Source organism: Miniopterus natalensis, chromosome 17 (genome assembly GCF_054644295.1).
Source record: "Miniopterus natalensis isolate mMinNat1 chromosome 17, mMinNat1.hap1, whole genome shotgun sequence".
Lineage (NCBI taxonomy): Eukaryota > Metazoa > Chordata > Mammalia > Chiroptera > Miniopteridae > Miniopterus > Miniopterus natalensis.
The window spans coordinates 1,969,791-2,034,051 of NC_142097.1; the positions used below are offsets into that span (position 1 = coordinate 1,969,791).

General features: G+C 41.4%; 2 protein-coding genes and 1 pseudogene across 5 annotated transcripts; 2 read left to right on the plus strand and 1 right to left on the minus strand.

Moving 5' to 3' along the window:
* The first annotated feature begins 5,592 nt into the window (after positions 1 to 5,592).
* Positions 5,593 to 6,381, plus strand: LOC107524573 (heterogeneous nuclear ribonucleoprotein H2-like). The gene is given in 3 exon segments (XM_087826465.1): positions 5,593 to 5,819; positions 5,821 to 6,211; positions 6,262 to 6,381. Coding segments are annotated over 3 exon segments (738 nt in total).
* A 3,781-nt stretch (positions 6,382 to 10,162) lies between these two features.
* On the plus strand, positions 10,163 to 60,297 carry PRPSAP2 (phosphoribosyl pyrophosphate synthetase associated protein 2). 4 transcript variants are annotated; one of them, XM_087825795.1, is made up of 13 exons: positions 10,163 to 10,267; positions 10,571 to 10,648; positions 22,521 to 22,615; positions 22,858 to 23,008; positions 23,906 to 23,958; positions 26,286 to 26,352; positions 29,802 to 29,974; positions 33,259 to 33,374; positions 39,312 to 39,367; positions 45,367 to 45,515; positions 52,304 to 52,374; positions 55,884 to 56,030; positions 59,565 to 60,297. In XM_087825795.1, the coding sequence occupies exons 4-13, from the start codon at positions 22,890 to 22,892 to the stop codon at positions 59,721 to 59,723; spliced, it is 1,110 nt and encodes a 369-aa protein (XP_087681921.1). In that variant the 5' UTR covers positions 10,163 to 10,267; positions 10,571 to 10,648; positions 22,521 to 22,615; positions 22,858 to 22,889; the 3' UTR covers positions 59,724 to 60,297. The 4 variants fall into 4 exon arrangements, with proteins under 4 accessions (XP_087681921.1, XP_087681922.1, XP_016051957.1 ...); XM_087825796.1 differs by lacking the exon at positions 10,571 to 10,648 and having other exon boundaries at positions 10,165 to 10,267; XM_016196471.2 differs by lacking the exon at positions 10,163 to 10,267 and having other exon boundaries at positions 10,468 to 10,648.
* Positions 16,228 to 17,510, minus strand: LOC107524524 (tubulin alpha-1A chain-like; annotated as a pseudogene).
* Positions 60,298 to 64,261: the final 3,964 nt, after the last annotated feature.

The window sequence follows — 64,261 nt, forward strand, 5'->3', positions numbered from 1 at the left end:
ATAATATCATCTCACATGCAGTCCATTTTCGAGTTTCCTCAACTGTCCCCAAAATATTCTATATAGCTGGTGTTTAAAAACAAGGATGCAGTGCCTGAGCTGATTTGGCTGAGTGGTTAGAGTGTCAGCCTGAGGACTGCAGGGCCCCGGGTTTGATTCTGGCCAAGGACATGTACCTCGGTTGCAGGCTTGATCCCCGGTCCCTGTAGGGACAGGTGCTGGAGACGACCAATCAATGTCTCTCTCTCCCTCTCCTTTCCTGTCTCTGAAATCAATAAAGATATATTAAAAAAAAAAAAAAAGTCTGGCTCATTATGTAATATAAAGTTTTTCTTAACCCGCATTATTAGAACCTAAGTAATTTTACTATACATTTGTAATTCTAAGAGGAAAATATGAAGAATCAAATGTAAATAAGATTACGCTTAGACCCCCGTTTGATTAATGTATAAAATATGAATAATAGATATCAATATGAGAATATGAAGATATCTATATGAATTATAAGAATGATGTAATTGAACTAATCAGTTTCGCTAAAGTGCATGGAAAATGGCTCTGATAAGCCCTGGCCAGTTTGGCTCTGTGGTTAGAGCATCGGCAGGCGGACTGGAGGGTCCCGGGTTCTATTCCAGCCAGGAGCACCTGTGGGCTCCGTCCCTGGCCCTGGGGGGGCCTGTGTGGGAGGCAACCAATCTATCCTCGGGGGAGGATTAAGGGAAAAAATGGCTCTGATAAGACAACAAACCTTTGAGTGAATGTGTAATAAATTAGAGTTGCCTCAAGGCAGAAAGAAAAAATAACTATCGTTTTCCATGAGACTTTACTGGGGAAGGAGTTCTGTTGGATGGGCAGTAGGAGACAAAATAAAACACAAAAGTGATGATAAAAGATTATTTTGTACAGTCTGAGTTGTAAACACTCTTGATGAAAATGTTCCTCAAGCAATGTACTTTAAGGTTCAAAAGCTATTTCAAGATGTTTAGCTCTGGCCAGTTAGCTCAGTTGGCTGGAGCATTGTGTCAATACGCCGAGGCTGCAGGGAAGACCCCCGGTCAGGGCACATACAGGAATCAACTAATGATGCAAAAATAGGTAGAACAACCAACCGGTGTCTCTCTCTTTCTCTCACTCCCTTCCTCTCTCTCTCTAAAATAAAGAAATAAAATTTAAAAAAGATGTTTAATAGAATGTCATTTGATTCATGCTCTTTCAAAACTGTTTAACAGGAAAAAAAAACATCTGTTAACCTTTGTTTGGCCAACTACAAATTTCATTGTTACCTACTAATTAAAGCAAAATTTACATGATGGGGGGAAAAGCCCGGAAACCCTGACCATGCACTTGGCCGTCGTAAAGAATGGATGAAGGGAAATGGTCACTCTTGCCCATCTGGGGAGAGTGTAGACTGGGACACAATTTCTAAAAGGGTATACCCTTTGACCAAATAAGTTTACTCCTAGAAATTTAATGTGAGAAAATACTTGAGCAAAAGTGCAAAGACGTGTTGTGTAGATTAGTAAAAGTGTTCAGAATTAAAGATTGGTTAAACATGTCATAATAATAGAAAGTGGTTGGCAACTGAATACCTGGTAATAACTCATTTGGCCCTCATGACAATCCTATGAGTTAGATGCTGTGATCATTTCCATCTTATAGGTGAGCAAGCAGGTGTGGGGAGGAAAAATACTTTGCTTGAGGCCACATGGCCGGTGAGGAAAGGAAGAGAAACCTGGACATAGGTTTTCTGGTTCCTCAAGTCCGCAGTCTTTAGTCCAGGGCACAATGAACACCAATGACATTGACCTAAGTTCATTAATATGGATCTACGTCTGCAAGAAATTAAGTAAAGAAAGGAGCTTAAAAAAATGTCAAGAGTGGTTATGTCTCCATGGTGAGATAACGGCAAATGTCTTTTAAATTTTGTCTGTTTATTTTTTACAACATGTAAACGTTAACAATTACAAAAGACAACGAGGCTCTCTTCATTTTGGGGGGAAGCAGAAAAAGGGTAAGATCCAGAGCACGAGGGAAAGGGCTCTGTGACGGGGCCTCCCAGGTCCCCTCGCCTAGTGACCAGGCCCCGGACCTCTGCAGCTTCCCGCGGCCACACAAGCTGCCATTCTCCCGGGCTCGGGGGAAAACCAAAGCCTTATTTACTTATTCCTGATGGCCAGAGATGTGAGGGTGGCGAGCAGCTGCCAAGCAGCTTCCTCTGGTGCCCTCTTACTCATGGAAGCCGCAGAAAGCTTATTCCCCACCCTAGATTCCCATATGGCTGCTAACCTTACTGCCCATTTTTTTAAGTGAAAGAATCTGTCCCTGGTCATTTCTGCAATGAGGAGACAGAATTCAGACCCTGGTCTTAGTGAATGACAGTCGAGTGCCTGCATTTTCATTTGAACAATCATTTGAAGGGGAAGTCTGTATTTTTGGTTCTATCCTGATGGAAAAACTTCCATAAAACTATAGCAAAGATTCTTTTCCTTCCTTTAAAAAAATGTTAGCGGGAAAAGTCTTGGACCTGGGCATCATGACTCATATTCTATGTGTAGCAGTTTGGCCCTTGCATATGGTCAATGGTGAGGTGCAGGCAAGCTGAGCACTCCGGTAATATGCGAAGACTCTGTAAATCTGCAAACGGGCAAGGGGTTATCTAGCTCAGCAATGGACTAGCCAAAAACGGCACTGGAGTGGAACTAACCACAGGCCTCAAATCCTGGTTCTGCTCCTTTCTTGCTGATTACCCATAGCTGTGTAACAAGAAATCGCCACATTCAGTGTCTTAAAACAAAAATTTATTTTTATCTCTCAATCTTCTGTGATTTGACTGGGCTCAGCTGGGTGGTTCTCACCTGGAGTCTCTCGTACACTTGCAGTCAGGTGGTGGCTGGGCGGCAGTTACTGGTGGGTTGCCAGGGCTGGGTGTCCACCATGCTTATTTCCATGGCCTAAATCCCGAGGGTAAAAAAAAAAGGGACATGATGAGACATCAGCTTACAATGGATTTTAAAAGAGTCTGGAAAATGGAAGGTGGTTGGAGAAGTGGTATCTGATATAACAGAGAGAGAAAACTATAAGCTGAGTGCCTTCAGACAGGGGATACCAGTGAGAAACCAACCATTTCCGGCAAAACCCTGGAGCAGTGATATGCAGGAGCCAGCTCATACTGACTCAGAGAGCCAATTTATAAAATTTCAGAAACATTGTCTTTGTGTGGTGCAAATACCATACAGGCATACCTCGGAGATATTACGGTTAGGCTCCAGGCCACCGCAATAAAGTATTACAATAAAGCGAGTCACATGAATTTTTTTCCCCCCAGTGCAGTTATGTTTACACTATTCATGATCTGTTAAGTGTGCAAGAAAGTTATGTTTAAAAAACAATGTATATACCTTAATTTAAAAATACATATTGCTAAAAATAAAATGCTATTCATCATCTGAACCTTCAGTGAGTCATAATCTTTTTGTTATTTTTGCTGGTGGAGGGTCTTTCCTTAGTGTTGATGGCTGCTGACTGATCAGAGTGGTGTTTGCTGAAGGTTGTGGCAACATTTTAAAATTAGACAATTTTAAAATGGCTCTTCCTTTCATGAATGATTTCTCTGAAGCACACAGTGCTGTTTGATAGCATTTTACCCCCAGTAGAACTTCTTTCAAAATTGAAGTCAATTCTCCCAACTCTGCCGCTGCTGTATCAACCAAGTTTGTATAATATTCTAAGTCCTTTGTTATAATTTCAACAATCTCCACAGCATCTTCACCAGGAGTAGATTCCATCTCAAGAAACCACCTTCTTTGCTCATCCGCAAGAAGCAACTCCTTTAAATAAGTCCGTTAAAGTTTTATCACGAGATGGCAGCAATTCAGCCACGTCCTCAGGCTCCACTTCTAATTCTCGTCCTCTTGCTGTTTCCACCACATGTGCAGTCACTTCCTCCACTGAAGTCTTGAACCCCTCCGGGTCATCCATGAGGGCTGGGATCACCTCCCAAACTCCTGCTAAGTTGATAATTTTGGCGCCTTTCCATGCATCACAAATGTTCTTATTGTGAACACAATAAAAAGTATTTTCATTGATTTTTTTTAGAGAGAGAGGAAGGGAGAGGGAGAGAAAGAGAGAAACATGGATGTGATAGAGAAACATCTATCAGCTGCCTCCTGCATGCATCCTGACCAGGAATTGAACTAGCAATCTTTCAGCGCACAGGACGACACCCAACCAACTTAGCCACACTGGTCAGGGCACAAATGCTCTTAATGCATCTAGACTGGTGAATCCTTTCCAAAAAGTTTTCAACTTACTTTGCCCAGATCCATCAGAGAAATAGCTGTCTATAATCTTACAAAATGTATTTCCTTTTTTTAAATAAAATTTTTAATTGATTTTAGAGAGAGAGGGGAAGGGAGAGGGAGAGAAAGAGAGAAATATCAATGTGAGAGAGAAACATCCATCAGCTGCCTCCTGCACAACCCCCACTGGGGATCAAGTCTGAAACCCAGGCATGTGCCCTGACCAGGAATGAAGCCACCTTTTGGTGCACAGGGCAACACTGATCCAACTGAGCCACACAGGTCAGGGCGCAAAATGTAGTTCTTAAATAATAAAACTTGAAAGTCAAAATTACTTCCTGATCCAAGGGCTGAGTGCTGTGTTAGCAGTCATGGAAACAACACTAATCTCATGGTACATCTCATGAGAGCTCTTGGGGGACCAGGTGCCTTGCCAGTGAGCAGTAATATTTTGAAAGGAGTCTTTTCTTCTGAGCAGTAGGTCCCAGTGGACTTAAAATATTCAGTAAACCATACTGTAAACAGATGTGCTGTCAGTCAGGTTTTGCTGTTCCATTTATAGACAGAGTAGATTTAGTATAATTCTTAAGAGCCCTAGGGTTTTTGAAATGGAAAACGAGCATTGGATTTTAGCTCAGCCACACAGAAGTTGTATGATCAGTCTGTTTCGACGCCAGGATCCACTAGGAGACAGTGATGTTGGGCACGGAAATTGAAGAGGGATTCACCCTGAAGGTCTGGGGACTGTCCTGGTCTTGCTAGGTGGATGAAGTGCAGTGTTTTTTTTTTCTGGCTGCAAAATTCAAAATGGGGCTCAAGCTATTTGTTTCATCAGCACGAGAGAAGGCAGACTGAGTGGCGAGGCTCTTGTTGAACTTGAATCCGAAGATGAAGTCAAACTGGTCCTGAAAAAAGACAGAGACACTACAGGACACAGATATGTTGCAGTATTCAAGTCAAGCAACATTGGGTTGGATTGGATGTTGAAGCATACGGTCCAAATAGTCCTGACACAGCCAATGATGGCTTGTATGGCTTAGAGGACTCCCTTTTGGACGTAGCAAGGAAGAAACTGTTCATTTCTTCTCAGGGTTGGAAATCGTGCCAAATGGGATAATGTTGCTGGTGGACTTCCAGGGGAGGGATAAGGGGGAGGCCTTTGTGCATTTGCTTCACAGGAAATAGCTGAAAGGACACTAAAAAACACAAGGAAAGAATAGAGCACAAGTATATCGAAAACTTTAAGAGCAGTCGAGCTGAAGTTAGAACTCGCTATGATCCACCACGAAAACTTATGGCCATGCAGCAGCCAGGTGCCTATGGCAGACCTGGGACTGGCAGAGGGTATAACAGCATTGGCAGGGGAGCCGGCTTTGGAAGGATGAGGCGTGGTGCTTGTGGTGGAGGTTACGGAGGCCATGATGATTATAATGGCTATAACGGTGGCTATGGTTTTGGGTCAGATAGATTTGGAAGAGACCTCAACTACTGTTTTTCAGGAATGTCTGACCACAGATGTGGGATGGTGGCAGAGCACAAAGGGACACTGTGTACCCATGTGGGGATTACCCTATAGAGCTACTGAGACTGACATTTATATATTTTTTTCACTGCTCAACCCTGGAGAAATTGAAATTGGCCCTGATGGCAGAGTAACTGGTGAAGCAGATGTCGAGTCTGCAACTCATGAAGATGCTGTGGCAGCTACGTCAAAAGACAAAGCAAATATGCAACACAGATATGTAGAACTCCTCTTGAATTCCACAGCAGGAGCAAGCGATGCTGCTTATGGTAGCCAAATGATGGGAGGCATGGGCTTGTCAAACCAGTCCAGTTATGGTGGCCCAACCAGCCAGCAGCTGAGTGGTGGTTATGGAGGCAGTTACGGCAGCCAGAGCGGCATGAGTGGATATGACCAAGTTTTACAGGAAAATTCCAGTGATTTTCAATAAAACATTGCCTAGGCAGGCAAGGAGCAGTGAACAGCAGCTACTACAGCAGTGGAAGCTTTGCATCTATGGGAGTGAATGGAATGGAAGGGATGCCTAGCATGTCTAGTATGAGTGGCGGGTGGGGAATGTAACTGAACCTTATCACTGACTCTTGGTCAATTAATTTAAAGAAAAAATAAAACTTAACAGTTTTGCAACACCAACTTGTGATTTATGCTTATTTTATGTGGAAATGAGGATTGAATTAAAGATTTAAGGTTCAGTATTTTTGAACACAAATATCTAGGATTGACAACTAAGTTGAATAAACTATAACTATTAAACAATTTTTAGCTTTTCTCAAGTTAATTCTATTGTAAGATGTATTTAAGCAGTAAGTATATTTAGGTTAAAGCAGTTGAATTATGTTAAATATTGCGCTTACACCACATTACATTGAACACGGTTTGGAAGCATGTTGAAAGACATGCCTTTTTTTTTTTTTGGCAAAACTCAATATAGGAGCTGTTTCCACAATTAAAAGTGAAACATATGGCATGTTTGTTAATTCTAGTGTCATTTAATAACTTCTAAGGCATGTAAGTTAAAGCTTATTTTTTAAGTTAGTGGGGAAATTTTGAGACACAATACCAATACTTTAGGATTTTGGTCTTGGTGTTTGTCTGAAATTCCAAGGCCTTGATTTAAGTCTTTCATTGTATTGTGATTTCCTTTTAGGTGTATTGCACTAAGTAAAACTTGTCAAATAAAATCTTCCTTTTAAAAACTGGAAAAAAGACTGGAAAAAGAAAGAGAGAGAGAGAGAGAGAGAGAAAGAAAGAAAGAAAGAAAGAAAGAAAGAAAGAAAGAAAGAAAGAAAGAAAGAAAGAAAGTGATCACTGGCTTCAACTTAAAGTCACCAGCTGCATTAGCCCCTAACTAGAGAGTCAGCCTGTCCTTTGAAGCCAGGCATTGACTTCTCTCTGGTTATGAAAGTCCTAGACGGCATCTTCTTCAAATATAAGGCTTCTTTGTCTACATTGGAATATGTTGTTGAGTGCAACAACTTTCATGAATCAGCTAGATATTCTGGATAACTTGGAGCATCTTCTACATGAGCACTTGCTGCTCATCTTGCCCTTCTATGTTATGGAGATGGCTTCTTTCCTCAAACCTCATGAACTGACCTCTGCTAGCTTCCAACTATCCTTCTGCAGCTTCCTCACCTCTCTCAGATTTCGTAGAATTGAAGAGTAAAAACCTTGCTCTGGATTAGGCTTTGGCTTAACGGAATGTTGTAGCTGGTTTGATCTTCTATTCAGACCACCAAAACTTTCTCCGTATCAGCAATAAGGCTGTTTTGCTTTCATATCATTCATGTGTTCACTAGAGCAGCACTTTTAGTTTCCTTCAAGAATGTTTCCTTTGCATTCACAGCTTGGCTAACTGTTTGGTGCAAGAGGCCTACTGTCAGCCTGTCTTGGCTTTTGACATGCCTTCCTCACTAAGCTAATCATTTCTAGCTTTTAGTTTAAAGGGAGAGATGTGTGACTCTTCTTTCACTTGATCGCATAGAAACCATTATAGGGCTAATAACTGGCCTAATTTCAGTATTGTTGTGTCTCAGGGAATAGGGAGGCCCAAGGAGAGGAAAAGAGATGGGGAATGGTTGGTCAGTGGAGCAGTGAGAATACATACATTTATTGTTTAAGTTTGCTGTCTTATACAGGCATGGTGCCCCAAGACAATTACAATGGTAATATCAAAGGTCACTGATCACAGATCACTATACAAATATAATAATGAAAAAGTTTGAATTTGCAAGAATTACCAAAATGTGGCACAGAGACATAAAATGAGCAAATGGTGTTGGGAAAATGGCACCGATAGACTTGACTATGCAGGGTTGCCACAAACCTTCAATTCATTTTTTAAAAAAGCAACATCTGCGAAGCGCAATGCAGCAAAGCACAGTAAAATGAGGTATACCTGAATAATTCTGTGCTACTGTCCTCTTTCTTTAACCAAGGTGGGTAATTCTGAGGTCACCAATTTTACAGACATTTCTTGAGTACTATTCTTGTGCCACATAGTGTGCTGGGCACTGGGAAACAGTGATCAGCAGAATAGACAGAGGGCCTGCTTGCAGGGGCTTACAGTCTATGGGGATATTTATAAAATAATCATCCAAATAAATACATAATTAGCAATAATTAGCAATCATAATAAGGTTAACGAAGGAAAAGTACACAAAATAGGGTTTTTGGGGGGGAAGAGGAAGAGTTTAGGGAAGGCTTGAATATGATAATTTGGCTGAGATGTTTTTTAAGTAGGAGTTAATGGGGCAGAGGACTGCAGGAGGAAGTGCATCCCTGGAAGCAGGAGCAGCATGTGCAAAGGCCCTGTAGTTCAGGGATGGAGGACCAGGCTGGTGAGAAAGAACAATGAGGAGAGGGAACATGCAGGCCTCTCTTCAAATGACAGAAACACAATCCAGACTGGCTTCAGGGGGGAGGGGAGGACTTTATTGGCTCCCGTAATTGAAAAGCCCAGGGGCTTACTGACTTCAGATTCTGCTTCAACTCAACAGGCCCGTTTATACCCCGGGCTCTCTTTTCGTCGCGCAGCATCTCTCCGGGGTCCTGCGCCAGGAATCCCTGACCGCGGGCCCGCGAGCGCCAGCCTCGGGCGGGCTACGTATCTCACGCTTCATTGGCTCAGCGGCCTGTCCTTAGAGCCAATCAGCGAGCCGAGAGGGCCGACCTCCCCTGGCGGGCGGAGGTTAGAGCGCGTTGCGGGCGGACGCGGGAGGCGAGGGCGGAGCCGAACCCCGGGCGGGCGGGCCGGCGGTGGGTCCGAGCGAACTGAGCAAACGGACGCGGGGAGGGGACTCGGTTTTGTCAAGCCGCTTTTTCAGTGCGCCCCGGCCCTTGCTCTTTGCAGACGTATGTCCCTGTAAAGTTGTCTGGCAAAGGAAATGACTCCATTTCATGATGCATCACCCGACTTTACAATTCACAAATTGAGATGCTCGTATTTCCCCCCTCTAAAATGAGGTCGAAGTACGAGGACTGGCTGCTCTGGCTAGCTGCGCAGCCACGGATGGGTTACTTTATGGCTCACTCTCGTGAAAAATTCAGCACAGAATTGGAAATGCTGTGCGGTGTAGGGGTTGGCTTGCTGTAGAAGTTGGTGCAGGCACCTGGGTTGGAATTCTTGTCTACTTTGTCACTGGGCAAGTTATTTAACGTTGGTGTCTCAATTCCCACAGCTATTAAAAAGGAGATAGTAATACCTACCGCACAGGCTTGTTATGGTTAATAGATGGTAACCGCTTAAGAGGACCTGGCCTGACGCGTTGTGCTACATATGTGTTTGTTATTATTATAAGTATAATACAGGATAAACAGACGTAAGTTATAAAGAATTCAGTCAGTGGATACCAAAACACAATTCCTTTATAATAAAAGAAGGGCAACAAGGCAAACAATAACGACAGCGTTTCCTGTGTGCCGGGAGCTGCGAAAAGCTTTGCAGATGTTATCTCACGTAATCCTCACGACCCTGTGGGATGGGTTCAGGATTTTGCAGATGAGGAAACTGAGGCTCAGTCAGGCGAAGTGACTTTGCCCAAGGTTACAGGCCAGTCAAGACCTGAACCCAGACATCGGTCATCCCAAACGTCATACTCAGTGCACACTCACGCTCCTCGAAACCCAGCTCTCGCTTTCACAGCAGCCGGGGGACTAGCAGCACCCCAGGGCCCAGGCCCTCAGCCCGCCGGCCTCCCGGCCCCGCCTCCCCGCCCCCCCCCCCCCCCGGCCTAGCGGGACTGGGCTGCTCCGCTCTCTGGCCCCGCCCCCAGCCCTCAGCCGGGCCCCTGCCCCGCCCCTGCCCCGCCCCCAGGCCGAGCCTCGGCGTGGGCGCCACGCTCGCGTCTGTGGTCGCCATTTTGCTCATAGAGACGTCGGTTGGAGACGGTCCTTTCTTCCCTCGGCAGCCGAGGCTGCGGCTAGGCCTGGGCTGGGGTCGGGCCAGGTAGGCGGGGCGGGGGCCAGCGGCGTGCGGCGCCGCAGGCTTTGCAGGCGCCGGGGCGGGAGGCTCGGGGGCGCGGCGGCGGAGCGCGGCCTCCAGCCTCCGCCCGCGGGGCCCGGCGCGGCGCGCGGGGGCTCGCCCGGGCCCGGGGAGTGGAGCCGGCGGTGGGCCTGCGGCGGGGCCGCTCGGGAGCCGCGCTCGGACCCAGCGGGCGGCGACCCCGGCGAGCGCTGGTTCCCCTGACGGGCCGGGCCGGTCGCGAGGCTGCTTCGCACCCCGCAGGGCGTGTTTTTATTCCACTCACAGCTCCCCGCGGCGCGGTGTTAAGATGTTCTGCTCTAAAACGTGGCAGTGACGAGAAAGGCTGTTTCAGTGTTTGCGCAGGTGGGTGTTCCGCTTTCGTAAGGAGCCAGGAGATGCAGAATGGGAAGTGGGGGCGTGAGGCGTGATTTATAATGTTTAACGAATTTAAATGCACACAAATGTAATTCACCCACATGGTGGACCCCCCTAAATGATACCTTCTCGCCCTGTCCTGCGCTGGATGCACCGTCATTACACAGGTTTCGTCAGAGGGGATGCAGTTCTGCCGTCATTCTCCTAACATCTCTTTTTCATAGTCCCGGGTATTTCTACAAAATACTGATTGTGTGTTTAGTTTTACTTAATTGCTCTATAATCACTGAGTCCAGCGTTCCTTCTCAAAAAGCCTTGCAGTTACCATTTTGAGCATACAGCCTTTTCTCTGCCCGCGGGATGAGTTCCCAGAAGGGAAATGCCGAATCAGTTAGGCGTTCTCTCAGGCACGTGAGAGAGGTGGTTTTCCCAACAAGGCGTATTCACAGCAGCCGTTTTTCAGAATCTGGGTGTTGTCCGGTTCCACCGACTCTAAGTCAGAATCCGGCGCGGCGCCGTCGTGTGGCTGGGGAGCGGGCCGTGCCGGCTGCTGTTGCAGATGCGGCTGTGAAGCTGGGCGACGCCCGCTGCTCGGAGACCGTTCAGCCCGGTGGTTCCCCTGGAGCTTCACTTCCCCCGTGTTCGACATGGGTCTGCTCCTGGCACCGGCCTTGTTCGGGGCGCTCACAAAATGGTGTTAGCGGTAAGGGAACGCTTCTTCTGGAGGGAAGGGCAAAGTGCCTGGGATCACAGAGGCAGGGAACATTATTCGATTTAGGTATTACAGTTCTAATTTCCTTTAATACTGATAATAAAAAAAAAGGGCAACTTTTATTTGCAGTACATCACTAATAAAAATAATTCTTCATACTTTAGGATGCCTTTTAATTTGTAAACTACTTTTGTTTCCATTTGTTTAATCACTGCAACTCTGAGGTCAGAGTTTATTCAGCAGACATTTGTTATTTAACAAACATTTGTTGAGCGTCTACTAGGTGCCTGGTGCTGTTCTAGGCACTGGATATATAGCAGAGGATAAAATAGTAAAAAATATCTCTGCTGTTCTGGACATTAAATTCTGGTGGGGCAAGCTGTTTTTACCGAGTGTCTATATCTTGTCAGGAAGACAAAGGCTGAGGCCTTTGAGGTCAAGTGACCTTCCCATGGCCTAGTAACTAGTAGCTGTGGAAGGCAAACTCAAGTCTTCATGTTCCTACTCTAGCATCTTTAGGTAGAAGGTATTTACACAGTGGGTGCTTTAGAGCAGGGGTGGGGAACGTCTGGCCAGTGGGCCACATTCGGCCAGTGAAATCATTTGATGGCTCTGCCAGGGCAACTGCAGGTAGGACTCGAAATTCAATAAAACTAGGAGCTTTTATCATAGCTAATTTTTAAGTTGATAATTTTGAATGGCCTGAGAATGATGTTATAAATATCCAAATGGCCCTTGGCAATAAAAAGGTTCCCCACCCCTGCTTTAGAGGGGAAGCAACACGTTTTAATGTGAGCCTTCCTCACCTGAAATATGGGTAAGTGGTTTTGAAATTGTTACTTCCGGCACAGCCCTGTGAGGCTCAGTGGTTGAGCATCGACCTAGGATCTAAGAGACTGCAGTTCAATTCCACGTCAGGCTCAATCCCCAGGCCGAGGACGTGCAGGAGACAGCTGATCGATGAGGAGTTTCTCATCATTGATGTTTCTCTTTCTCTCTTCCTCTCCCTTCCTCTCTCTGAAATCAATAAAGATATATTTAAAAACAAAAAAATTGTTACGTCTGAAGCAAGCGGTTTTTCAGAGTGGTTTCATTCATGAGACTTAACAGATTGTCAGATCTCATTTAAAGAGGAATATGATTGGCTTTTTGAAAGGTGCTGAGATTCTCTGAAAAGGGTGTTTTCATATGCGTCCATAAATCTCACATTCTAAAGTAAATTTAAGAAAATGTAAAAGCAACTGTAGTTTCTTGGGGGGAAAAATGGGAGTGTTCTTTTGTGTGTGTGTGAGAGTTTTTTTTTAATTAAAAAATATATTTTTATTGTTGTTTTAGAGGAAGGGAGAGGGAGTTAGAAACATCAATGAGAGAGGAACATCAGTTGGCTGCCTCCTGCACAGCCCTGATTCTGGGATCAGGCCCACAACCTAGGTATGTGCCCTATCTGGGAATCAACCGGAGACATCTTGGTGCATGGATTGATGCTCAATCACTGAGACACGCTGACTGGATGTCTGTGATCTTTTTTAAAAAATTTATTTTTCAATTACTGTTGACATACAATCTTATATTAGTTTAAGGTGTACACCATAGTGATTAGACATTTATATATCTTCCGAAGTGATCACCCCAGTAAGTCTGGGGCCCACTTGGCACCATACATAGTTATTCCAATATTATTGACTATATTCCCTATGCTGTACTTTATCCCCATAACTATATATTTTTAAAATATATCTTTATTGATTTCATAGAGAGAGATAGAAACATTAATGATGAGAGCATCATCATTGATTGGCTGCCTCTTGCAGGCCCCCAACTGGGGATTGAGTCCACAACCTGGGCATATGTCTTGACCAGAAATTGAACCGTGATCTCCTGGATCCTAGGTCGATGCTTAACTGCTGAGCCACACCCGTCTGGGCTCCCCATAACTATTTTAATAACTGGCAATTTGTACTTTTTAACCCCTTTTACCTTTTTCACCTCTACCCCAAACCTCTTCCCATTTGGCTACAATCAGTTTTTTCTCTGTATCTGTGAGTTTGTTTTTTTTTTTTTTTTTTAGATTCCATGTATAAGTGAAATCATGGTGTTTTTCTTTCCCTCTGACTTTTTTAATTTTTGGAGGAACCTCCATTACTGTTTTCTCTAGTCTCTGGACCAATTTACAATCCTACCAGCAGTGCATGAAGATTCCCTTTTTTCTACATCCTTGCCAACACTTGTTTATTGATGATAACTATTCTGACAAATGTGAGGTGATAGCTCATTGTGGTTTTAATTTGCACTTTGATGACTAGTGATGTTGAGCATCTTTTCACATTGGCCACCTGTATGTTCTCTTTGGAGAAATACCTACTCAGGTCCTCTGCCCATTTTTAAAATTTGATTGTTTGGTGTATGGTATTTTTTTGTTTGTTTTTTTTGTTTTGTTTTTGGTGTTAAGTTGTATAAGTTCTTTATGTATTTTGGATATTAACCACTATTTGATATGTCATTGGTGAATATCTCCTATTCAAGTAGGTTGTCTTTTTGTGGTGTTGATGGTTTTTAGTTGTTCAAAAACTTAGTTTGATAGTTCCATTTGTTTATTTTTTCTTTTCTTTCCCTTGTCTGGGAGACATGTCCAAAAACATATTGCTGAGGGTGACGTCAGAGAGTTTACTATGTTTGTTCCTAGGAATTTTATGGTTTTAGGTCTTACATTTAAGTCTTTAATCCATTTTGAATTTATTTTTTATATGGTGTAAGAAAGTGGTCTAGTTTCTTTATTATTTTTTTTTTTGTGTGTATGTGTCTGTTCAGTTTTCCCAAAACCATTTATTGAAGAGACTGTCTTTTTCTCCATTGTATGTTCTTGCCTCCTTTGTCATATATTAGTTGACCCATACAGGTGTGGGTTTATTTCTGGGCTCCTTATTTGGTTCCATTGATCTATATGTCTGTGTTTATGCTAGTTCCATGCTGTTTTGATTACTGTTAGCCTTGTATAGTTTGATATTAGGTAGTGTGATACCTCCAACTTTGTTCTTTTTCAGTATTGCTGTGGCTATTTTTGTGGTCTTTTGTGGTTTCATATAAATTTTAGGATTATTTGTTCTAGTTCTGTGACATGTGCCATTGGTATTTTGAAAGGGATTGCATTGAATTTCTATACTGCTTTGGGTAGTATGGACATTTTAATGATGATAATTCTTCCTATCCATGAGCATGGTATATGCTTCCACTTATTTGTATCTACTTAAATTTCTTCAGTGTCTTATCGTTTTCCAAGTACAAATATTTTACTTGCCTTGGTTAAGTTGTTTCCTAGGTATTTTATTCTTTTTGATGCAATTGTAAATGGGATTGTTTTTCTTAATTTCTTTTTCTGAAAATTTGTTATTGGTGTATAAAAATGCAACCAATTTCTGAGTATTAATTTTGTATTCTGAATTTATTTATTAGTTCTAATAGTTTTTTGGTGGAATCTTTAGAGTTCTCTCTATTTATTGTCATGTCATGTGCAAACAATTGACAGTTTTACTTCTTTCCAATTTAGATGCCTTTTCTTTTTGTCGGATTACTGTGGCTAGGACTTTTGATACTATATTGAATAAAAGTGGTGAAAGTGGATGGACATCCTTGTCTTGTTCCTGATCTTAAAGCTTTTAGCTTTTCAATGTTGAGTATGATGTTAGCTGTGGGTTTGCCATATCACCTTTATTATGTTGAGACATGTTCCCTCTGTCGCCACTCTACTGAGAGTTTTGATCACAAACAAATGTTGGATTTTGTCAAATGCCTTTTCTGCACCTGCTGATATGATCATATGATTTTTATCCATCATTTTGTTTATGTGGTGTATCATGTTAATCGATTTGTGGATATTGAACCAATCTTGCATCCTGGGAACAAATCCCATTTGATCTCTGTGTATAATCTTTTAATATATTGCTGGATTCGGTTTGCAGATATTTTGTTGAGGATTTTTGCATCTATGTTCATCAGATATATTGGCCTGTAATTTTCTTCTTTTGTAGTGTCTTTGTCTGATTTTGGTGTCAGGTTAATGCTTCTCAAGTAAAATAAGTTTGGGAGCCTTCCCTCCTCTTGAATTTTTTGGAATAGTTTGAGAAGGATAGGTATTAGTTCTTCTTTGAATGTTTTGTTATATTTATTTATTTTTTCCACTTAAGACAAGGAATACTTGCCCAGCTGGCATAGCTCAGCAGTTGAGTATTGACCTATGATCCAGGAGATTGCTGTTCGATTCCCAGTCAGGGCATGTGCCTGCGTTGCCAGCTTGATCCCCAGTAGGGGGTGTGCAGGAGGCAGCTGATCAGTGACTCTCTCATCATTGATGTTTCTGTCTCCTTTCCCTCTCACTTTCTCTGAAATCAATAAAAAGACATTAAAAAAAAAAAAAAGACGGACTACTTTATTCAACCCATTAGAGAAATGGACAGGTTGGGTCTGTAACAAAGTGTCATGTTTTAAAGCATAGGCTGATAATTGTGTACACACAGTTGCTACACAAAAATTAACTGATCAGACCACAAACAACTTTTCAATGTTTAAAACAGAATAAGCTTCCCTGTAAAAGCAGCACCTTTGTGAGATTTTTTTTTTTAATCCTCATCTGAGGATATATTTTCCTTTGCTTTTCAGAGAGAGTGGAAGGGAGGGAGAGAGAGAGAGGAACATCGATGTGAGAGGGACATTGATTGGTTGCCTCCTGCTTGGGACCAGGGATTGAGCCTGCAACTGAGGTACGTGTCCTTGGCTGGAATTGAATTCAGACCCATCAGTCTGTGGGCTGATGCTCTAACCACTGAGCCAAACCGGCTAGGGCCTTTGTGACATTTTACCTTTAGTATTCTTTTTCTTCCTCACCCTCTCCTTCAACAGAGTCCACACCAACCTCATTAGGATCCTTCTCAAGGGCAGCCATGTCCTTACGGGTTCAGAAAACTTCCCTTGTGTACTGGTGATCAAAGGCAGGCTTGGCATACATCAGGTCAAACTTGTGGTCCAGGTGAGCCCAGGCCTCAGCAGTAGCTGTAGTGTTGCTCAGCATGCACACAGCTTGCTGTACTTTGGTCAGATCTCCCCAGGTACCACAGTGGGAGGCTGGCTGGTAATTAATGCCAACTTTGAAGAGTGGGCACAGTCCACAAACTGGATAGTACCCTTGGTCTTGATGGTGGCATGGTAGCATTGATATGTTTTGGAACCACATTGCCATGGTACAACAGGCAGCAAGTTATGTATTTTACCATCTGGTTGGCTGGCTCAAAGCATGCATTGGTGATCTCTGCTACAGAAAGTTGTTCATGGTAGGCTTTCTAAACAGAGATGATGGGCCTATGTGGCCAGAGGAAATGAATGCCACAGGGAACCAATTTGGTCTGCATTTCAGTCAGATCAACATTCAAGGCTCCATCCAATCTGAGGGTAGCAGTGATGGGGGACACAATTTGACCTATCAACCTATTCTGATTAGTATTGGTTGGATGTTCAATATCAAGGTTTCTACTTTAGATGCTATAGACAGCTTTGATGTCAACCATGAAGGCACAATCACAGTGCTCCATGGTGGTATGGTTGGTGAGGATGGAGTTGTTGGGCTCAACTACAGCTGTTGAAAAACCTGGGGGGCTGGGTAAATGGAGAACTCTGGCTTAAGCTTCTTGCCATAATTGATAGACATTCCATGAGCCAGTTATCACACCAAAACTGTGGAAAACCGAGAAGCTCTGAAGACCTATGCACTGGTTAGCTAGTTTCCAAATTCAGTCCAAGACGAGGTCAGTGACTTCCTTGCCATTGATGTAGTACCCGCAGGTATAGTTATCAGCATCTTTCTTGCCTGTGATCAGCTGCTCAAGGTGGAAGAATTGGCAGTAGGTGCCAGTGTGAACTTCATCAATGACTGTGGGCTCTAGGTCTACAAATACTGCCTTGGGCACATGCTTGCCAGCACCTGTCTCACTGAAGGTGTTGAAGGAGTCATCTTCCCCCCACCCCCTCCACCCCATGGTCTTGTCATTTGGCATCTGGCTGGGTGCCATGTTCCATACAGTAGAGCTCCCAGCAGACATTGTTGATCTGGACACCAGCCTGGCCAACATGGATGGAGATGCACTCATGCATGGTAGCTGCTTTGCGGCTGCTGAGTGGATAGCAGAGAGGAAGAGGAGAGGTGGTTTCTTCTTACAGAGTGACTCTTAGGTAGTCAATGTAAGATCCTGAGGGGAGTTTTTTGATTACCAGTCTATTTTGTTAGTCTGTTCAGTTGCCTTCCTATTGGTCTATTCAGATTTTCTGTTTCTTACTGAATAGTCTTGGAAGATTGAGTGTTTCTAGGAATCGATCCATTTCTTCACTGTTGTCCAATTTGTTGGCATATAATTGTAGTATTTTCTTATAATCCTTTGTATTTCTGTGGCATTTGTTGTCACTTCTCTTTTATTTCTGATTTTATTTATTTGGGCTATCTCTTTTTTTGTTGATGAGTCTGGCTAAAGGGCTATCAATTTTGTTTATCTTTTCAAAGAACCAGTTCTTGGTTTATTGATCTTTTGTATTGTGTTTTTTAATTAATTTTTTACACCTTACCCTTGGCTATATATATATTTTTATTGATTTTAGAGAGAGAGGAAGGGAGAAAGATACAGAAAAACATCAATTGGTTGCCTCCTATACGTGCCCTGACCAGGGATTGAACCTACAACCTAGGTATGTGCCCTGACTAGGAATCGACCCTGCAACCTTTCTAGCATTTGGGACAACACTCCAACCAACTGAGCCACCTGGCCAAGGCTGTATTGTGTTTTTAGACTCTTAATTCATTTATTTCTGCTCTGATCTTTATTATCTCCTCCTTCCTACTCACTTTGGACTTTGTTCTTTTTATAGTTCCTTTAGGTATAAGATTAGATTGTTTATTTGAGATGATTCTTATTTCTTGAGGTTGGCCTGTATTGCTATGAATTTTCCTCTTAGAGCTGCTTCGGCTGTGTCTTACAGATTTTTTTTTTCTTTCCATTTCTTTCAAGTTATCTTGATTTCTTCATTGATCTTGTTAATTCATTCATTGTTGGTAGCATGTTATTTAGCCTCCATGTGTTTGTGTTTTTTAGTTTTCTTGTAATTGATTTCTAGTTTCATATAATTGAGATCGGAAAAGATGCTTGATATCACATTGTTTGCGGGTAGTTTTTATCGCACGATATGACTTAAATCTTAAATTTGTTGAGACTTATTTTGTGGCCTAACATGTTGTCTATCCTGGAAAATGTTCCCTGGGCACTTGAAAAGATAGTATATTCTGCTGCTTGGGAGTAAAATATCCTAAAAATATTACTTAAGCCCATGTGGTCTAATGTGTCATTTGAGGCCACTGTTTCCTTGTTTACTTATTTCGGATTATCTATCTGCTGATGTCAATGGAGTGTTAAAGTCTCTTAGTATTATTGTCTGTCAGTCTCTCCCTTTATGTCTGTCAACATTTGACTTACATATTTAGGTGCTCCTGTGTTGGGTGTGTAAATGTTTACAAGGGTTATACCCTCTTGTTGGATTGATACCTTTATCATTATGAAATGCCTTCTTTGTCTCTTTCACAGCCTTTTTTAAAAGTCTATTTTGCCTGATATAAGCATTGCTACCCAGCTTTTTTCTCATTTCCATTTGCATGAAATATCTTTTTTCTTTTCCATTACTTTCAGTCTGTGTGTGTCTTGATCTGTAGTGGGCCTCTTCTAGGCAGCATATAATGGGTCTTATTTTTTTAATCCATTCAGCCACCCTTTGTATTTTGATGGGAGCATTTAGTCCATTTATGTTTAAAGTTATTGATAGGTATGTAGTTATTGCCATTTTATTTGTTTTCTGATAATTTTTGTAGTTCTCTGTTTCTTATTTTCTCGCTCGCTTGTATGTTGATTACTATAGTGTTATGTTGACTTCTTTTCTCTTTATTTTTTTAAAATTGTTGACTATTTCAGATGTTCCCCATCACCTCTCCCTCTTTGCCACCCTCCACCCTGTGTCCCCCTCAGGTTTTTACTCTTTATTTCTTGTATATCTTTTAAAGATGCTTAGTTTGTTGTTATCTTGTGCTTTATATATACCAAGCTATGTTTAGAGCAGTCTATTTTAAGTTGATAGTTGCTTAAGTCAAACACATTCTAAAATCATACAATTTTTACTCACCCCTCTTATATTTGTTTTTGTAATTTTTTACCTCTTTTGAGTATGTATTTGTGTGTATCCCTTAATTTATTATTGTAACTACACATGATTTTCCTATTTTTTGTCTTTGAACCTTCGTACTAGCTTTATAGTTGGTTGATCTACTGCTTTTACTGTTGCCTTTGTCAGTGAGAATTTTTAAATATATTTTCTTATTCATAGTTTTGATTTCTTCTTTAGAACGTTCCTTTAACATTTCTTGTTAATACAGATTTAATGGTGGTGAAGTCCTTTAGCTTTTTCTTGTCTGCAAGACTCTTTATGTCTCTCTTGATTCTAAATGATAGCCTTGCTGGATAGAGTAATCTTGGTTGTAGGTCTTTGCTTCTCATCACTTTGAATATTTTGTGTCAATTCATTCTGGCCTGAAAAGTCTCCTTTGAGAAGTCAACTGATAGTCTTATGGGAACTCCCTTCTATGTAACTAACAGCTTTTCCCGTGCTGCTTTTAACATTCTCTCTTTGTCCTTAATCTTTGGCATTTTAATTATGCTGTGTCTTGGTGTGGCCCTCTTGGGTTTATCTTGTTTGTGAGACTCTGCCTTTCCTGGACTTGTATGTCTATTTTCTTTGCCAGGTTAGGAAAGTTTTCAGTCATTATTTCTTCAAATAGGTTTTCAATCCCTTGCATTCTCTCTTCTTTTTGGACTCCCATGATATGAATATTGGTATTCTTGAAATTGTCCCAGAGGTCCCTTAAACTATACTCATTTATTTGGATTTTTTTCTTTTTGCAGTTTTTTAAAAAAAATATGTTCTTTTAATTGACTTCAGAGAGAGGAAGGGAGAGGGGGAGAGAGAGAGAGAAACATCAGTGATGAGAGAGTCATTGATTGGCTGCCTCCTGCACGCCCCCGACTGGGGATGGAGCCCGCAACCTGGGCAGGTGCCCTGACCGGGAATCGAACCGCGATCTCCTGGATCCTAGGTCGATGCTCAACCGCTGAGCCACGACGCCTGGCCGGGCTCATTAAGCATCCTTATAACCAGTGTTTTGAACTCTATATCTGGGAGACCGCTTGTCTCCATTTTGTTTAGTTCTTTTTCTAGAGTTTTGTCCCGTTCTTTCCTTGTTTGTTTCCTCATTTTTGCTGAATCCCTGTGTTTGTTTTCATGTATTAGGTAGATCTGCTATGTTCCCCAGTCTTGACAGAGTGACCTTATATAGAAGGTGCCCTGGTCATCTGAGCCAGATGCTCTAGAGGTGTCCCCTGTGTGGGTTGTATGTGCCCTTCTTTTGTGGTTGAGCTTTGATTGCTGCTGTACGTCAGTGGGTGGAGTTGACCCTCAGGCTGACTGGCTGAGAGGGCTGACCATGACTACAGTGTATGAGTTTTGCAGAGTCTGACTGCACAAAGCAGGAGGTGCTTTAGTGGAACTCTGGTGTAAGCTGAATCCACCCTGTGGGTGTGTAATTTGTGTATCTGGTTGGGTAGTGTGGTCTGAAGCCTGCCACCAAGTGTGTGGATTATGGAGCATTTTGGGAAGGGCTCTGGTGCAGACCAAGTTGAGCTGCCTCTTGTGCTGGGCTTGGTGCCTCTTGGTAGGAGCTACAAAGTGGTCTGTGGTTGGTTGCTGCTTGTGCTGGGCTTGGAGGCACTTGGAAGAGGCTCTGCTGCAAACGGAGGATGGCTGCCACTTGTGCTGGGTTTGGGGCCCTTTAGTGGGCACCACGATGTGAGCTGTGGCCACTGCCACTTGTGCCAGTCTTGTAGTCGCTTAATTGAAGCTACATTCCAGGCCAATACTGACCCCTCCACTTATGCTTTCCTTGGGGCCACCTGATGGCAGTTATAATGCAAATTGAGACCTGTAGGCTTTAGGTGAATCCATTGTAATGCCCCATATTTCCCATTGTGGAATGTCCCTAAAGAGGTGCATTCTGTGTGGAAATGCACTCTCTTAAGTCTTCTGGTGGGACCATAATTTGCACTATCCCTGTGATCCAGTGTGATCCAGTGGTTCCCTTCTTGTAGTTATTGCAGAGTCATACACATGGGTACAGGGAGGCCTGTTCAGGATGGTAACCTCCACAATTTGGCATATCTGCACTATAGAATACTGGCAGCAGTTAAAAAGGACATGAGGGGTCTCTTTTTTCTAACCTGGATTGTAAAAATTTATTGTTTAATGAAAAGACAAATTATAGGTAGATTTGTACGATACCTTTTTATGTTAGAAATATATTTTATATATATATATATCTTATGGGGGTCCGTGTGTGAATGTATAAAAAAGGCCTGATGGTGTTCATACCAAACTAATAAGAACTGGGGACGTGGGTGGGAAGGAACCTGGGATTGGGGCTGGTGACTATGGCCTTCACTGTCATATTCCGTTTGTTTTTTTAACAAGGAGAATGTGTTTGTATATTACTTGTGTAGTTAAAGTTTAAGAATAACAGGATCTGTGTGGCTTCAGCCCTTTCATAATCTCCACCAGCCTTCCCAGTGCCATCCCAAGTAAACAAACAGCTGCAGAACTGCTGTGGGCATGCTGGGAAGGTGCCCCCACCCCCCGTGGCCTACTAGCGTGTTGCTGTTGCATGCACTCAGCCCAGAGAGTCCAAGGTAGAAGGGCACACGGATGGCCAGTGGGTTAGAACCTCAGCTCCCATGACTTTCTGTTTGGGCATGTTCCCTGTCATTTGCATGGTCACATTACTTCCCTGCAAAGTTGTTCTATGGTCAACCTTGTGCTCTGCCTGAGGAAAATGCAAATAACAGGATCAGTTTTAGATATGATTTAGGGCATCTGAGAGGCAGCTGCAAGGTCAGGGGGAGGTTTTATGGTAAACAGATATTATAGGAAAAGCTGGGCATAGGTGGGTCACTTATTTATTGTTTAAGGATCAATCAGTCCATGTCCTTGCTAATGGCTCTGCCATTTTTCTGTGTGTTAATCCAGGAGGAATTTTGTTGTCAGAGAATAAAAGGAGGTTTCCATAATTGACTTTAAGCAGCAAACAGTAAAACACTGAGCTCTTCAGCTCCGCCTTTCTTGTAAGTTTATCATTTATTCCCAGTGGTCATGAAAACTAATTAAATCATGTGATAACGTATTTCCATAAATTTGGAGCCCTAAAATCTAAATGGACTTTTTATATGTCCATATATATTTAATATAAAAGACTCTATTATAATGAAAACTAATTTCCTTCAGCTGAAGTCATTTTGCTATTAAAATCCATTCAGGTGTAATTAATATCATATGACAGTTCTTGCTATATTTTATATCCTTCTAGGCTCTGAGAATTGGAAAACCAAGAAGGTTTTGATGTTTTGTGTGGCGCCAGCTGAATTAGAAACCAAGATGAACATAACCAAAGGAGGTCTGGTGTTGTTTTCAGCAAATTCTAATTCATCATGTATGGAGCTTTCAAAGAAAATTGCTGAGTGAGTTATAATCATACCATTAACGTTTGTATTATGTGATGTTTTAATTTAATAATCGGATTAGCACTGATTGTTAAACTGGAAAGCAGATAATCTGCGTGTCATGTGTATATAATTAAGGGCTAACTTTTTTGTAAACTATCATAGCACCCTATACTTTCAGCACACATTAATCGAGTGCCTTGTGAGCGCCAGGGATAGTTAGATGCTTCATAGTATAGAATATTTGAGTATAAAGGACAAAGAAGTGGATGCTATACAGAAATAGTTTATAGGTTATAGTTCAGCATAGTTTTAGTTATTTTAGGCCTTGATTTAGGTATTGGGGAATAACAGTGAACAGTCAAAATCCTTCCTTTTTACATTTTGTAGGGGTCCAGACAAGAAGCACATCAGCAAAATAAACATGATAATTTCAGGTGGTGGTAAATGCTTTAAAAAAATGGTGAAAGGAATGATGGGCCAGGTTCTGTTTTAGCTTGGGTGCTCAGGTGTGTTTTAAACGGGATGATATGTGAATTGAGAAACCTGAATGAGTCACTCAGTGAAAGTCTGGGGGGCAGAGCCCTCCAGGCAGAGGGAGCAGTAGGTTCAAAGTCCTTGTGGTGTGCAGCAGGAGTTGTTGGTGTATCTCAGGAATATGGGGGGAGTGTAGAGAGCGCAAGGAAATGGTCAGTGAGGCAGGCAGAGCAGGACTACATAGACCTCAGGTAGGCATGGGGTGGAGGGTGAGGGGTTCGGTAATGGAGTAATGGTACAATTTAATACTCACTTTAAATTTTACAATAAGAATACCTCTCTCTTATTTTTATTAATTTACAAATCATACTTAGATAGTAAAGATGTTGAGTCTATTCTATTACCTTTTCAGCTTTTCCCCCCCTTTCTCTTCTCTAGGCGGCTGGGGGTGGAAATGGGCAAAGTGCAGGTTTACCAGGAACCTAACCGAGGTGAGCTATCTTTGACATGCGTAACATTGATCTTTTTACAGAATATGACGTACTGGCTCAGCCCCTCATCCTCCACTATGGAAACAGTTAGGCTTAGTTTCCAGTTCCATTAGGAGGAAGTCAGGCAGGCACAGTGGGCGAAAGTGGTGTGTTAGCTCCCACAATAACAACTAAATGCAAACCCTGGAGCAAGTCACATCTGGGGGCTTAAATGCCAGTTCTTAGACCTCATTTAACAAAAACTGCATAGATATATGAACCAGCTGGTCAAATGAATGGAAACATTATGTCAGTTGTAGTTGAATTTATGTCACCTTAGGCAGGATGAGTAAATCCTGTGTGACCACAATACTAATTGGTTGTTACTCTTTACCTCCATGTGAGCTGCCATGGGTTAGACTTCATGAAATCTTGTTAAGAAATGCTTTTGCTGCCCTGGCCAGTATTGCTCAGTGGTTAGAGTGTCGGCCTGTGCACCAAAGGGTCGAGGGTTCAATTCCCAGTCAAGGGCACGTACCTGGGTTGAAGGTTTGATCCACAGCCCCATGGGACACATACAGGAGGCAACCAATCGATGTTTCTCTCTCACATCAATGTCTCTCTTTCCTTCCCTCCCTCTCTCCTTTCCATTCTCTCTAAAAATCAATGGAAAAAATATCCTCAGGTGAGGATTAATAAAAAAAAAGAAAAATGCTTTTTGTTAATTGATTTATATCATTGCATAAACAGCTTAAATTGTAAAAAGCATGTATTATTTAACCTTGTAATTTATGTATTTTAGTGGGGGGACAGGCAGTTTGCATGCACTTGATAGTCAGACAGCTTATCCTTGGCAAGTTATATAACCTTTCTAAACTGCAAATAATTAGGGGTATTTGAGGATTAATTTGTGTGCCTAACACAGTTCTTGGTACATAGCAGGTACTTAATAAACATTAGTTATCTCTTTTCCACTGTAGGATTTTGTCAAGTACTTACATATTATGGAACTTAAAAGACTTGATGAAAGGGCACAAATTTCCTCTTCCCCTATATATTTCTTTATTATTGCCTTCTCTTTCCTATCTCCCAAGTGAAAAAAGCTAACTGAAGAAAATATGCAGGTAGAGTTTGGAGAAGATAATGCTGCTAAAGGGAATTGGGTCATGTCCTTTGTCTAGTCTGGAATGAGGGCCGAGAGGAGAGCTAGTGGTGGAAGACTCAGGAGGAGGTTGTTCTACCCTCCAGGTTCATGAATGAGGGGAGAGGAAATACTTGGTGCCTGTTGTGAAGGAGGGTGGGAACTAGCATTTATGGACTACTTCTTACTACCAGATTTTGAAGAACTGCGTTCAGGAATGATGTTAGGTAGGAGGTCTCAGAGGTAGCAGGGGCAAGATTCGGTTCCAGATCTCTCTGACTCTAAAGCTCATATTCTTTCTGTGGTACCCGGTTCCTTTTTATACATGTATTCTATTTTTTCCAACATTTTAAATGAAAATGTTCAAACATAAAAAAAATTGAAAGAATAGTACAGTGAACACCTATATGTATATGTACTACCTAGATTCAACAGTTAACATTTTGCTATGTGAATATGTATGTGTAGAAGTAAGTTGTAGACATCTCAAGACGTTTAACCCGAGTACTTGATCATGTATCTCCGAGAGTAAGGACTTTTTCTGTAATCATCTAATGTCTAGTCTATATTTAAAATTTCCTAGTTGTCCTAAAGAGCCTTTAAAGCTGTTCTTTTTACACCAGGATTCATGGTTCAAGCACTGTGTCTCTAGTATCTCTCTAGTTGCTTCTAGTCGACATCAGTTCCTCACCTGTTCTTTTTCCTTCCCATGACCTTGACTTTTTGACGAGGCTTTCCTATTCTGGGTTTTTCTGTTTCCTTGTGGCTGATCACAAATTTTTTGAGAGTAGGGTATTGGACCTTATTTTTCATTGCTCTCACAACATTATTGTAACATTTTGTGCCTAATAGGTTCTTCCTTGTTGCTGGTTGAATGACTGAGTATATAATTTCCTATAAAGACACTATGCTCAGAGTGGTACAGTGCTCACTGCTTAAACACAAGAAGTGAGAGGGCAGGTTTACTGGTTTCAAGTCAGAAATGTAATTCTGTCTTAAAGATGCCATGTTAATCATGTGTAAAAAGTGTAGCTAATGGCAGTATGTTTATTACCCTTTTGTAGCCTCTAAAGCTAATCTGTTTTATAACAGTTACAGTTCCCATATTTTGTAACATTGGAGAATATCGAAATGTTTTTGTGTATTTTTTAAAACATAAATTATATACCTTCTTTACCCCTCCCTTCTTTTTCCCTTTTCCTTCCAGAAACAAGAGTACAAATTCAAGAGTCCGTGAGGGGAAAAGATGTATTCATCATTCAGACTGTTTCAAAGTAAGTACTGATCCAGCAGCATTGCTGCTTCCTGGATTTCTGTTTGGGCACGAGTGTTCAAAATGAGTTGGCTAGGCAGGGAAAATTAAGATAGTTTTAAAATCGGTATCTTACTCCTCTTATTTTTCTGGCTTAACTGCTCACTTTTATGTGTAACCAAGTACAGTAGTCCCCCAGTTATTCACAGGAGATACAGTCCAGGACTCCCAGCGGATGCCTAAAACTGCAGATAGTACTGAATCCAATGCGTACTATGTTTTTCCTACACATACATACATACATGCATATCTGTGATAAAGCTTAATCTATAAATTAGGCACAGTAAGAGATTAACAATAATAACTAATAGAACAATTACAATGATACACTGTAGTAAAAGTTATGTGAATGTGGTGTCTGTTTGTCTGTCTCTCTCTTAGTCTCTGGTAACTGATCTGATAACCAAGTGACTAATGGTCAGAGGTCGAATACAGCATGGATATGTGGGACAAAGCGATGATTAATGTCCCATGTGGGATGGAGCAGGACAGCAAGAGATTTCATCACACTATGCAGAACAGCTCACAATTTAAACCTTACAAATTGTTGATTTCTGAAATTTTCCATTTAATATTTTCCTTCTATGGTTGACTGTGGATAACAAATGACAGAAAGAGACAGTGAGGATGGGGCGGGGGGGGGGTGGGTAAGGCTGCTCTATTGGAGTAGAGGCTCTTAAAGACTAAGGAACCCACTCACCCTCCAGGTATGGAAATTGCAGAGCCCAGAACAATTTGTGTTGCTTCTGGCTCCTGGGTGTTTGCAGTACTTTTATCTCCCCAGAGACAAGTGTGAGTCCATTTGGATAAATGCACAGAGGTTGTGTATGTTACCCAGGAGGATAAGTAGGCACTGAAGACCAAATTGGACTTAGAATTCAGGACTTCAAAGGGTGATTCCTGTAATTCCCCTTTGCAAGTCCTTCTATTTCCTTTTGTTTATTTTAACACCATTCTCTCCCTGCCTTTTGTAGTTTCTTACTCCTCTAGCCAAAACCATCTCCTTAGTTTTCTCTACATGTCTCATTTTGCTTTTTTCTGAACTGTGCAGTAGGCTTGTGTTAATGCAGCTACTCTTACTCTTGTCAAGGTTGCAGAAAGCCTGGACATCTTTATAAAATACACTGAGCTAGTTAACAGTGAGGCTTGGTATTGTCAGATACAGTGTATCCTTTATTTTAGGATAGACTAGAGGTAGGCACTAAAAGTTTAAGAATATTCTTAAATTAAGAAAATTCTGTCGCTAACTTTTCAAACAAGCTCATTATTTAAGTTTAGTGAAGGAAAGCTTTGTAGCAGCTCACAGAAAATGGAGCAGTGTTTGGGAACCTCAGTATACGTTTGCACTCACTGTTGGTTTCTCTCCTCTCTTTCACATGGGACACTTCTGAAAGTCTACTTTCACTCTGCAGAGGCCAGGCTTGTTGTGAGCTCTTAAAAACACCTACTCACCCAGAAGACATGCGTTTCTACTCATTTACCTATTAACATATGCTAGTCACTGTTATAGGTGTGAGATGTATTAAAGATTAAAATGAATAAAGATCCTCATTCTCATGGATTATACAGGGTGGGGCAAAAGTAGGTTTATAGTTGTGATTATATGAAACAGAGCTTATTTCTGAATGATCTATTATTTTCCATACAAACAACTGTAAACCTACTTTTGCCCCACCCTGTATATTCTAAGACTTGTGTGTTATATAATAAGCAGATTATTTATTTTGTCAGAAGGCGATGAGTGCTATGGGGAACAAAAAACGAAACAGCGTGGCAAGGAATTGGGAGTCCTGGTGGTGAAAGGATATAGAAAGGGCTTGCAGGGTAGGCCTTACTAAAAATTGACATTTGACAAAAACTGGAAGAAGGTGAGGGAGTAAACTAGGTAGCTAGCTGCAGAAGAGAGCTGGGAGCACCCAGAGTGAAGGCCCTCGATGGGAGTCAGCACTCAGATTGTTGAGTGTGGCCAGACTGAGAGATCATGGAGTAGGAGTGGACAGCAGAGAAGTTGGGCTGAGGAGCAGATCATGAAGGGGCCCTGGGAACCATTATAGGGTTGTGGGCAAAATGGGAATCCATTTCTGTACCTGGAGCAGAGTGGTGCATGATATGACTTTATATTGTCTAGATGGGTTCTGTGTGGAGAATGGACTGCAGAGGGCTGTGGGGGTGGGGGTAGGAAGACCTGTGGTGAAGGCTGTCATAGTCACCTGGTTGAGGGGCGAGAGTGGCAGGGCCCCAGTGCAGCAGTGGAGTAGTGGGATGCTGTAACTTTCTGGATAGTAGAGCAGTTAAGGATGCCGCTGAGGTTTTTGTCCTGAGTAAACTGGAGGAATAGTGTTTGCCATCGACTGAGATAGCAAAGGTTTTTATGATGAAGCAGGCTTTTGGGGGCAAAGAGCAGTTTAGTTTGGGGTATGTGAAGTTTTGAGATGTCTTAATAGACGTTCAAGTGGAACCATAAAGTAGCAGTTTAATCTGTTAGACTGGAGTTGAGAAGCTTGGACTGGGGCTATAAGTTTGAGAGTCTCCAGTATTTATGAAGCTGTGAAATTGGATGAGAAGCCCAAGGGATGAGGGGAGATGGTAGGAGAAGAGGGCAAAGGAAGGAGTGTTAGGGCTGTAAGTTGGGGAGAAGAGAAACCAGCAAAAGAAACCAAGTAGTGTGGAAGGAGAACAGGGGAGTCCTAGAAGCCAAGTGAGTCCAGGGTAACAGGGAGCAGGGGTGCGCAGCTGTTTGTGATGCCTCCAGTGGTCAGGTGAGAGAGGGACGGAGAGTTGACTTTGTGATTTAGCCACGTGGAGGTCATTGATGACTTGGATTGGAATGTGTTCGGGAGAGAATGAGTAGATGAATCAGAGGTAGTGAGTGTAGTCAACTGTCTTGAGATCTATTGCACAGGGGAGAAAAGAAATGGGGCAGTGGGGAAAGTGGTCATGAGTTCTTGTTTTTAATGGGAGAAGTAACAGTGTTTATAGGCTGATGGATATGAGCCTGTGAGTGTAGAACAAATTGATGATGGAGGCAAAAGAGGGAGAATTGCTGGTGTAGACAAGAGAGGATGGGAATTAGTGTTTAGTTTGGAAGGCTGATTTTAGAGTAACTTTGGTGTGGAAAATTAATTTCTCACTGATGGCTGAGGGCATACGGACTTCTCAGGTGTAAATGCACATAGTGGTGGGAGCCCGTGGCAGCTCTTTTCTCAGTGAAAAAGGAAGTAGGATAATTGACTGAGAGGGAATGTGGGGGAGAGCTGATGGAGGAGAGAGGAATTTGCTGGTTTCTTTTTCATGCCTTGGGCCTTAAGTCTTGATAGAGGCCTGAATAGCACATTGATCACACTCTGTTGGAACAAGGAGATACTATCCAGTGTCTTACATTCTTGCTGGGATTTCTGTTTTGGGTTACAGGGACGTGAACACCACCATCATGGAGCTCCTGATTATGGTATATGCTTGTAAGACCTCTTGTGCCAAAAGCATTATTGGTGTGATTCCCTACTTCCCTTACAGCAAACAGTGCAAGATGAGAAAAAGAGGCTCCATTGTTTCTAAATTGCTGGCTTCAATGATGTGCAAAGCTGGTAAGAATGGCAGATATTTGGTAATTAATTGGGACCCTGGAGTTTTATTTTTACCTTAGAAACTGTAAAGCATTTTTAAGACTAAATTGGAATGCTGAACAAAGTAAAAATAGTGATACAGCTTTTAATTAATTAATTAGTTTATTTTTAAAGATTTTTTAATTGATTTTTTTAGAGAGAGAAGGGAGAGAGGGAGAGAGGGAGAGAAAAACCCATCCACTGAGAGAAACATCAATCGGCTGCCTCCTGCGCACCACCTACTGGGGATTGAGTGAGCAACCCAGGCTTGTGCCCCACTGGGAGTCAGCAACCTTTCATTGTACCAGTGCATGGGACAGCGTCCAACCAACTGACCTACACTGGTCTGGGCTGATACAGCTTTTATTGTTATTATTTTTTAACTTTATTGTTGAAAGTTTTATAGATGTCCCCTGTTTTTTTCCCCAGTGACCCCCCTCCACCCTATACTCAAGCGGCCCCTCCCCAGGCCTTTACCTCACTATTGTCTGTGACTATGGGTTATGCATATATGCATATAAACTCTGGTTAATCTCTCCCTCCCCATTCCCACCCCCCCGCCTTCCCTCTGAGATTCCTCAGTCTGTTCCATGCTTCTGTGCTTTGTTCAACAATTTATTTTGTTCATTAGATTCCATATATGAGTGAGATCATGTGCTACTTGTCTTTCTGATACAACTTTTAAAGTTAACTAATTTATGAGAAAACAGTGCAGAGAATTCTCTGCTGTTCTCAACTCCCCCAAACTCAAAGATAACTAGAACGACTTATTTTTTTCCTCAATTCTTTGTTTAAAAATTATAATGAAATGACAAGTTATAATCATATTAAGTAATTTTTAAAGTGGAGAAAAGGCATGCTGAACCATCTGCTTTAACATGGCAACTACTTTTATTATTGTTTTATTTATTTTTAAATATGTCTTTATTGATTTCAGAGAGAGGAAGGGAGAGGGAAAGAGAGAGAAACATCAGTGATGAGTCATTGGTCGGCTGCCTCCTGCATGCCTCCTACTGAAGATGGAGCCCGCATCCCAGGCATGTGCCCCAACCGGGAATCGAACGGAGATCTCCTGGATCCTAGGTCGATGATCAACTGCTGCGCCATTCCAGCTGGGCTTTATTAGTATTTTTTAATTTATTTTTTTATCCTAGCTTAAGGAGAATATTTTTTCCATTGATTTTTAGAGAGAGTGGAAGGGAGGAGTGAGGGGGGGAGAGCGAGAGAGAGAGATGTGACAGACACATCGATGTGACAGAGACACAGTAATTGGTTACCTCCCATGTGTGCCCCTACCGGGGCCAGGGATCTGACCTGCAACCCAGGTATGTACCCTTGATCAGGAATCAAACCTGTGACCCTTCAGTGTGCAGGCCAACGCTCTAACCACTGAGAACACTGGCCAGGGCAGCACAGCAACTACTTTTATTTTAGTCTCTTCCCTTTCCCAAGACAGGTTGGTATACTTTGTAAACTAGGTGTATTATTTTGTGTTGTGCGTTTTCAGGTCACATCCTAAGTGTCTCCCCCTTGTTTCTAAATAATCTTCAGAGTTGTTATTGTGTTTATGTGTGTGCATATATGTATATGATTATAGAAGGTACATATCTCAGAGCATTTGCACAGAGAGAAAAGAAAAAAGAGTCCTTGTATCACTGCATTTTAACACAGACACTTACTATAGAATAAATTTTCTACTGCAGCATTCCAAAGAAGGCAAAAATAAAACAAAATTTTATGAAACCCAAACCCCAGCAACCTCATGAGCATGCCCCATTGAAACTGATAGGGAGCTAGCTGAAGGGAGCAGCAGGCTGGCTCACTGAACCTTCCAGAAAGGTTCTGCCCCTCTCCTCCAGCCTTGCTCCGGGGCAGAACATTAGGCCTACTTTCCTGCTCTTTGGGAAAGTTTTGTTTTTAAAATTTTTCCAATTGAATTTTTCTTACACTTTTATAGTGATTATTTCAAATATTCTTTAATGAGCCAGTGGGTGAAGGCTCCTCGTTTTCTCCAATTACAGGCCTGTACAGTTTGCCTTCATCTCTTAAGACAGTATTTGTTTTATTATGGCTTTGCCATGCCTATTAAGGAAACTTCAAGGAGATATAATTTGCTATAATATAATTTTATCAGAGACATTTATTTGTTACTATTATCTTCGCTATTTTAAGACATTAAATTCATGTGAAAATCCTGCATCTCTGTGTAAGAAAAACCACCCAATCTTCGCCTCTTGAGTAGGGAAAATCAGGTCCTTAGTTCTCTATCTCCTGCATATCTCCTTTACTACTCACACAGAACACTTCGCTTCTGACACTTTTGGTCACCAAATGTGTAGTTTTCCCCCAAACCTAGCAGTTCTCTATGACATCAGCTGGGTGTCCTACAATTTAACTAAATTCTGACACTATTTACCTGGAGATAGTGTATGATCCCACAGATTAAGGGCTCAGTCTCACAAAACTGCCCCCACCCCCTTCAGATGCCAATTGCAAGTTTAGATTGTTACCTGTGCTTCTGTCCAATCAGCAATAAATCTGAAGTTTTCACCATTCTCTTCTTGGGTTCGATTAATTTGCTAGAGAGGCTCATAGAACTTAAGAAAACGGCTTACTTATTGTTTACCAGTTTATTATAAAGAGATAAATTAATAATACAGATGAACATCCAGGTGGAAAAAGTGTAGGGCATGTATGTGGGACTAAGGGGCATGCAGCTTTAGTGCCCCCTCAGGGTGTGCCACGCTTCCAAGCGCCTCCACCTGTTCGCCAGCCTGGAAGGTCTCCAAGACCCGTGATGTTGGGATTTGATGGAGCTTCCTCATAGGCATAATCAATCATTAACTCCAACTCTAACCCCTCTGCCCTCTCTAGAGAAAGGAGGAGGGGCTGAAAATTCCAGACTTCTGATCATGGCTCGTCTCTCTGGTGATCAGCCCCGCCATCCAGGAGCCCACCCAGCATCAGCTCATTAGAACAACAGATGCTCCTGGTGTCTTGTTACTTAGAAAGTCACAAGGGTTTTAGGAGCTGTGTGCCAGGAACCAGGGATAGAGACAAATATATATATATATATATATATCTTCTGTTATCTCACAATCTCATACTAAAATATCTGAGGTATAAAGATGATGAATTTTTTTGGTCAGAGCAGTTTTTAATAGTAATTTATCACATATAGTATCCTATTTTACATAGTACTTATTTAATACAGTGGAACTGGTTATTAAACTATTTATGTGTTTGTGTCTGCTTTATTTTCAAAGGCCTGACGCATCTTATTACTATGGATTTACACCAGAAGGAAATTCAGGGCTTCTTCAATATTCCTGTTGATAATTTAAGAGCATCTCCCTTTTTATTACAGTATATTCAAGAAGAGGTAAGCAAGCTCAAACTATTTTACTTTAACATTCTGTTTAAGGTTGAAAGACATTTCCAAGTGCTTGGGCTGTCCATAAAGAACTAAAGCTTGATATATTCTGCTTAAAGTAGTATTTACTTTATAAATGTCACTCACTATATTTTAAAATTCTTAATCATTAATTTACTTTCTTTTGCTAAGTTCATAAGATTGTTTTTTTTTTTCTTTTGTACCTCAGAATTGGATTAGTCATGATCATGCCAACTCACTCTCATCATTGGTCCATGTGTGGTCCTGGTCCTGTTTTGTGTATCCATCTCTCTACCTTATCTCTCTGTCTGTCCATCTATAGTAGTTAGCATCCATGGTACTACCACCCAGCAAGTAAACTAGAATCATCATAACAACTTACAGTCCCTCATGTGGTCCTCTCTGTTCCATCCCCTGCCCCCTCCCACCTGAGGAAGCCATCATCCTGAATCTTGATTCATCTTTCTCCCAGTTTCCTTTTTATATAGTTTTATCTCATTCATATATAGAAATATATACAGTATATGTTATTTAAAGACAAAAACACAAAAAATATATTTTTAAGCTTTACCAAAAAGAATCAAACTGTAATCTCCCAGGAATTTTTCACTTGATGTTACATGAGTAAGATTAATCCATATTGTGTGTCATAGTTCACCTTTTTTTTTTTGAAAGAATCGTTTATTGATTTTTAGAGAGAGAGAAATATTGATGTGAAAGTGTAACATTGATCAGCTGCCTCCTGCATGCCCTTTACGGGGGATCGAGCCTGCAACCTGGGCATGTGCTCTGACAGAAACTGAACTGGCAACCTTTCACGGGATGACACTCAACCAACTGAGCCACACCGGCCAGGGCCCAGTTAATCCATTTTGACTACTGAGAAATACTTACTGTGCAGCTGTTATCACAATTTATTGATAAGGTTTTAGCTGTTTTGATAGTGCTCCTGTGAGTGTTCCTACATGTCTGTATCTTGGTGCCTGGCCATGTGGCTCAGCGGTTGAGCATCGACCTATGATCCAGGAGATCTCAGTTCGATACCCAGTCAGGGCACATGCCCAGGTTGCGGGCTCGATCCCCAGTGTGGCGTGTGTATCATCATTGATGTTTCTATCTCTCTCTCTTCCCCCTCTCCCTTCCTCTCTTTGAAATCAATAAATACATATTTAAAAAAAAAAAAAGTGTATCTTGGTTAAATACCTAGGGTTGAATTGCTAGGTTGTATGGTGTGTGAATGTTTAATTTTTCCAACTTACATTCCCACCAGCAGTGGATCCTGTGGATCCATTTTTGTTTCAATAGTTATATTAACAGAATTTAAAATTTTTGCCAGTTGAATGGCTACGTCACTTTGATGGATATATCTCTGATGACTTATGCAGTTGAACATCTCTTAAATGCTTTTTCTTCTGTGAAAAAGTTCTTAATGCCTTTTTTTTGTTTCTCTGTGGGCTATAGACATTCTTTTTTTCTTTTTTAAATATATCTTTATTGATTTCAGAGAGAGGAAAGGAGAGGGAGATAGAAACATCAATGATGAGAGAGTCATTGATCGGCTGCCTCCTGCACGCCCCCAACTGGGGATTGAGGCCACAACCTGGGCATGTGCCCTGATGGGAAATCGAACCCCGATCGCCTGGATCCTAGGTCGACGCTCAACCGCTGAGCCCCTCCCAGCCGGGCCTTTTTTTATTTTTAATTCTAGCTATATGTTAGTATTTGTTTTACATATGTCTCTCAGTTTGTATCTTGTCTTTTAGTTTTCTTTAGGGAGTCTTGATAAGCAGACATATTAAAAATTTTTTTCATTGAGGGTGAAATTCACATAACAAAATTCACCATTTGAACACAAACAATTTAGTTGTTTTTAGTACAGTCACAGTATTGGGCAGCTGTCACCTCTGTCTAGTTCTAAAACCTTTTCATTACCCCAGAGCAACACCCCATACTCGTTAAGTAGTCACTCCCCATTCTTCCTGTCCTTCATCCCCTGGCAGCCACTACCCTGCTTTCTGTCTCTGTGGGTTTGCCTGTTCTGGACAGTTCATACAAGTGGAATCATACCTGATCCATTTATCAATCATATGTGACCTTTTGTGTTTGGCTTCTTTTACTTAACATAATGATTTTGAGGTTCATCAACATTATAGCATCTATGAAGACTTCATTGCTCTGTACCAGAATCTTTTAAGGAAATTGTGAAGAGGATGGCTACAAATACATTTTTACTGTGTCTGTAGAGAGCCCATCGTGTATCATCAGTTTTTAAAAGAGGAACTTCCAGAGTTACCCTGTTTCTGATTGAGGTGCCCCCCCACAGTGTTCTTACTGTCTTCATATCAGGCCATTCTCATTATCACAGAGATGAGAGATGGCAGATCATGGACAGCCAGGGACGTGGGAGGGGTATTAGCAAAGGAGTTTTGAGAGGGCAGTTAGATTCTTCGTGGTTCCACAAGTGGCCTGATGGTGTTTTCTCTTCATGGTTCAGAGAAAAGTTATTACAGAGTTTGGAAGTCATACTGATAATGAGTAATCTTTTTCTAAAAAATGAAATTTTATATTTGCATTGGCGTTGTAGGGAAAGGTGTGTTTGTTTATAGCAATTCTGACAGCAGTGATAAAGCACCAGCTTCCCTGGGCCACCAGCCTACTCCTGGGCCCCTCTGCAGAGGGAGCCCTTGTCACCAGCTTGCTTTGTGTCCTGTATCCTCTTAGGTCTTTCTCTCTGTATTTACCTCCTTGTCTATATACCAGCGATTTTCCACCTTTTTCATCTCATGGTACATAAACTCATGACTAAAATTCTGTGGCACACCAAAAATATGTTTTTTGACAATCTGACAAAAAGTATAATTTTGATTCATTCACCCTGGGCGGCTATTGTTGGGTTGGCTGTTGTCATTTTTTATTTGACAATCTAAGGGGAAAGAGGTCAGTGCCCCTGACCAAATAGGTATTGCATGTTTTAAAAATTCTTGTGACACCCCAGTTGAAAATTGCTGCTATACACACGTAGTTGTACATACTGATTTGTGGGTCCTTTTTAAAAAAAACATTGACATACTGTTTGTGTTGTTCTGCAACTTGTTCTTTCCTCTCTTTCCCCTGCTGGCATGTGAAGGTCTTTCCATGTTAAGATACATAGGTTTACTTCTCTATAATTGCTACATAGTGCCATAGTATGTATTCCTTAGTTTAGAACAGTGACATCAAATAGAACTTTCTGTGATAATGGAAATGTTCTATCTGCTGTCCGGTATGGCGACCACTAGCCAGCTTGTGACTGAGTCCTTGAAATGTGCCTAGTGTGCCTGGAGAACTGAATCTTTCATTTCATTTAAGCGTAATTGATTTAAATAGCTACATGTTTAGATGTTTTAAAGTGCAAGAGTAAAATAACCATTTTTTTCCACCATTTCCCTCTTGATTGGATATTAAGTGGCTTTAAGTTTTCTTTAAATTGAAATATTTTATTCTTAAAGTATATGTATTTTAAATAATGCTGCATTGGACATTCTTGTACCAACCTTTCTGAGTACTTATATGAATTTTTTTTCTGAGATACATTAAGTAGAATTGCTTGATTGAAAAGTATCTAAATTTAAAAATTTTATAATAGACACTGCAAAAATTGCAAATTTTCTGAAAATTTAATAGATATTGTAAAAATTGCAATTATCTCAAGGGGCTGTATTAATTTTTACTCTCCGTAGCAGTGCATATGGCAGTACCTGTTTCCCCAGGCATTAATTTTGCTAATTTAGTGGACAACACAACACTACCTTATTTGAATTTTTTTACTCCCCTGATTTCTAGTGTGATTGAGCATCTTATCATGAGGGAGTATTTTTGGGGGGGGGGTGTGTGGAGACAATTTCCCCCATCTAAAATAGTGTTTTGTCTTTTTGCTGTGGTTTTGGAATTTTAGCAGGGTGCATCTGGGGTGGATCTTTTTTCCACTCATCTCACTATAGATACTCAGTGGGTCCCTTTCATTCTCTGGGAATTTTATTGTTGTTGTTGTTCTTTCCTTTGGGAACTGTTATTTGTAAATTTTGGATATAGTCTCTATTGTTTAACTTCTTTTTTCAAGTTTTGTGTTCTTATATCCCTCATTGTGGGGAAATTCCATGGCCTGCTCTCCCAGGTTTGTTCTTCGGCTATGTCTGTAGCCAGCCAGCTATTGAGTTTCTTTTTTGGACCATAATCACTTCCACCTCTTGTATTTCTTTTTGATTCTTTTTCGTAACACCTTGTTCTTTCTTTATGCATATGTTTTTCTGCTTTAACTTTTGAGGAGAAAATAGACCTATTTTTACTAAAGAGTCCTTTCTTAACTGTTTCCTCGGTTATTTATTCTCTTGGCTGAGTTTAGTGCTGTTTGATGTCATGTGATAAGGCAAGGAAGTACATAAAACAGTTTAGAAAGATTTCTAGCAAAAATAAAGGAAGTGCCTAAGTAGAAATGTTTTTTTACTACCTTACTCACTGACAGTGTTGGATAAATTAGGCTTTCCTGTAAGAACATCTGATCCCTGTGGTTATGCTAGGTATATCTATAATACAGCCTCTCCAGATTAATCAGTTTTTTGTTTGTTTACTAAGTATTTGTTCTTTAGCGCTTCCCACATGCTAGGTATTGTCCAGGGTGCTAGTTTTTATTTTAAGTATTTATATTAAAATTCATTGATCTGGCATAACTGTGAGAAAAAACAATGGGGATATATTTGAATAAAATGATATAATTTAACGAAGTGATTAAATTTCAAGAACATAAAATATTGAAAATACTAAACTGCCAAGATGAAGTCAGGAATAAACTACTGTGCCCTGGCTGGTCTGGCTCAGTTGGTTGAGTGTCGTCCATGCACCAAAGTGTTGCGGGTTCCATTCCCTGTCAGGGCACATGCCCATGTTTGGGGCTGGATCCCCAGTCGGGGGGGTGTGGGAGGCAGCTGATTGATGTCTCCTGTCGCATCATTGTTTCTCTCTCTCCTTCTCCTTCCCCTCTCTAATAAAAAAAAAACAAAATAAAAAAAAAAGAAACTATTCAGCTTAAAAATAACTGTCTTCTAAACTCTCAGAAGTTGATAATGGCAATATCGTCAATTATAACTACACTAGCACAGATCACTTCAAGTGTTCAGCTGTTGACTCCAGAGCACACTGATACTTTAGTTCTTTCCTTAAGGGCTCTTAATATCCTTGTAAAACAGCAGTGGGCTGATTGTCTTTTAACAAATTGGTTTCTTCAATATATGACTAAGATGCGGTAAATAGTCGTTTGTTTAGATGCACTAATTTGGAATTTGACAATTACAGTACCTTGGATTCAGACTGGATGGATATCACCCTTGCTCTATGAAATGATAGCTTCCTGAGACCGACTATAAAAACGTCCTTATACCACATCATCAGTGTTTGCTGGCACGTAGAAATGAGCTAATCACTGATTAGCCCGAGTTTTTTCTTCAAAGAGGTCTCTGAGGCTTGTGCCTTAATAATACTTTTTCCCAGGTGGCATTTCTTCGTTTTCCAAAAGAGAAATTGACTTTGAACTTTTCTCTTCTTGGAAAATTTTCAAGTGACTGGATGACATTTTTGAGTCGGATGCACTGTTCCTTTTTTTGTTAACCCTCACCCAAGGATGTTTTTCCCATTGCTTTTACAGAGAGTGGAAGGAGGGTGGGGGAAGAAAGAAACATCGATGTGAGAGAGACACAGTGACTGGTTGCCTCCGGCACGTGCCCCAACCTGGGGCTGGGGGTGAACCTGCAGCCCTTCCGTGCCGGGCCCATGCTCTAACCACTGAACCACACCGGCCAGGGCTGCACTATTCCTTCTTATTGATTGCTGGGTGTTAGTGTGCATAGCCTTGTGAATTCATGGCAGTAATTCCTGACCTCTCGTCTGTCACAGATCCCGGATTACAGGAATGCAGTGATCGTAGCCAAATCTCCAGCCTCAGCCAAGAGGTAGGTGGGATCCATCCACATCCAGGGATCTTCATCAGATCCCGGGTGTTCTGGATTCAACCTCAGTTCCCACTGGTGTCCCTTACTTTTATTCTGTGGACTGATAGTTTAAAAGATTATCTGCTGACTTCATTTATTAAGTGATGATTAGATTTCCTTTTTTTTTCAACTCCAGTCTGTGACCACCAGTCATATTTCTTTACCAAAGCCATCCAGGTCTGGGGAATCCCAACCTAGTGCTTCTTTCACTCTCAGGTTGGCGGCTGCTTGTTGTTGATCTTCCAATCTGACATTTATAAGACTAGCAAATATACTTTGTAGTTGTTTAACTGCCTTGAACTCAGTAATTTATTAACAGAATTGTATCCAGTCCAGTGGTATGTGTTAAAAGGTGACATTTTACAAAACTAAAACACCCTGAGGCATTTCAGATGGGGCAGTGCTGAGAGTCACATGTAATCTGGAGTAACTGATGAGTCAGTAATACAGTACTTAAAGTTGTATTTGGGCTGAGAGGATTTCATGTACCAATGTTTTCTGGAGAAGCCACTCCATTGGAGAAGGAAAGAACAAAATCAGATGTAGCAAGGAATAGTCTTTTTCCTAGAAAGTCTCTCTTAAAATTATTTTCCACAATTGCATACCTTTGCTCACTGGATCACTGTTGAGTCCTGTGGAATGAAAGAAAACATAGGTACCTCCCTCCTGGACCCATGGACTGTTAATTTTGAAGGATGAAGGAGAGCTTGCACATAGTAAGCCATTGGTTTAGAAGGGTTACAGATAAGTAGTTTTCCATTATAAATTAAGAATGACATTTAGTGTATTAATTAGGTTGGCATTTGTGATAAGCCATGAAGTTGCCATGTTCTTAGAGCCAACCTCCTAGTGTAGCCAGGGCTGTGCCCACACACCCTTCCTTCAGGAAGCTGTATCATCAGAGCTCACATTGTCCATTTGATTAAGTCTTAGTAAACTACGACTCATTTTGGAATGTAAACATTTCAAACAACTTTTTCAAACATTTGTGCAGAGGCTGAACTAATTTTAATGTAGTAACTTATTTTTCTCTGATGTACAGACTTATAAAAAGTTAAGGTAAAAAGCACACAGTGTCCAAGTAACCATTTAAAGTATACAGTTCACTGGCGTCGGGGCATTCGCAGTGTTGGCAGCCCCCGCCTCACTGCGGAGCACCCTGTGCGCTCTGCGCAGTCGCTCTCCATCCCTCCCCCAGCTCTGCCACCCAGTCATCTTTTCTGTCTCTGGATTCGCTTATTCTGGATATTTCATGTAAATGGAATCATACAGTATATGGCCTTTGGTGTTTGGTTTCTTTCACTTAGCATAATGTTTTTGAGGACCATCTATGTGTTGGTATTTCACTTCTTTTCATAGCTAAATAATATTCCGTGGATGGATGTACTGTACTTTATTCAGCCATTGATAGACATTGGGGTTGTTTCCACCTTTTGGCTATTTTGAATAGTACTGCTGTGAACATTTGTTTATAAGTTTCTGCATTGACAAATGTTTTCATTTCTTGTAGATGTATACCTAGGATTGAAATTGCTAGGCCATCGTAATTCTGTTTACAGTTTTGAGGGACTACAAAACTATTTTCCATTTTACAGTATCACCAGCAATGTACCAGGGTCCTAATTTCTCTACATTATTACCATCTATATTACATTAGATGATTATAGTCGTCTTAGTGAGTATGAAATGGTATCTTGTTGTGGCTTTTTGTTTGGTTACTCCTCACCCAAGGATACTTTTTCCATTCACTTTTAGAGAGAGTAAGAGGAGGGAGGGAGAGAGAAACATCAATGTGAGAGAAGACACATCGATTGGTTGCCTCCCAAATGGGCCCCGCACAGGCCGGGCATCGAACCTGCAACCCAAGTACATGCCATTGATCGGGAATTGAACCCAAGATCCTTTGGTGCTCAGGCCAATGCTCTAATCACTGAGCAACACTGGCCAGGACTCTCATTGTGGTTTTGATTTGAATTTTCCTAATGATGATGATGTCGAGCATCTTTTTGTGTGCTTGTGGCCATTAGTATATGTTTGGAGAAATATCTACTCAAATCCTTTGCTTATTTTTAAATTGGGTTGTTTGTCTTTTTGTTGTTGAGTTGTAGGACTTCCTTATATATTCTAAATACTAGACCTTTATCAGATGTATGATTGGCAGACATCTTACTCCATTCTGTAGGTTGTCTTTTCCCTCTCTTGGTGATGTCCTTTGATGTACAAAAGTTTTTAATTTTTGTGAAGTCTAATTTAGCTTTTTTGTTGTTGTTGCTTGTCCTTTGGCATCATATCTAAGGATGCAGTGCTAAATTCAAGGTCGTTACCTTTTGCCCCTATGTTTTCTCTTAATAGTTTAGTTTTAGCTCTTATATTTAGGTTGTAGAGCTATTTTGAGTTAATTTCTGTATGTGGAGTGAGGTAGGTGTTCAGCTTCTTTCTTTTCCATGTGATTATCCACCTTAGTTGTCCAGCACCCTTTGTTGAAAAGACTGTTCTTTCCCTTGGATGACTTTGGCACCCATGTTAGAAATCAATTGGCTGTAGATGTTTGCATTTATTTCTGGACCCTCAGTTCTATTCTGTTGTCTGGATGCCAGTACTACTCTGTTTTGATTGCTATAGCTTTGTAGTAACAAATAGATCAAACAATCAGAAGTGGGTGGAAGTTGGAGTATAGACCTTTTACATGTCCTCCATTAACACGAAGAGGCGGGTGGCCACTGGGCTGGTGAGTCTTGACTGGACTAGGCCTCCTCTGACACCGCCTGGTGGAGGGAGGAGGAAGGCACCTCTTTCCTGCTGAGTTGGGGTGAAGTCCAGGTTTCACTCTCCACTGACACTGGTAGGTGGGGGCTCATTACCGCTGAGTAGGGATGAAAGTTCCAGCTTCTTACTTGGCCTTCTCTTCATCCCGCAGGGTTTGGGGTGCATCACTGTAGCTTGGGAAGGGAGGAAGTATAGACCCTTTACTTGGTTTTCACTCCTGTCGGGGAGGGATGCAGCCGCAGTGTTTTCTGTGATGTCTGTCTGGAGTAGGGCAGTTTCTGTCTTCTTAAAGCTTTCTGACTTGTGAGGCTGCTCCTTTCTTGGTCCTTTGGATAGAGAGAGCAGGCTCTTTGGGGGCTGTGTACCCATTGGCATTTTTGGGTTGCCTGCTTCTCCAGCTGCAAGTCTGGAATAACGCAAAAAGAAAGCCCAGAGGACTCACCACCATGTCATTTCCTCAGTCCTGAGGTCCCTGGCCAGTCTGCTTTCTCCTCTCTACCATTAGAGTCTTCTTATGTTTGTTTCATATATATAATATTCAGGGTTTTCGTTGTATTTTGTGGGAGGAGTACTCCATCTTAGTGGAAACAGAGGTGGCAGCAGTGTACTTTGATAAATTTTTTCCCACTGAATATCAGAAGATGAATTTTGACTCACCTATCTGGGTAGGCTTTTGGTAACTTATAAAATTCTCATTTTACATCTAACATCATGTATTGATGAGATGACTAGATGAGTGGTAGAATTTTTTCCATTGTGGTAGCCTTTTGCTTAGCTTATTTGGCTTTTATTAGTATGACAGGGATGTTTGTCATTTATCCATTCAGATGTTTATTGAGGACCTATTGCACTAAGTCTGATGTAGGCCTAGGAAGATGCCCTCAGGGAGCTTATGTCGTATGTCAGGTGTTTTATGTAGTATTGTGGATCAAATGTTTGTCTCCCCCCCTCCCCCAAGTTCATATGTTGAAATCTTAGTCTTACCCAAAGTGATGGTATTTAGGAGGAGAGGCCTTTCGGAAGTGATTAGGTGATGAAGGTAGAGCCCTTGGATGGGATTAGTGCCTGTATGAGAGGAGATAGAGTTTGCTTTGGCTCTCTGTTCTCTGCCTTCTGAGGATAGGAGAAGGTGGCCATCTGCAAACCAGGAGGCTGTCGATTGGCTGATGCCTTGATCTTGGACTTGTATCTCTAGAACTGAGAAATAAATGTCCATTGTTCAAGCCCCCCAGTCTGTGTGTTCTGCTGAAGTAGCTGGAATAAGAGATCTATATTATCTCATTTGATCTTCTCTACCTAGGAGGTCAGCATTTTCTCTCACAGATGAGGAAACACACCTGAGGGGATGAAGAAACTTACCCAAGGTGATTCAGCCATATGTTGTTTACTGGAAGGTAGCAACACAACAGTGACTTCTTGGAGTTTTCCACACCAGTGATTATGGGATTTGAGTCTTGGCCAAATATGAATGAAATTGATTTGCCCATTTACTTGGTCTTCACTTAACACGTATATCTGATAAAGGACTTATATTTACACTAAATAAAGACTTCTCAAAACTTAATAAGAGAACTGACAACCTAATTAATAAATTGGCAAAAGATAAACAGACCTTTTACTAAAGAGTATATATGGATGGCAGATAAGCACATGAAAAAATGTTCAACACTATTTGCCTTGAGGGAAATCCAAGTTGAAACCACAGTGAAGTACCACTGCAGACCATTAGAATGGATAATATTAAAATGACTGACCACACCAAGTGCTGCTGAGAATGTAGAACAGGAACTTTCATGGGCATGAAAGGTGCAGGGGTGGGGAACCTTTTTTCTGCCAAGGGCCATTTGGATATTTATAACATCATTTGCAGGCCATACAAAATTATCAACTTAAAAATGAGCAATGAAAAAAACTAGATTTATTGAATTTCGAGTCCCGCCTGCGGTTGCCCTTGCAGGGCCAGACCAAATGATTTCGTGGGCCATACACAGCCTGCAGGCTAGACGTTCCTCACCCCTATAATCACTTTGGTGGTTTTGTGTGTCTTTTGAAATATGTTTTTATTGATTTCAGAGAGAGAAAGGGAGAGGGAGAGAGATAGAAACATCAACGATGAGAGAGAATTATCGATCAACTGCATCCTGCATGCCCCCTACTGGGGATGGAGCCCACAACTCGGGCGTGTACCCTGACCGGGAATCAAACCGTGACCTCCAGGTTCATGGGTTGAGGCTCAATGACTGAGCCACACCAGCTGGGCTGGTTGTTTTTGAAAGAGTTAAGTATATGCCTACCATATGATTTAGCCATTCTACTCTTAGGTATTTACCCAAGAGAAAAGAAAGCATAAGTCCATACAAAGATTTGTATGTGAATATTCATAGCAGTTTTGTAATAACTCAAAACTGGAAACAACTCAAAAGTCCATCAACCAGTAAATGGACAAACTGTGAGAGACCCATACAACAGACTGTTACTCAGCAATGTAAAGGGATGGCCTGTTGATGTACAGTATATCATGGATGGATCTCCAAAGCGTTATGTCGAGTGAATGAAGTAAGACACAAGAGACTACATACTCTGATTCCACTTATGAAATCTGTGGTGACAGAAAGCAGATCTCTAATTGCCTGGTGCTTGAAGGAGAAAATTACAGAGGGGCACAAGGAAACATTTGTCATGATAAATACTTTCATTGTGTTGGTTGTGCTAATGTTTATATGGATATCTACATGCATCAGAGTTTATGAAATTAAAATAGCTTAAATATGTGCAGTTAATTGTATATCAATTACACCTTAATAAAACTTAAAAATTGATGCTTAATACTTTGAGTTTTTAATGCACTTTGTCTCATGGTTTGTTTTCACTATAAAGTAGAAAATCAGCACTTACAAGTGAGGAAAGCGAGGCTTAGAGGAAGTTAATTAACTTATGCAGGCTCACTTAGTTGGCTGAGTACAGACCAGGGCCCCTGCTGCCCACCCATTGGTGCCCATTGCCAGAGGGACGTGTTTATCACATGGGGCTCCACACTTTGTGCTGGAGTCTAGGACTCAGATTATTTTCTTCTCTTTTTTCATTAATCCTTTGGGAAACTACTTTTTATTCATGTTCTTTTAATGTTTCTTCCATTGACATTAACAGAAGACAGGTGCTGCATGATTTTTGAATTGTCTCATGCTCTCCCTCAGGGCACAGTCTTTTGCTGAGCGCCTTCGACTGGGTATTGCAGTGATTCATGGAGAAGCTCAGGATGCTGAGTCTGACTTGGTGGATGGACGGCATTCCCCGCCCATGGTCAGGAGTGTGGCTGCCATCCACCCCAGCCTGGAGATCCCTAGTAAGTGTGCTGCTCCTTTTTTGCTTCCCTCTTTGGTTTTAAGGCTGACTTAATTTTTTTTCAAATGTGAATTACCTCTTCTCTTTCTGTTTTTTAAGTTGACAAAATACTTTTCCTGGCCTGGTTGTAACAAATGCACTTCTGATGGCTCCGTGGACTGTAGAGCCTTTCAAAAGCAGTTTGTCTGGTTATAGCCAAACTGTGAAAGTGATCAAGCTGTGTCACTTGAGGGAATTTCATTCATTCAGTGATATATTTTGTAGTTTAACACAAGCACAAGTTGTTCGCTCCGGCGTTATTTTATTGCAGAATACTGGAGGAGCCTGACTGGCTTATCAGAGTGGGCTGAGTAAACGGTGTTGTATCAGTGTATCTAATCATGCAGCTCTTCTTTCTGTTGTTAACCCTCACCCACGTGTGTTTTTTCCATTGGTTTTCTTTAGAGAGAGTAGAAGAGAGGGCATGAGGAAGGGGGGCGGGGAGAGAGGAGAGAGAGAAACATTGATGTGAGAGAAGACACATTGACGGGTTGCCTCCCGAACATGCCCCAATCGGAGCCAGGGATCAAACCTGCAACCCAGGTACGTGCCCTTGACTGGGAATCCAACCCGAGACCTTTGGTACGCAGGCTGACGCTCTAACTACTGAGCCAAACTGGCCAGGGCTAATTATGCAGCTCTTTGAAATAATTAAGACTATCTGGAAACGAGATAACCTGTGGGATGCGTATAAATAAGGCAGAATATGAGAGTGTATATTCACCTTTGTGCAAGGACCAGGAAGAACTGTGAAGGATGAAAATTGTTATGATGGGCTGGTAAGATTTATGTGTGAATTGGGTTTTGTTTTTAAGAAATTTGCCTCATGCTTTAATATTTTTTCAATTAAAAAAAAAATACTGCCTTTGAGTCTGTTGGGGAGGAAAAACTATTCTTCTATCCTCTTTACATTTAGTACCTAGGGATCTGAATTTGTCTTAGTAACAGAAAAGACAGCTTTTTTTTTTTTTTAAGGTAGAAAAAACAGACTTTATTTAGTAAATGTTGCATTGGGGAGAAAGACATCTCACTGTAGAACTGGGCTCAGCTCTGAATATAGCAAGGCCCAATGAAGATTGAGAGCCAAGAAACTGGTTGGGGGAGGGAGGGGTCAGTGATAGAAAATCACTAAGAGGGGGAGGCATCAGGGGTAGGGGGAATTCTTGCTAAACTGACCTAATGAAATTCTTGCTAAAAGAAGGCCTGGGGAATAAGATGAGTTCAGGAATTCCAGCCTGAGGACAAAGCCCAAGGGTTAGTCCAGGTTGAGAAAAGGGCTTACAGGAGTCGGACCACACTTTGGCTAAGGTCATAGTCTTTGTTACTATTACAACTTTATCACACTGAACTGAAATACTTTTTAAACAATTTTTTAAATAAGTTTAATCACTTTTATTTTAATAAAATTACATAGACATTGATATATTTCCTATCACGCTGGCAACAAGTCAATGAGAATATTATTGCTTAAAATCATGAAGAATTCTCAAACTTGTAAGCATACTCAGGACACGTGGCAGTTGGGAATTGGGGTTCCTGTCCCTATTGGGGCTCACCTGGTGGAGGAGTTGTGGTTGGGAATGTGGCCCCGAGAGCCTGGGTTCACATCCCTACCCCGGCCTTGTGAGCTAGCTGACTTTGGGGGAGCTCCTTAATCTCTCTCTATTTCACTTTCCTCATCTGTTTAGAACAGTATTTGCATGACCCACTAGGCAGAGAGCTTTAGGAAGGTACAGATCATTTTGAACTTAATGTTGTATTTCTCACAAATAGCACAATGCCTGGCACATGGTGAGCAATCAATAAATGCTTACTAAAGTGAAATTAACTTTTAGAACACAGATTTTAGGAGGAGGTTAGAATTTGGGGCTTATCAATGGTATATACCATTTTAATAGGGGAAGAAGATGAGGAGGAGACTTACGGGAAAACAGATGACCTTTTGGGAAGAGAAATGAGACCTCAGGAAATGGATAGGGGAGAGGCTTGGTATGAGGCAGTGTCTGTCTGGGAGTGGTGCTGACTTCTGCTGTAGGAGGGGAGAGTCAGTCTTTGCCTGGTTGTTCCTGGAGAGGATGTATATATAACCAATGAGTTCTTTTGGAGGCTCTGTTTTTAGGCAAATGAGGGATTTTAGGAACTCAGATCCCTTCAGCTCAAAACACTTTTTATGCCACTGTGGAGTATTTTGTACCTCTTCAGGTTCTTGCTCTGTCTACGTACGAGTTTGCTCATTTATACATAGAGAAGACTTAGAGAAGGAAATAATGTCCTGGGATAGCCATGAAGGAGCTGAGATTGCAGCTGGGCCTTGTGGACCTTGGGTTGCTGAGGTGGAGATAGAAGGTGTTGAAGCATGGGTTAAACCGGGGTGCCAGGACCGCCTGGAGGGCAAGAGGGCAGGCTTTGGAGACAGCGGCTGGGGTTTGTGTCTGGCTAAAGTGTGGCCAGGAAGTACACCACCCTTATTGCCAAAGGTCCTTAGAGGGAAGAGAGAGGGATACGGCAGCAATATTCTGCTGGAGCAGACTGGGGAGGATTTTGAATGCCATTTAATATACTTACATTGTAAAAAGCTGCGAAGGCTCTCAAGCTGGGGGCAATTAGTGAGGGGTGGGTATCTTCTCAAGTTCAGGCCTGCATCCATCCATATTGGGATAAATTGCCCGGAGGAGAGGCAAGAAATAGGGGACCCAGATTCGGGAAACTGATGAAATTAAGCAAGCTCCTGGCGAGAGGGCTTTGGTCTCGCAGTCTGTGCTGGGCTGTGTCAGGATATATGGCTCCTGCCCGCTGGCCTGAGGTGTGCTGGGGGCGTGAAGGACACCCACTCTTGATGTGAAAACTATAATGGGAAAGATCTCATTCATCAATTTTTATTGATTGCATGTTAAGATGATATTCTTGATACATTGGATTAAATAAAATATATTTCTAAAATTAATTTCACCTGTTGTGCATTTGTAATGTGGCTTACATTTGTGAGTTAGTGTACAGCAGTGCTCTGGGGTGGGGGGTTGGTGATGGGCTTGTCCTACTTGGAGCCTGTGCTTTTCCACCTTGTGATGGGGTCTAGAGAGGAGGGAGAGCTGGAAGTGGAGCTAGGATTCAGGATTCAGGTTTTGTTGATGGAGCTCTCTGCTCATTGGTGTGTGCACTTGTGCTCCAAGGCTGCTGGGTGCTCAGGCCTGTGGCCGGCCCTCCCTCTCAGAGCCCTTGCTGCTCAGTGAGGGGCTTGTGTCAGGAAGCCCTACAATGGCCTCTTGGTCCGTTGGTGGGATGAGCCATTTCCCTGAGCACCAGGGGAAGCACATTGCTGTTTGGGGGTTTTGCAGGCTGTGTTCAGGAACTGTCCTCAGTCTGTCTTTAAGTGTGGGCTTAGCTGGTCATTTCTGGACTACAGAAATGGAGCAGCTGTTTTCCCACCTGAAAACGAAGGGATGGGACTGGATGTTCGCTAAGTTCACTCTAATATTCCTTTATCTGTTTAACTTGCTCTTTATGTTTCAGCTTGTTTCATTCATGATTTTAATTTTAATTACAATGTTTCTGTATTTACATTTTGACTCAAGTAGTGATCATTAAAGGACTTTTGGAGGAATATACCAGAATTTTAATTTCACAGATTTTTTTTAAATTGATTTTTTTGAGTTGTTAATTTCACTTATCTTAAATGTTGAGCTTTTTTGCATATTTGATGGCTTGTTACCCTATATATAATGCTTGATTAAGTTAATAGCAAATAGATATTCAGGGAAAATAAGGTATCTCAAATATATATTTTGAGATTTTTATTATATCTCAAAGGATTTTGATATTTAGCATTAGATTTAAAAATTATTTTGTATCCTCTGGTTTCTTATAGATAAAGAAGCCTAATCACTGAAATAGTTTTTAATTCAGGCCTGTTATATTTTAATGGGCCTCTTTTCATTTTGCCCTTTCTCATTTCCATAGAGCTGTGAGTCATACTGATTACATGATTGTGCATACTGCTTCTCTACCCCGATTTATAACATATCTTTTCCCAAGTCATTAAAAACTTTTGTGAACAGCATTTTTCATGGCTGTCTAATATCCCATCTTATGGATGTGGCTTAAACTGAACAAGTGGGGTATAACTGGGTGTGTACATTTCTCCTGGTCTTTGCCAATATAATGTTGCAGTTATGTAGATAAAAAACTTTTTCCATACTTTGGCTTATTTCATTTTAAGTTTCTAAAAGTGAGATTGATGAATCAGAGGTATAACTGTTTATACAGTTCTTTGTCAGATTGATTTCCTAAAGGGCTATAGCATTATACCTTTTCACCAGTATTGGGGCCAAGCGCTTGGGAAAAGGAGTGTTGAAAATGTAAAAAAAATTACTTTAGTTTTGGGATTTATCTTGATATTTTTTGACTTTACATTTCTGTCCCCTCTCCCCCGCCACCAACCTAGGTTCACATATTGCATTTAATTGTCACTTGTCTTTAATCTCTTTTAATCTAGAGCAGTGGTTCTCAACTCGGGAGGGAGTGGTGTGAATTTTGTCCCCTAGAAGACATTTGGAAGTGTCAGGAGACATTTTTCATTGTCACAATTGAGGGGGGAAATTAGAACCATAGGGCCTTATTATAAACATAGAGTTCTTCCTGTACGGTACTCGAGATTACATAGAGTGCAAGAACTTCCTTACGCCTGGCCCTCCCACAGATCCTCGTCATCCTGTGGGGTTTGACTAGTACTTACTGCATTGTAGTTTTGATTTGCACTTCCCTAATGGCTGATGATGTTGAATGTCTTTCCATGTGTTTGTTGTCCATTTGTTTATCTTTTTTGGAGAAGTGTTTATTCAAATCCTTTGCCCATTTTTAAATTGGGTTGTTTGTCTTTTTATTGTCATAAGAGTTCTTTATATGTTCTCGACAATAGACTTGTCAGACATGATATATGAATATTTTCTCTCATTCTGTAGGTTGTCTTTTTTGTTTCTTGATAGTGTCTTTTGATGCACAAAAGGCTTTAATTTTGATGAAGTTCAGTGTACTTACTTTTATATTTGTTGCTTATCTTTTGGTGTCACATCTAAGAATCCATTGCCATATTCAAGGTCATAAAGATTTATTCCCAGGTTTTCTACTTAAGAGTTTTACAGTTTTAGCTCTTATTTTTAGATCTTTGATCCATTTGGGGTTGATTTTTGTTTATGGTGTGAGATAGGGATCCAGCTTCATTTTTTGCATGTGGATATTCAATTTTTGCAGCACCATTTGTTGAAAATACTTTTCTTTCTCCACTGAATGCTTCTGACACCCTTGTGAAAAACCCATTCCAACTGTCCATTGATGGATGAGTAGGTAAAGAAAGTGTGTATATTACTCAGCCATGAAAGAGAAGGAAACCCTCTTGTATGTGACAACATGGGTGGACCTTGAGTATATTATGCTGAGTGAAATAAGTCAGAGAAAGACAAATACTGTATGATCTCACTTATATGTGGAATCTTACAGAACAAAACAAAAACCAAACTCATAGAAACAGAGTAGAATGGTAGTTGCCAGGGGCTGGGGAATGGAGGGAATGGAGAAATGTTGGTCAGAGAGTACAACCTTCCATTTAGAAGATGTGTAAGTTCTGGGGATCTAGTGTACATCCTGGTGACTATAATTGACAATACTGTATTATATACTTAAAAATTACTAAGAGAGTAGATTTAAAATGTTCCCACCACACATACACAAATTTTAATCATGAGAAGTGATGGATATGTTGACTAATCTTTTTGGTAATCATTTTGCAATACATATGTGTATCAAAACATCAGGTTGTACACCTTAAATTCACACAATGTTATATGTGAATTATATCTCATAAAACTGGGAGGGGCAGGCAGGGGGACTAATTGACCATAGGTGTTTAGGTTTATTTCTAGACTCTCAATTCTATTGCATTGATCTATATCTCTGTCTTTATGCCAGTACCCACATTGTTTTGATTAATAAAGCTTAATGTCAAATGTAATTAAAAAATTTAAAACTAATAAAGTTTTGTAATACGTTTAAAAATAGGGACGTGTGAGTCTTCCACCTTTATTCTTCCATTTTTTAAAGATTTTGGCTATTGGGTCTTCCATGTGAATTTTATTTTCAGTTCATTTCTGCAAAAGAAGCAGTTGGGGTTTTGATGGGTTGCATTGACTCTAGATCACTTTAGGGAGCATTGTGTCTTATACTAAGTTTTCTGATCTATAAACATGGGGTGTCTTCCTGTTTGTTTTCTGTAATTTCTTTTAATGGTGTTTTACAGTTTTCAGTGTGCAGGTATTTCACCTCCTTGGTTAAATTTATTCCTAGGTATTTATTCCTTTTGATGATTTTTAAGTGGATTTGGTTTTTTAATTTCCTCTTCAGATTGTTCATTGCTGGTGTGTAGAAACAATTGATTTTTGTGTGTTGATCTCGTACCTTGCAACTTTCCTGAATTTGTGTATTGGCTTTGGTAATTTTTTTGTAGCTTCTTTGGTATTTTCTGTATGTAGGATCATGTCATTTGCTAATAGAGATAATTTTACTTCTTTCTATTCACCTGGATGCTTTTTATTTCTTGTCTTGTGGCCTTGCCCTGGCCAGCACATCCAGTCCAGTGTTGAATAGCAGTGATGAAAGTGGGCGTCCTTATCTTGTTCCTGACCTTGGGGAAAGTTTTAGTCTTTCACTAACTATACAATGTTAGCTCTGAGTTTTGTGCGTGTGTTTTATTCTGACCAGTGCTGATTCCTAAAGAAAAGCCCCCAATCACAGTTGTTGGTGATGTGGGAGGAAGGATCGCCATCATTGTGGTATGTAAACCTCTTTTATTATTAATTGTTTTATTTACCATTGTTATTTTGTTAACCTATTTGTTAATTGTGTGGGGTTAGTCATATGTCCAGGTAAGTCTCATTTGAGTTGGTACCTTGTACTAAACATTTATGTTGGTCCAAAATAGAAAATTGTTATCATTAATTTATTAAAAAATTGCTAACTACTTTGTTAACTAAATAGTGTGCAGCTGTTTGTCATAACATGAGACGTTGTTCTGTGATCAAAATAGGATACAAAATTGATTATAACTATTTAAGACACACATCCTCTCACACTTCACCAAAACAGTGCACAAAAGGATTACATTTAATGCCTGTACAGTTTAAATAAGAATAAGATGAATACATGGGTGCTCCCTACTCAGCTTGGAAACCACATTGTTGAGTGCCCTTGTAGCGCCTCCGGCCTTTTCCCTGGTCTCTGTCCTCTGTTCCCGCCAAAGGTTGTCACTACCCTGAGGGTTGTCATTCATGCCCTTACTTGTCCTTGTATTCTACCATGAGTACACGTGTATTGTTTTGTTTTGCGTGGTTTTGATGTTTATATAATGAAGTCTGTGCACTCTGCCTTTTTGTCCTTGCTGCTTTGAGATTTCCTTGTGTGGTACAGTATTCTTTTTCACTGTATGGTGTTCCATGGTATAACTATTACACAACTTATTTATCTGTTCTCTGGGCATTGAACATACAGTCTTTTCTATTTCCAAATAATACTGCTTTGAACATTCTCACACTTTTCTGGTGCGTGCAGAAAGACTTTCTAGGTGCCTGCGAATGGAGTTGTTCAGTTTGAAAGTACACACATTTCCAGCTTTACTAAGTGGTGCCACCTTGTTCCCAAAGCAGTCATACCCCTTCACCAGGCCTCCACAGTGGGCCCCACGTTCTCCTCAGCACTTGTAATTTTGTTAGAAAATCTCTGACATCACCCTATGGGGTGATAGCTGTCTATTAATTTATTCTTAATTAACAAAATGTAGTAACAAAATCTGTAGAAACAAAATTCAGTAGCACTTTTTCCCCCTTTCTACTGCAACTACATTAAAAAAAATTTTTTTAACTTTTTATTTTGAAGTAATTATATATTCATAGGAAGTAGCAAAAAAAAATACAGGGAGGTCTTGCACACGCTTTACCCAGTTCCCTCGTTCTTGCTTAACTGTAGTATAGTAACAGTCTAAAACTTCATATTCCACTCTCCATAGAGCTGCTTCAGATGGCTGACACCAGTGTTGAGTGTGCAGGTGCGTGCAGTCTCGTCACACGTATAGCTTTGTGTGGCCACTATGCAGTCAAGACTCCGAACGATTCCAGCACAAAGCTCCCTCACGCTGCCCCTCTATAGCTACACCTACCTCCTCCCCACTTGATCCCTAACTCTGTTGTAGTCCCTAATCTGTCCTGTCTCTATAATTGTGATTTCAAGAAAGCCTCATAAATGGAATATACAGTTTGATACCTTTGGAGATTGACTTTTTTCACTTAGCATGATTTCCCAGAGATCCATCCAGGTTGTACATTAACAGTTGTCCTTTCAATGCCGAGCAGCACTCTGTGTGTGGAGGTTGTGCAGCTCCCTTAGCCACTCAACTGTGAAGGGAATTTGGATTGTTTCCAGGGTTCTGCTATTAGAAATGAAGCTGCTCTGCACATTTGTGTGTAGGTTTTTGTGTGAACAGAGTTTTTATTCTTCTGAGATAAATGACCAAAAGTTCAGTCATTGGGTTTCACGGTAATTGCAAGTTGAGTTTTATAAGAACCTGTCAAACTGGTTTTCAGAGTACCATTTTACCAAAAGTGCTTTTAAAGTAATATATGTGGTTTGGTGTTTTTTGATCATAGTGGTATCAGTATATATTTGAAGAGAGTTTTATATATATACATTCAGGGTTGGCGAAAGTAGGTTTACAGTTTGTATGGAAACGAATACAATAATTAATAAATGATAATACAAGAATAAGCTCTGTGTTTCGCATACTCACAACTGTAAATCTACTTTTGCCACACTCAGTAAATAAAATACGTGAATATCTATTCAACCCTAGACAATGCTTGATACCCAAATGGGCTTGAAATAGCTGGTAGCCTGGGTATAATAGGAAAGACTCAGTTTTCCTCCTCCTGTGTTTCTTTACTGTGTGTCTTTTTACTACTCATATAAAACACTTCCCTTCTGGTCGCCAGAGTGGAGATTTTTCCACTCTGCTACGGTTTAACTCAGACATTGTCTACCAGAAGACTGTCAGGTCTCACAGGTTAAGTGCTCAGTCCCACAAGACTGCCGCCCCTTCAGATGCTGTTCTCAAGTAATAGGTTACCCACAACTTCTATGATTCAGCTACAAATCAGAGGTTCCTGTGACCCCTTCATTGGTTGGATTAACTTGCTAGAGCAGCTCACAGAACTCAGGGAAACACTTACTTACACTTACCAGTTTATTAAAGGACATGATAAAGGCCACAGATGAAGAGATACATAGGATGATGTCTGGAAGGGTCCCTAGCAGAGTACCTTCTGTCCCCGTGGTGTTTAGGTATGTCACCTTCCTGGTTCATGGTTTTGTTCATTGCCCCGGAAGCTCTCTGAGCCCCCTACTATGGGATTTCGTGGAGCTTCCTCACATAGCATGATTGATCATTAACTCTACTTTCAGTCCCTCTCCCCTCTCTAGAGAAGTAGGGACTGAAAATCCCAAGCTTCCAATCATGGATTGTTCTTTCCAGTCATCAGCACCCATCCAGGAACCCACCCAGAGTCACCTCCCTACAACAAAAGACAGTCCTATCACCCAGGAAATTACAAGGGTATGAGGAGCCCTGTGTCAGGGAGGGAGTCTGAGGCCAGCTGTTCGAACAAAAGATGCTCTTAGGGCTCTTACCATTTAGCAGTTTACCAGGGTTTCAGGAGCCCTGTCCCAGGAACCAGGGGCAGAGACCAACATATATATATTTTATTATCTCACATTGGGAATCTGTGATCCATAGAATAGAAACCACTGAACTGGGAATATTGTTAAACATAATAATTAGTGCTTTCCCCCATTATAAAAACATGTAAAAAGCATAGTTCCCCTCTGCACAGTGGAGAAAATTTGGAAAAGTAGCAAGAAAAGAGGAAAGAACAACCCATTCAAAGCATCTTCTAACAGTTTTACTATGTGTTTTTTAAAAAAACATTGAGTGAATGTATTTGGAGCACCTGCATGGTGGGGGCGCAGTTCTGGACATAGGGATATAGAGCTGGAAACTGCAGGGAGCGTGGAGTGTGGTGGAGAGACAAGCTGCCTGTGAGTGACAGAACTGCAACAGATGCTCGGAAAGGCCTGGAGGGCATGCAGGGGGAGCAGGGACAGGCCCTGCTGTCCAGACTCGTGAAACAGATTTGTTATTGTAAAATGAGAACCTTTCTTCTTCCTGGTTATCTAAACCTGCCTTTGCCAGCGTGTTCATGTTCATGTACATTTTGCTCAATCTGTAATTTGACAGGATGACATTATCGATGATGTTGACAGCTTTCTTGCTGCAGCAGAGACCCTGAAGGAAAGAGGTGCATATAAGATCTTTGTGATGGCGACTCATGGCTTGTTATCTTCAGATGCTCCCCGACTGATTGAAGAATCTGCCATCGACGAGGTAACAGAGCCAGCCCATGTGTGAGCACACCTCCCCTGCCATTCTGGCACCTCCTGATCTGTAGTTACAGAGAGCAGGTGAAGAGGGATCTGTTTTGTAGTTACGAATGGATTAAAAACGTGTTTCAACCACTATAAGCCTTTGTCTTTTGCCCCTAGTAGTAGCTAACAATTCTATAACTTTTGTAAATGGAGCATGTCGACTGTTCTGGCAATGCTGGATGCTGTGCGGCACCCTCCTGAGCTCTGCCACAGCCCAAGGCCCCCGTCAGCACCGATTCAGAGCGATGAGAAATTGTGCATCAGGAAAGTTCAGTGACTGAGGCCAGACAACTACGAGGCTGAACATTTGGGTCAGACATTAGTGTGTCTGATGCCCTAGTGCAGCTGCCTGTGATAGGAAATTGGGAGAGGAAGGCCAACAGGGTGGTTTTCCTAAGGTGCCTCGGGCTCCCTTGTGGCTGAAGAAGGCTGTCCAGGCTTATAGCCCTCCTTTGTGCACCTCCCTGTTCTGGAGGCCGGCCAGGTAATGGGGTGGATTGTACCAAGCACTTTTTTTTTCTTTCTTAAATAGAAGTGCTGGGTATTGAATCTTAAATTAGTGAAACTCCTTTTACTTTTCCAAGTCTCACATAGTTACTCTTCACATTAGCTCTCCCGAGCCTGGCCCCACTCTGTTTATCATCTTTGATGGGTTCCAGATGCCTCAGTAGAGACTTGCATGGCTCTGATCAAGCAGCCTCCTTCCTCACTTAGTTCAGGAAATGAACAAAGAACCCAGAATGACATTAGAGGCACTCAAGGAGGCAAAATGGACAACGTAGAATCCACATATTAAGTAAAGTGAGATGATTTCAGGCCCAGGGCCGCTCTCACTGGTCTGTCCACACAGCAGTAGGTAGAGCTCTCTCGAGTGCTCTCTGGGGGCCAATTGGAAAGAGCAGCCAGAGGAAGGTGGAGAGGGGATGCTGGAGCCAGGCCTTAGAGCAGAGTGGGCTTTGGAGGGAAGGCACAGCAGCCAGCAGGGGCAGGTGGGAGCACTTGAGTGGAGAGCTGCCCTATGGATGCCTTTGCATCCCTGGGAGCTCTCACCGATGTGCATGACGAAGTCGGGCAAGGAACCAGTGGCTGCACTGGCCCTGTGCCCCTCTTGGTCGGGAAGCAGAGGTTTTCATGTAAACTTACATGCAAAGCATAGCTGCACAGTAGATTATAAAGTTTGGCGCAATGGAAAAATAACAGCAGGTGGACAGGCTGGGAGGCCGGTGTTGAGAGGGGGAGGGAGGCTCTTCTCCTTTCAGAGAAGGAGCCAGTGCTTAGTGCTTGGAGCTCAAAAGTCATGGTTTAAAGTGTTTTCATGTCTTCTTCAAAATTGCAAGTAGTTAAGTTAAAATGCCCAGAACAGGCATCTATACATACCGTACATTTGTGGTTGCCAGGGGCTGGGGTAAGGATAACTAGGACCACCAGCTCAGGCATTCAGAGCTTCTTTCTGGGGAGATATTAAACACAACCCTGAGTGTTCTAAAAACCATCAAATTGCACACTTTAAATGGGTGAATTGGGCTGTCCCCAGAATACAGCGTCATGATTTTTAGTGTTGGAGAGAAAATGATGGAAAAAGTTGGCAGCATTTGATTTGCATGCACAAAATTATTTGTCCACCTTAAAAAATTGGGTGAATTACCCCAGCCAGCGTGGCTCAGTAATTGAGCATTGACTTATGCTCCAGGAGATCGGGGTTTGATCCCCAGTCAGGGCACATACCCAGGTTGCAGGCTTGACCCGAAATAGGGGACATGAAGGAGGCAGTGACACTCTTTCATCATTGATGTTTCTATATCTCTCTCCCTTCCTCTCTCTGAAATAAAAAAAGACATTTTTTTAAAAATTGGGTGAATTGTATGGTATGTGAATTATATCTCAATAAATCTGTTATTTTAAAAAATGGTTAGAGGCCGGCCGGCATGGCTTAGTGGTTGAGCATTGACCTGTGATCCAGAAGATTGCGGTTCGGTTCCTGGTCAGGGTACATGCTTGGGTTGTGGGCTCCATCCCCAGTATGGGGTGTGCAGGAGGCAGCCAATCAATGACTCGCTTATCATTGATGTTTCTGTCTCTCACTCTCCCTTTTTCTCTCTCAAATCAATAAAGGCATATTTTTAAAAATTAAAAATTAAAAGATATAGTTAGAATAAATTTAGAAAATTCATTTCCTAATGAGGGTGGTTATTTAGTAAGAAAAATCAGCCCACAAGATCACCACAGGCACACACAGTGCAGGCTCAGCCCTACGCTGGGCATGTTAATTCTGTGTGACTGGTGCAGTAAATTCTGTTTGATACCAGTGGGAGGTATTTTTTTTCTCTTTGGGAACTGTTCTCCCTTTTATAGGTAGTGAGATTTATATAGCCTTTTATGCTTCCATTTTTGTTACCAGGAAGATCAAGTGCCAAATGATGAGTCAATAATTAGGTTAGACTAGGTTTTCATGTCCCTAGTGCTGGCTCTGAATAACTTCTGACTGTCCATCTCTTTCAGCAGTCTCTTTCAATATGTGCTGCTTTATTATAAACTGTCTTGAGCCTTATTTTGGAAGTAGGGAATATATATTATAAATAATTATTATTAAAATTCCCATTCCCGGGTCTTTTTAAGAAGGTAATTTTTTTTTCATTTGTAGCTATTGAAAAGTGCTTGTTTTCTCCATTTTTCATTTTTATCAAATCCTAACTTTTAAAAATAACAGCTTTACTGAGATGCAATTCAACCACTTAGAGTATATGTGATTCGGTGGTTTTTAGTACATTCACAGAATTGTACAACCGTTACTGTGGTCAGTTTTAGAACATTTTCATCCCCCTAGAAGGAAACCTCAGGCCCCTTAGCAATCATTCTCCATTTCTTCCCCATCCACCCAGCCCCAGGCAACCACGTCACTTAATCTACTTTCCGCCTCTGTAGATTTACCCAGTCTGGACATTTTATGAGAATGCGGTCATACAGTGTTGGTCTTTCATATCTGGCTTCTTTCACTCTGCACAGTGTTCGTCCATGTGGTAGCGTGTGTGTCAGCACTTCATTTCTTTATCTCTTCATTTGGGGAAACTTGGACTGTTCTGCTTTCTGGCTGCTGTGAACAGTGCTGTTGGAAACACTCATTTATTGGCTTTGTATGAGCGTTATGTTTTCATTTCTCTTGGGCATATACCTAGAAGTAGAGTTGCAGGGTCACATGGTGACTCTGTGTTTAAACTCTTAAAGAACCTGCCAGACTGTTTTCTTACACAGCTGAACCGTTTTCCATTCCTGCCAGCAATGTAGGAGGTTCCAGTTTCTCCACATCCTTGTCAACACTTTTTATTATCTGTCTTTTTGTAAGTTTATCAAATCTTAGTCTAAGAAACAAAGGTAGCGTTCTCACAGGGACTGAAACACTGTCCTTCAGAGATTTGAGAATATGTCAGATTTCCAGATCATACCAGAAAGCTACTTGGTTTTATGATGTTCTTGGTTTTTCTTTCTTGATTCAAAGGTGGTCGTTACCAATACAATTCCACACGAAATCCAGAAGCTGCAGTGCCCCAAAATTAAAACTGTGGATATCAGCATGATCCTTTCAGAAGCCATCCGTCGGATTCACAATGGGGAGTCCATGTCCTACCTTTTCAGAAACATAGGCTTGGATGACTGAAGAGCTGTCTTTTCTTACAACTCCCAGGGGCCAAACTGGAACCGCAAGAGTGCGCACTGTGGGATCTCACCCGATTTGATGTACTTCCCGGAGGCCATTTGTGTTTTGTTCCTTTCTTGTTAATTACTATGAAGATAGACCAATTTTTTTGTCAATTTGGGTGTTTGTGAGTTTTGGGGGCAATTTTTATAGAAGAAAAACTATATTCTCCTCTTAAAGTAAGTTAAGACATTATTTTTAGTTTAACTATTTAAAATATAACTTGGAATACAATTTTTAAGCTCACAAGCAGTCTTTTTCCAAAATTGTTAGAGCCCAAGTGCTTAAAAAATTTAATAAAATAAAATAATCTACTGTATGATACCTACAATTGAAAAGCCAAAAAACCTATACTGTTGAATCCAGTAGATGACATTTTTAGAAATGCTTTTATAGACAAGCATATGGAACATGTGACCATTATTTATTTTCTGCAAAAGAAGGAATAAAAACTTACTGTTTGTGTGTGATTTTTTTTTACACTTTGTGTTTTGGCAATTGTTTTATAACTAAAATAAAATGAAAGCTGAATATACATGCTGTGGGTGTTAAAATGTTCATCACATTGATTAAATTTTCTCTGCTGTAACTTTTTGGGGGACACAGCAGCTTCATAGGGATGTAATGTTCTCTGTTCTACTTGTCCAGAACCCTGCACGTTCCTGTTCATAGTCACTTGACTGTGGCTGGAGAGGAACTCAAATCCCAGGCTGGAGGGGTGGGGGTAGGGGCCTGTGCCCCTTGTTTGACAGCACAGCCGTTTTCCAAACAGAACGTGGCACTGAATGCCCTTGGGGATGAGATGCTGGGGGGGGGGTGGTGGTCACAAAAGACAGGTGATGTGATTCTTGTCAGTGCCAAGCATGTACGGCTTGTCTGTCCTAGAGTTTAGAACTCAAAACTTGGACCTTAGAGCTCAGACTGTGGAACACTGAGGTCCTGAGTTACGCCAGTATGTTCTCCCATGAAGGTCACGTGTGGGCAGTCCCATCCAATTCATGGAGTAAAATAACGACTTTCTCACTAAGCCTAGCTGGCGTGGCTCAGCAGTTGAGCATCAACCTAGGATCCAGGAGATCGCAGTTCGATTCCCGGTCAGGGCACATGCCGAGGTTGCGGCCTCAATCCCCAGTTGGTGGTGTGCAGGGGGCAGCCGATCAGTGACGACTCTCATCGTTGATGTTTCTCTCTCTCCCTCTCTCTCTCTCTCCCTCTCTCTCATCCTCCCTCCCTCCCTCTCCCTTCCTCTCTCTGAAATCAATAAAAGATTTTTTTTTTTAAAAAAAGCACAAAGTTAATATTAGTCACTCACTGTTTGCCATGCTGGGGTTCCTTGGCACTCCCCAAAAGCAGCATGACTGTTGGGAGCTTGCCCTGGAGCAGGCCTGGGGCCCTATGTGTGTAGAGCACTGAGAAGCCTACTTCCAGCAGCTGCCTAGGATATTAGATAGTCTCTTGAATATCCTTCCATGCTCATTACAGCCAGCAGTGCCCAGCCCCTCCACATTTCACTCCTGAGGAAACAGCTTTAGAGAAAGGTGTCCTCATCGCCTCCCTTTATGTTTTTCAGTCCAGTACATAGAGGTGTCCAAAATGTGCTCTTGCTTCTTGAGAACCTGTTCCTAGAAATGGGAATGTAAGATCTTTACAAATGAGCTTAGGAAATATTGCAGTGACAGCTGCTTTGGCTGGGGCAGCTCTGGTTAGTAGCATGTTGTCATCCTACTCACCAATTACCACATTTGAAAGAAGAGCTTTGGGTATCAGGTGTCACCCCGTGTGAGGGCACCCTCTGAAATTCTTTGAAATGGGCTGAAGCAGCTTCATAGCAACTCTCATATCTTCAGACTCTGCTTTGTTAACCCCCCCCCCCCATTGTTTGCCCCTTTTGGTACCATATTACCGTTGAGCTCATTCAGTAGGAAATTTCCTCTAGGTGACTGTCCCATGAAGTTTGACCTACATGATTTTTCTTGATGTGTCATGTTTCATGAAGAAAAGTCACATTTAAAGAAGAGAAGTGAATGAAAAAAAATATAATGGGATGTTTTCCTCTGTGTGATGAACTCATGTGAAAGCCAACTAGGCTGGCTCTGGAGGGGTGTGAAGATGAGCACCTGAAAGAACCCACCATGAAGTAGGGTTGAGACCCAGGCACTTGGCAGGTGTTAACAGAGAGTCAAGGGGCATGGAGAAGAAACAGCTACTCCATGTGAGGATCAGGAAAGGACAGGAAGAAGGAATAACATGAGCAAAGGCTCAGAGGTGTGACGAGTGTCACATCATAGCCTATTGTGGCTGGAGCAGGAGAAAAGGGTGCTCAGGTGGGGGCTGCAGGATAGAGGCCTTTCAGGTAACAAGTTCAGGAGATTGGGCTTTGTGGTACGGGAAGCACAGGGTTTGTTTTTTGTTTGTTTTTGTTGTTGATTCGAGTGCGAGTTTTGGGGGCAATTCTTAGAAAAACTATATTCTCTTAAATAAGTTGAGACATCACTTTTAGTTTAACTATTTAAAATATAACTTGGAATACAAATTTTAAGCTCACAGTCTTTTCCCAAAATTGTTAGAAGAGCACAGAAAAGGAGGTCTCCCACCTGAACCCCTTGGCCACCTAGGTCCCCTCCCAGAGAAAACCAGGGCTACCAGATTTGTGTCTTGTAGGCTTTTCCTGAGCCAGAGAAGTCTAAACAGCACTCCTAACTACTGTCTCCACTTAACCAGAAATGTGGGGAGTTGAACTTAGAAATTCCGTAACAGAAAAAACGCTAATATTTTCTAATTTTGATTGTGATGTCATCACTCTGGACACATGTAGGTTAGAAATATGCTCTTGGGGAAAATGCATGCATAAACACCAACTCAGCCACTACTGTGTGCCAGAGTTGTATTCATTTGGTTCCCATAATTTATATCCAAAGCTCCACCTCATCAAGCTAGGATTCAGACTGAAGCTTCCTGCTTCACAGCCCAGTGCTCTTTCCAATAATTTCAAGCATATCCCGACTATGAGAAAGCCCTAAGATCTCATCTCTCGCTGACCTCCAGGCTCTGCACTAGCAAGACATGAGGGCTAAGACAGAGTTGTGAACTGCCTGGCTGAGTGCTGAAGGCATGTCCCAAGACACATATAGAGCCCATCTGTAGATGGAGAATTTTGTGTTTGTTTTTTTTTCTTTTGGGGGTGGTTTCAGGCTTTTAAGGAAGTCTGTGATGACCCACCAGTTGACCACTTAGCTAACTCAACAGAGACTTCAGTTGCCACAAACAACAAAGACTACAGACTTTACAAAATTAGTAAAGAAAAGCCACCACACAAACATGAACAACTACAAGCAGCAATAAACCCTGGGGAAGGAAGAGAATGGATTTCCAGACTTCCCGATTATAATATGCAAAATGTCCAGTTTTCAACAAAAAAAAATTCACAGGCATGTAAAATAATGTTGAGCCCACCCTTGAGGAAGCCCAGTCAGACTTACTAGACAAAGACTTTCAATCAACTATTTTAAATATTCTCAAGATAAAGGAAACTATGAGAATGATGTCTCACTAAATAGAGAATATCAATAAAGAGATAAATACTAGAAATGAACCAAACAGGATTTGGGCAAAATGGTGGAGTAGGAAGCATCAGGAACCTGTCTCCCCATCTACACAAAAACTGCAGTGGCAAAATCTGTTCAATGCAATATTGGCATTCTGGAGTCTCCTAAATGTTTGCAACCTCCAGGAGAAGTTTTGAATGGTAAATTGTGGCTAATTTTGGTCAGTTTGAACTCTTAAAATAGTAGCAAATACCCCTCAGGTCAGCCCTGTGGCAGGCAGGAGTCTGCACAAGCTTGTGGAAGCTGGAGTAGGCAAAAAAAGACTCTGTCTTCCAAATAGTGGGCATCTGTGCTGATTGCTGCCTCTGATCAGAGAGATACAGATAAGGGGGAGGAGGGATGCACTAGGAAAGGAATAGCAAATTAAATCCAAAGTAAGCATTAGAAAAGAAAGAATAAGAATTAGAGCAAAAATCAATGAAATTGAAAACAGGAACTCAATAGAGAAAAATCAATGAAACCAAATGCTGGTTCTTTGGGGCGGCGTGGCGGGGGATCAATGAGCCTCTAGCCAGGCTAACTAATAAACACAAGACAGAAGACATAAATGACCAATACTAGAAACAAAAGAGGGGACAGCACTACAGATCTCATGGACATCAAAGCAAAAATGAAGGAATACTATAAACAACTCCACCAATTTGATACCTAGGTTAATGAACCAATTTTCTTCTTCTTTTTTTTAATCCTCACCCAAAAATATGTTTTTTTATTGATTTTTAGAGAGAGAGAGATCGAGATCTATTGTCTCCTGTGTGCACCCCAACCAGGGATCAAACCCACAGTCTAGGTATGTGCCCTGACTGAAAATCAATCTACAACCTTTTGGTGTATGATATGATGCTCCAGCCAACAGAGCCACCCAGCCAGGTCATGAACCAATTTCTTGAAAGA

Coding starts and splice junctions, on each gene's coding strand:
- PRPSAP2 (XM_087825795.1), top strand. CDS start 22,890: ATGTTTTGTGTGGCGCCAGCTGAATTAGAAACCAAGATGAACATAACC. Junction 23,009..23,905: donor CTTTCAAAGAAAATTGCTGA/GTGAGTTATAAT, acceptor TCTCTTCTCTAG/GCGGCTGGGGGTGGAAATGG. Junction 45,516..52,303: donor CCCCAGCCTGGAGATCCCTA/GTAAGTGTGCTG, acceptor TATTCTGACCAG/TGCTGATTCCTAAAGAAAAG.